At 42.9% G+C, this 72,089-nt stretch overlaps 2 protein-coding genes across 2 annotated transcripts; one reads left to right on the top strand and one right to left on the bottom strand.

The window, feature by feature from the left end:
• The first annotated feature begins 25,900 nt into the window (after positions 1–25,900).
• Positions 25,901–43,959, top strand: LG02H1orf232 (linkage group 02 C1orf232 homolog). The gene is made up of 4 exons (XM_073618012.1): positions 25,901–25,978; positions 27,455–27,535; positions 37,463–37,569; positions 43,345–43,959. The coding sequence occupies exons 1-4, from the start codon at positions 25,901–25,903 to the stop codon at positions 43,571–43,573; spliced, it is 495 nt and encodes a 164-aa protein (XP_073474113.1). The 3' UTR covers positions 43,574–43,959.
• A 4,244-nt stretch (positions 43,960–48,203) lies between these two features.
• FAM110D (family with sequence similarity 110 member D) lies at positions 48,204–53,593 on the bottom strand. The gene is made up of 2 exons (XM_073616129.1): positions 53,366–53,593; positions 48,204–49,573 (listed from the first exon to the last, which is right to left on the bottom strand). The coding sequence occupies exon 2, from the start codon at positions 49,483–49,485 to the stop codon at positions 48,349–48,351; it is 1,137 nt and encodes a 378-aa protein (XP_073472230.1). The 5' UTR covers positions 49,486–49,573; positions 53,366–53,593; the 3' UTR covers positions 48,204–48,348.
• Positions 53,594–72,089: the final 18,496 nt, after the last annotated feature.

Genomic DNA, 72,089 nt, shown 5'->3' with positions numbered 1-72,089 from the left:
CAGGTCCTGCAGGCATTACCTCGCAATCATATTTTTATCCAACTTTGTCGTTGTTGAACTATGGAATTTTATTATGGTCTTATTTATACATTGTTGCCATTAATTTGTTTATTATTATCGTGTATAACCTTTTGCTATTGACATCAGTGGTTACATTTTGAGACAATTGTGTTATCATTATGGTTACTGTTGTTATTGTGTTTACCATTTACCCTGATATAAACATTGTATGTACAGTGGGGACGGAAAGTATTCAGACCCCCTTAAATTTTTCACTCTTTGTTATATTACAGCCATTTGCTAAAATCATTTAAATTCATTTTTTTCCTCATTAATGTACACACAGCACCCCACATTGACAGAAAAACACAGAATTGTTGACATTTTTGCAGATTTATTAAAAAAGAAAAACTGAAATATCACATGGTCCTAAGTATTCAGACCCTTTGCTCAGTATCTAGTAGAAGCACCCTTTTGATCTAATACAGCCATGAGTCTTTTTGGGAGAGATGCAACAAGTTTTTCACACTTGGATTTGGGGATCCTCTGCTATTCCTCCTTGCAGATCCTCTCCAGTTCTGTCAGGTTGGATGGTAAACGTTGGTGGACAGCCATTTTTAGGTCTCTCCAGAGATGCTCAATTGGGTTTAGGTCAGGGCGCTGGCTGGGCCATTCAAGAACAGTCACGGAGTTGTTGTGAAGCCACTCCTTCGTTATTTTAGCTGTGTGCTTAGGGTCAGTCTTGTTGGAAGGTAAACCTTCGGCCCAGGTCTGAGGTCCTGAGTACTCTGGAGAAGGTTTTCGTCCAGGATATCCCTGTACTTGGCCACATTCATCTTTCCCTCAATTGCAACCAGTCGTCCTGTCCCTGCAGCTGAAAAACACCCCCACAGCATGCTGCTGCCACCACCATGCTTTACTGTTGGGACTGTATTGGACAGGTGATGAGCAGTGCCTGGTTTTCTCTACACATACCGCTTAGAATTAAGGCCAAAAAGTTCTATCTTGGTCTCATCAGACCAAAAGAATCTTATTTCCCACCATCTTGGAGTCCTTCAGGTGTTTTTTTAGCAAACTCCATGCGGGCTTTCATGTGTCTTGCACTGAGGAGAGGCTTCTGTCGGGCCGCTCTGCCATAAAGCCCCGACTCGTGGAGGGCTGCAGTGATGGTTGACTTTCTACAACTTTCTCCCATCTCCTGACTGCATCTCTGGAGCTCAGCCACAGTGATCTTTGGGTTCTTCTTTACCTCCCTCACCAAGGCTCTTCTCCCCCGATAGCTCAGTTTGGCCGGACAGCCAGCTCTAGGAAGGGTTCTGGTTGTCCCAAACGTCCTCCATTTAAGGATTATGGAGGCCACTGTGCTCTTAGAAACCTTAAGTGCAGCAAAATTTTTTTGTAACCTTGGCCAGATCTGAGCCTTGCCACAATTCTGTCTCTGAGCTCTTCAGGCAGTTCCTTTGACCTCATGATTCTCATTTGCTCTGACATGCACTGTGAGCTGTAAGGTCTTATATAGACAGGTGTGTGGCTTTCCTAATCAAGTCCTATCAGTATAATTAAACACAGCTGGACTCAAAAGAAGGTGTAGAACCATCTCAAGGATGATCAGAAGAAATGGACAGCACTTGAGTTAAATATATGAGTGTCACAGCAAAGGGTCTGAATACTTAGGACCATGTGATATTTCAGTTTTTCTTTTTTAATAAATCTGCAAAAATGTCAACAATTCTGTGTTTTTCTGTCAATATGGGGTGCTGTGTGTAAATTAACGAGGAAAAAAAATTAACTTGATTTTAGCAAATGGCTGCAATATAACAAAGAGTGAAAAATTTAAGGGGGTCTGAATACTTTCCGTCCCCACTGTATATTTACAAATATTTTACATAAATAAAATTCCCTTTGTTCAGCTAAACTACCTTCTCGCTACCATGTGCTTCATATAAAGTCCCACTTTCCTTGCTCTCCTCTTCTTGATATAATGAGGATGGAAATACATGACCTTACCGGGTCATGATTTCATTTAAAGTCCCATAGGGATGGAAATACGTGACCTTACCAGGTCTTGGCTTCCTAAACTCCTCCTCTCTTTTTTTTCTTCTACCACTAGGTGGCCGGGTGCTTGGTGGTACTAGATATGAGAAGGGCAACCCAAGGTCAAGTTATGGGTATACAGGTTATCTCAGCCAATGGGCAGGGGTTTTCTTGAATCCCTTGGCCTGCTGGGAGAACCTATACATTCGGGTGAGGTCAAGTGATCTATGTTCTGTGCCACCCGGACTGCTGTCTGGGTGGACGTGTGTTGTATTGCCCGAGCTGCTAGGCCAGAGATTGGGCCTATCCCAAGCACATCTGGCTGCTAGGCTGTCTAAGGGCCTACCCAGAAGCAAGAGAGCAGCACAGGGTTGGGATTGCGGCTCGCAGTCCAACCAAAAGTGACGGTTCTGCCAGCCGGAGAACCTGTCAGTGGTCGGAGGTAGAAGGGAAGCTGTCGCCACAAAGGGGCCAACCACCTTTACCAGGGACCACAGTGAGTCACTGAAGCAAGTACCGGAACCACATTCTCACGAAAGGGCATGGTGGAGAATCGGGAAACTTCAGGCGGTGATCAAGTCAGGGACCCAACCCGTGGCGGAGATGCTTGCAGAGCAGCCTTGTGAGTCAAGTCAGGGATCCTGCTGGTTAGCAGGGGTGAAGCTTGAGAAGTATCTGGAGTGCCAAGCTAGGGACCCAGCAGGAAAGCGTGGGTGACGCTTGAGGGGATACTACCGCAAACCTTGGAGAAGTTCAAGGGATTCAGAGTTAGTGAATCAGCGGGTCTAGTGAGAGACCGGGAGCTCAGTGTTGAAGAACTACAAGAGGCAGTTGTAGTGAAGCTAAAAGGACTGTTACATTTGAGCTAGGAACTGTTAAAGACTGTTACCATAGGGGACAACATTCCTGCAAGTGCAGATGTGGCTTCTTGCTGCGGCCTTTCCCTGCACGGCTGTTCTCTTATTGAAGTCTCGGAGTCTGCCAACTGAATTTGCAACTACCTGAGGGTGTCCTGGCCCTAACCCTCTTTCCCCCAAAAATACAAAAAGGACTGTTAGGAGAAATAAAACCTCTTTTACATTCAAGAAGTGTCTGGCGCCCAATCACTTTGTCCATCTTGCACCCACCATACCTCACAACCCACCACTTACAGAAGGATGTCAGCTATCTTTGGCTTGGAAGGTTCTCATTGGACTGGACAGGGCAGGACACCTTGCTACATTTGGCGCCCAACGTGGGGCTAAGGCATTGTCCTTTCAGCAGTTGCCCATAGCAACTGGCTTCAGCTCCATCAGGATTTCGTCTGACTCTGTGGGAAGGTGGCAAGTAACATTTACCCTTCTTATAGACTGTGTTGTCGTGTGCACTATCAATGTGGGAAGAACCGACAAGATTCATCAGCCTGGTCTTTTGACACTTCCGCTAGCGCTGTGAGGGTTACTACAGACTCCAAAATGGACTCCATTACAGTTTTGGCACTCCGCAGCAAGAAGGAGGCGGTCACCACAGTTCCCAAAGAACTTTTGTACTAATCCATTGGCAGGGGGAGGAGCCCCTGCTCTGCAGAGGAGGATAAGGATTTGCTGCCACGTGTGTCTGATTGTGGGTTAGTAAAGAAGATGGGGCAGTTCTGGAGCACAATGGCGGATTGGACGATGTATCTTTCTGGTGTTGATCTTGACTGGAGTCAGTCGAAGGGTGTTGTGACTGACACCGGAGTGCGTTATACCAGAAGGTCAACTTGCCGTGTACACGGCCGGAGGCTACGAGGAGTTGGGACTGATCTGTGAAAGGTGTTCTGGTTCGACTCCGCAGCTGAGGCCTTGGATCAAATGAGGATGCTGTGGAAAGCACCTGTTGGAGGTTGTCTCTATGACCAAGCCTCCAAGGATTTTGCAAGTAGACCAAGACCGGGGGGGTTGCTGTCCCGGCTGGGAGTGATGTCCAGAGCTCATCAGTCATCACATCGCGTCGAGCAAGAAGCTGCCGACATTGCATTAATGACCACCCCAGGACCTGGTGCATTGGTCGTCCCTAGAGGCCGAGGTCGGGCCCCATCACTTGCTTTGATGTCTGAGCTACAGATTCAGGTTGTCACTTGCTGTGTCACTTGCCACGTCGCCTTGCCACCAGATGCAGATTGTCACCTGCTGTGTCCCAGCTTGAAGGCAGGCAGCAGAGAGATCTCTCTGCTGCCCGCGGCTGCACAGTGAGGGCAGGAGAGCAGTGATGCAGGGTGGGCAGTGAGAGATGATGTCATCTCTCTGCTCCCCCGCCCGCCCGATCACCTGCCAACTGGCCTGTTCAGCCGCTCACGCCAGCCTGCTAACTGATCTGCCGGCTCTCCCGCCAGCCCACTAACTGATCTGCCAGCTCACCCGCAGGCCCAGCTAACTGATCCACCCGCCTGCCTGTCACTAATTTCTCCGGGGGGGCAATTGCCCCATTGCCCCCCCCGCCCCTGGATCCACCTGCCAGCCACCCGCTCTCTTACCCGCCCGCTCACTGACCGAGCCACCCGCTCTCAGCCGCATTCTCGGAGGGGGCAATTGCCCTGTCTGGCGCTCTCTCCATTCCTCCTTCTCCGCATGCGCCTCCATAGCAAGCCGTTTTTTATGGGGGCACAGGTGTGGACACACTCCTGGGCTGTATAGGTCAATAGACACACACACGGCTTGGATCCCCCCCCCCCCACTCCCTCTTTACAGGATTTGATGGATAGCAGCAGGAGCCAATGGCTCCCACTGCTCTCAGCAAAGCCTGTGAGAGCGGGGAGAGAGGAGAGGAGACCTGCAGCCGGGCACAGCGCTGGATCAATAGAGGACTTAGGTATAAGTTAGGGGAGGGGGAGACAGGTAGGTAAAAGAAAAACCTTTAGAATTTAGAACCACTTTAGGATAGTAAAATAACCTTGTTATCTCCATTGTGTAGACATCCAAAAGCCCTGAGACTGATGCTGGGTGTTGCCATTTTGAATGTGATGTCAACAGACTCATAGCTGTTACTAAAGTGAAAATATTCCCCCTCACTCTTTCCCTTGCTGCTACATAAAGGTTATGAAGGGGGTGGAGGGGCTGGACCAGACCAGACAGTAATTAGTCAGTCCCAGAAAAAGGAAGGGCTAATACCAGAAAGGAGGAATAAGGCTTAGCTAGGGAATTGACTCAGTGGAGTGTCAATTCCCAGAAAGTACAGAGGCACATAACAATTCAATAATAAAGAAAAAAAACATTTATGGAATAAAAAAATGTTGCAAGTGTAGCAATAACTCACAGTGGAGTTGCTGATTTAAAGCGGGCTGTTTCAGTCACCTTTTTACCTGTAATTTCACCAATACCAGATTTAGAGTCCACATTGAACTTATCTAACAATGTAGGCACCAGTCACTTTAGTACTTTTCCAATGCTTTAATGGGAGATAACTGGAAGAAGTAGCAGGAAAGAGGTAGAAGAAGAGTTGCAGGGAAGTTCAAATACCTTTTCTTGGTGTAGCACTAAGGAATTGAAATCTCAGGGATGAATGTATCTTCGGTTCAGGATTAAATCTTTGCCCGCCTGGATAGGTCTCTCTCACTAACCTAGCAGTCGGTGCGCAGCACGAACAAAAAGTCTCTGCCACAGACTTGAGTAGAACAAAACTGTACGATCCTGTATGATCAGGATGTAGTAGCTTTCAGTGAACAGCAAACACAGTACTAGAACCTTTAAGCCGACCCAACAGTACTATGTGGTAGGTTAACTTAAGATGCGTCCTCCAATTGAGTCACCGGGCCCCTCTCTAGACCAGCGCTCCGCATGATCCTTCCATGACGGGTCCTCCCCTGGATTATTCTCAATTGTCCAGCTTCTTCCCGCAGGACAGACAGCACAGCACCATCTCCGCAGCAGTTGTAGTAGGCCCCAGACAGACTTCTGGGCCCACCCACACGCTGCAGCATCGCAGTCCTCCGGGCCGGAGGACCACGAGGTAGGACTCCTAGCACATACCTGTTGGCCAGGAGCGCCAGCAGGTAGAACGAAAGACCCAGAAATATGTCCCTTAAATACCCCCTCCCAGAATGCACCGCAGGGGACAACCACTGCCGAGTTACTTCTGAGAAAGAAGAGCACTCAATACACCTCAGTCTGTTGCTTTCCAGCTCCGGTCTGTAGTGACACTGACATCTACAGATGAGGGAGTGGAACTGCACGCAACACAACCAAGGTTGGAACAGAAGCTAATTTAGCCATAGATTAAATCTGAACTATGTACAGAACAGATGACCCACTAAATTTACATATAAGCGGTAGATTGAAAAATCTACCAGCGCTACACAAGTAAGAATTTACAATACTTCACATTTGTGCGCTATTACCTGCAATTTTAGGGTTGCTAATAGGGTCTCTTTAAAACACAGGAGAAGCAAATTGTTGCACATATGAGCTTAAGACAATTTTGGGAATATTTAGCCTTCATCAAGTTCACCAACATCAGTGTGCTGCTGCTCCCCAATTGTCCAATCAGCAGGGTGCATCTAGGGAGGTGACACCACTGTATTCTTACCTCTAGTCCTAGTGGCTGTGCTTTCTAGAAAAGGCGTAAGAATCAAAAATGTATATGTACAGAATTACAAATTTGTTAGCAGATAAGATAGAAAACATATGTGTGCTTACACTTGGTATTTAGCTGTTTGCCTGTTGTTCAGCTTTAAGGGCTCATTTACACCTGTGTTTGTTTCTGAAGAGCAATCCATGGTGGATCATCTTTCAGAGTATGGAGCAGGTGCATCAGACAGTCTGTGAAGAGGTGATATTGCCACCTCCTGAATGCTTGTTTTTTTTTGACAGCTGAACCGGGTTTTTTGAAAGGGAATACTATGCAGCAACCACAAACCTTAATGTTCACTTCACCATTCCATAAGAAAATTGTGAAAAGACCACACAGCAATTCTTCAGAGAGGACAAATCGGTGGAAAAAACTATTAATCATTTATTAATTATCCATAAAGAAAAAATGCAAAAGATATTTTAGCAAAAACTGAATAGAAAAATATATACACATTGATGTACTCCTATCCCCAACACATATTAAAAAGACCTAGTGTCTAAATAGGACATCGGTGGCCACCCTTCACTCAGTAACACCATACATAACCCTCTCATCCACACATACACCTATAGACCAGAATCGATCAACAGATCGGTTGGAATTTGCAGACAAATATGTCCATAAGTGCTGGAAAATGATGGTTATTATCTCTAAGCTCTCTTCCTTAGTGTTATATAGCTATTCAAAGTTGTCCCTCCTCGGAACATGAAAAATTGTTATAACAAGCTGGAAGGTGCTGGTGCTGCATCAAGGTTCCTCGGTATACCCGATATAGTTACTTATGTTGCAAAGAAACTTTCTCATTTCAACAACTGCACATTTATAATTAGAGATCACTGGCTTAACAGTACTAAATGTTACATAGACACTTGACTTGTATTGTATATGTTAATTCCTGATAACAATGATTAGGAGATAATACAGCTCACCACATCTTCAGGTACGAAGTTACCCGCAGCGTCCGGCGTCTAGACGAGATTTCAGTGATCTGTTACCGTCACAGCCGCTGCATGAAGATACAGGAGGAGAGTGTCAGAGCAGTCTCCTCTGTTAGTTTGTAGATGCAAAGGTCTATGTCAGGGAGTAACAGGGGGGTAAATCATCCCGTTGTATAAGAAGTCATTCCCGGAATGTAGTGTCACCGATAGTAGTTGTGTCAATAGCCGGTCTCTGATGCTGGTTGTCGGTCCGAGGAAGATTAGAGGGGGGGGAACAGCCGAGTAGGTAGGTGGCAATCTCGATGTCCTCATCACGGATACCATGTTATAGTCATGCTTACATGTTTCGCCTTATCCAAAGCTTCTTCAGAGCATGCGCACTGGTGTATCCTCCTTGTTAAAATCTTTCATTCATCAAGCATTGATCAATTTCATGTGGAAGCCACTCAGTTGCGCTATGATTCAATCACAGTATCCTTCAACACCCGTGCACTGACAGACTCACATTCAGGGGTGATCAGAGTTTACCCATACATATTATAAACCAATCATACATGCTAATCTATAGAATTCACTCAGAGTCTTTCATAGCAGGACAGTAAAGTTACTGTAATGGGTTTTTATACAGGAGAAAGTTAAAGGGCTCGATTCTTCTGAAATATATTGCGGATGGATCACTTTGTTCTATAGAAAGTTGGTCCATCGCAATTAAGTGGAACAGTGTAGAATTTTGAAAGGCGGGTTCGGGAGCAGCTCTATTTTATAGGCTATTAGATTGATATATATGTAGAGTCCCTCCATCGCTGTAATGTAATAGGGTGTTTCTGTTCTCTTATGTTTTATATTATCCAGTTAAGCTCCATTATGATTAGAGCCTACACTGCTGTATATCTAGGGAGCCGATTCCCATCGTTCCAAACCAGAAGGTATAACCTCCCATATATATCAAAAACCACCTAGAGCCTCGCATCCACTCCCACAGTAAGATTTTTCCCATTTATCGGGAGGTATATGAACCTGGGGGGGGGGTTCACTTCACCATTCACTTGAATGTCCGCTGAACATGACAAGGGGTATCATTTCTTCTGTGCTGTGAAGCAAAGCATCAACCCTATCTGGCTGCCTTTGCAGCTTAAGGACGGGTGGGGAGCCAAAATCGTGGTTCAGCCATCTATTTTTATATCCCCCCCCCACTGCAAGTGCTAACTAAGCCTAATGCCGCGTACACACGATTGGAATTTCCGACGGGAAATGTTCAATGTGAGCTTGTTGTCGGAAAGTCCGACCATGTGTATGCTCCATCGAACATTTGCTGTCGGAATTTCCGCACACAAATGTCTCAGAGCAGGTTCTCAAATTTTACGCCAACAAAACTTGTCGGAATTTCCGATCGTGTGTACACAAGTCCGTCGCACAACAGTTCACGCATGCTCGGAATCAAGCAGAAGGAGCCGCACTGGCTATTGAACTTCCTTTTTACAGTCCCGTCGTATGTGTTGTACGTCACTGCGTTCTTGACGTTTGGAATTTCCGACAACATTTGTGTGACCGTGTGTATGCAAGACAAGTTTGAGCCAACATCCTTCGGAAAAAATCCACGGTTTTGTTGTTGGAAAATCCGATCGCGTGTACGGGGCATAACAGCGTGTAAGCGTTCTGACTCTTTCCTTTATATCACTGCATATCGCCTCTTCTCAGACTTTTTTTGAGCCTAAAAATGCAGAAAACATAAAACAATTATTAATTGTTATTTTACTAATGTATATGGTGCTAACACATTTTCCACTGCAGTTTAGAGGGTGTATTAAACTATTCCCATTAGTCTTAGCCCAAAGGGAGCTTACAGTCTAATGATCCTGACAGTCATATTTATGCACACACACTCTGGGCCCAGTATGGGTAAACGCTGGTTAACTTACCAGGATGCTTTTGGTCTAAGGCTGCTTTCACACTGAAAGCGCTCGTTTTAGCGGCGCTTCAGCACTGCTGAAGCACTTTTAAGCCGATAGCGTGGCAATTTTTAACCAAAAAAGGCTAAAAAGTCCAGTTTTGCGGCGATTCCAAAGTGTTTTTATGGCGCTTTTAAAGCGCTGCCCATTCATTTCAATGGGCAGGGCATTTTGGGAGCGCTAAATACAGCATTCCCAACCCACCCCAAAGATGCTGGTTGCAGGACCTTTTTGGAACATCAATCAAGCGCACCGCCCCATTGTGAAAAGACACACTGGTATGAATGGGAGGTGGTTTTCAGGCACTTAACAGAGGCCATTTCAAGTGCTAAAGTGCCTGACAACCACCCCAGTGTGAAGCTGGTCTTAAGGAGTAACTCAGAAAACACAGAAAAACTCCATGCATATAAACTCCAAGCAGATAGTGATATTTGTGGGAGCATAACCCACATTTTTAAAGTGGTAGATTGGTCAAAACCTAAGTTTAAACCTGCCCCCCCCCCCCCCTATTCTAAGCCATATACCAACTATCCTGTAAAGGAAAGATGCTTATACTTACCTCATCTAAGGGCTCTCTGGTCCAATCATATCATCTCCCCACAGCCGACTTAAGGGGAGAAGAGAGAGCTGCAACAACGGCTGCAGAGCCTGGGCAATGACATCATCCACATCATCATCTATCATCATCATCATCATCTATGGGGCATCTCATGTCGGCTGTCCCTCCTGTACACTAAAGCCAGCACTGTAAGCCAATGACATGACTGGACCGGAGTGCCCTTAGATTAGGTAAGTATACACATCTTACCTTTACAGGGTCATTACCATAGAGCTTGAAATGGGGATGGGAGCAGGTTTAAGCTTAGCTAGGTTTTGACTGGACTTCTACTTTAAAGTATAGCTAAAGGTAAAACTTTTTTTAAGTTTTGGATAGAGTAGAGCGGGATTAGAACCCCTGTCAGATTTTTTGTTGCTGTCTGTGCCCCCATTAGGGAGATTCAGGCACTGTTTGTCCTGTTTATCATTATTATTGAAAGTGAAAGTAAAAGAAAATCCCAAGTTTTGGGTTGTCCCCAAAAAAAGCAATAGAGGGTAAATCTTCCAATAGGGGCACTAGTTCTGGTAAGCTGGGGGTCCCCAAGGAATTCAATTAATTTGCAGGGATTTCCTCTCACTTCCTGTTTGGCTATGGGACATGAAGTGAAGGAAAATCTCCGCAATGGGGCACAGATGGCAGAAAAAAAATCTGACAGGGGTTATAACCCTCCCTGGCTATATCCAAAATGAATAAAATAAGTTTTGCCTAAAGTTCTATTTTTAGTTGAAAGAATGCTATCCTGTAACCATTTCTATGTTTTCTACAGCTGTCATTGAAACTAATAATCAATTATATGCTGGTCAGACCAAACCCCCATTTTACCCAAAGCAATATGCTGTTTGTATCACAACATATACTGTATACTTAGGTTAATGTCTCAAATAATAACATGAACACTAGGTAGGGTTCTTTTGAAACTAGCAACAGAATAAGTAATATACATCTCCATGGAGACACCCAACTAAGCTCAAAGCTCTCATTGCAGTCACTGTAAGGCGATCGGCCTTTCTTTTTTTTTACAAGTGGCTTATGAAAAAATCATTCTTCAAACAATACTGAAAGCCATAACAGTTCTGTGGGGTGTTTTACATTACTGTTTTCAAGGAAGTAGCCAAGGTGCAGAGCATATTCTTTCCTTGTAATGTAAAAATAGTGTAAGTTTTACGAGCCATATTGACTTAAAAAGGTTGTATTTGATATTCTGTAAAATTAACGTCTGTTTGATATACACCAACATCAAATGTATAATTGCAGTAAACATATAATAAAGAAATTTGCCTCTAAAAATCGCAGTACATGCATTTTTTGTGGCTCTGTAGCTTAGACAATGTTTTACAGGCACAATTATTGCCTAAAAAAAGTATAATTTTAAGCTACAGAAGCATAATAATCTGCCTTATATCATGTACATATTTGTGTCACGGTTTATATTTTATAAAACTTTAAAATATAATTCTCTTTTTTACCTTTATCAATTCATTCAACCTCTCAGAACTTTACGATATATGCAACTTTCTGACTAATATGCAGTAATTTGTTTTTTTTTTAAATCAATCAGCAGTTACATAATTGTATTAGTCCAGCCAGGGAACTCCCCTCACCCCCTAAAAAACAAAAACAAAAATGCCCTCCACCACCTCTAGCTAATCGCCCAAGTAATTAAAAAAAAAAATAATTAACTTAGAGGCCCAAATTCATACCCAAATCAACATGATGCACCAGATCCTGAGTCTTTTCTCAATCGAACTGCAGTGTGATGGTCCTTTTGGTCACTATTTGGTGATGTAGACACCTCCTATTGGGTCCATTGGCAGGGTTCTCGCAAGGGCTTAAAGGCTTTAGCAATGGCATGATGACATCACAGTAAAGGGTGGAAGAAGGTCATGGGACCAGGGATTCAGGTAAGTCAAAAAGGGCTTAGGAAGAGACATTTTTAAAACAGAAATTTGAAATAGTAAGGGATGGGTTGGAAGTATGGAGTTTCAATTCTGCCTGTAGATGGGCTTTAAATAGATGAAAAAAAAACAAAAAACAAAAAAAAAATATATATATTACATGATTAGCAAAATGGATATTCCAAGCCATGAAAGCAATATAATATAGAGTATAGTATGTATTTATTTGCCATGTTATAAATATTATAAAATAATACATTCACTTCTGTACTCCATGACAGCACACTTGGATGGAGATAAAAGGACAGAAAGAGAAGAGGTACAATTGTAACTCCTCTACACATTTCTTGCTAACAATCTTTTTTCACCTTTTAATAAGGACAGGTGCAAAAGGTGTCCACATATGGAATATAGGATTACATCTTCCTGGAAATTTTGCCGCACTAGCTTTACTCTTCCCCCTTGCCTTATCTGGGTGTCTCCAGATATGTTGGTAATCTGTAGGTTTAGGCTGTGTTGGGAGGCCAGGGTGCTGAAACCAAAGCCAAAGCTGCACCTCTAGCTCCCTTGATAAATCTCACAGATTAGAGCTCTTGGTGTAAATTTCAGGCATCCCAGTAATAGAAGTTTGATACTGATAAGCTAATTTCTGAAGCCTGAGTTACACTTTAAATTCAAAGGCGAGGTCCTCCCATAAATTGTATATTAATATAGATTGGACAATGACTGATTAAATCACCCATTAGTTTTTCAAATTTCTTGGAGAGTCTATTAGCAAGACTGCAAGACTGCTGCACTGCCTTGCTCTGCTGACCTGCCAAGACCTGCCAAGACTATTACAATAAAAATCTAATTAACAGCACTGGATTCTAATTTATATCACAAAAATAGAGAATGTAGCAGGAGCAGTAAGGGTTGGTACACCATTTCATGCTTCAAAATTCATACATTCTTACATGAATTTCCAATGTGTTTTCAAGGGCATATGATGATTTCTTTTTCAGCACAATATGTATACATACAGTATGTCTTGGATGAGTTTTCCAAGGGGGAGATTTGTACCGTACCTTAAAGCCCATCTCCAGGCACATTTGTTCTCCTCTCCATCCCTTCTACCTGCCCCCCTCCCATCCATTCACAGTGTGTTAAAGGAGAAGTAGTGCCAAAGCTCCTTTGGTCCTACTTCTCCTACTGATGACAGGAGTGCTTTTTGACCTGTTTTTGGCCGACAGCGGGCTAAAGCCTGCTTTTGGCTGACATCACTGAGCCAGTCCAGGCTCTGGAGAGATCCCAACTATAAAGTTGTGTTATGTGAATGGTCATAAATTAACTTCACATAATCTGGACAGAGGATCGGGGATGATTGTATAGATATGTGTGCTGCTTGGGAGATACTGTGAATCGGCTGTGATTGGGCTGCATACTCCCCCCTCCTCACACACACTCGCTTGCTGTCTCTTCTGATTCTCCTTATCTTAACCCTTCAATGCAATAGATGCAAAAGAAATCCTCCTGAAACTTTCCACCCTAGGAAACTTTCCTTAGAAAAATAAAAACTCAGCTCACCTCCTCCCTGCATGTAGTGTGAGCAGCAGCCAGCCCGACAGTAACTACAGTGAGCTCCACCTCCCGGTTCTCTCAGAACATGGCACTAGTGATTGGAGAAGGGGGGTTCTGGAGGGGGGGAGACAGAAAGGAGCTTCCGATTCCCAACACACACATCAGCACAGTGTGTGTATTTATTGAGAAGCAATGACACTGCTGCTGTGACTATCTCCACAGTGGCAAGTATGCTAATGAAGCTCCCCCTGCCCGAATGGTTTGTCCTGGTTTCAGGCAGTCTGAAAACCGGGCAGATGATTCAGAACCCAGACTGTCCGGGTGAATCCCGTACAGGTGACAACCCTGAGTGGAGCCAGAAACTTGTGGATATAGCCTGCCGCTCATTTTGGAAACATGTTGTCAATTCAGCCTAATATTATTCATCCATAACTGATATGTCGTTTTAGCTGGATTTAGCCTTTAACATTTTGACTATAAAGAGTGTATTTGAAGGAGCATAATTTTATTTTTGACCAGTTATTCTGTATTTATGTGTTGTGATAGATGGGAGTATATATATAGGGAGAATAGGGTGCATATGAATTAAAAGAGCTTTTAGCTGTTATAGTTATCTATTTGCTGTGCCACCGTGAAATGTTTTCAGCTTGCAGGGAGACATAAGGAATTATTTATCTACTGGTTCTATTTCGGCACTTAGTGTGAGCTCCTGTTCACATGTATCAGTTACACATGAAACCAGAACTCAGACAAGTGACAGGGAGCGGGTGTTCCATGCACAGATACTACAGCGATAATCAGAAAAAACACAGTCCAATTAAAAGCACGGGGAGTTCACTGCAGATGTGTCAAAAAGCAAGTTTGAAGTTCTTTACCTTACTAATCATTACCAGAATATAGAAAATATAAATTAAATATGTGGATTTACTTTTGGCTTCTATAGTTCTGTAAAAAAAATACCATAATTGTGTACATTATTGTATGACCACTACTGGGCACTTTTATCTCCTTCCTGCCCAGGCCATTTTCAGCTTTCAGCGCTGCCACATTTTGAATGATAATTGTGCGGTCATGCAACACCGTACCCAAATTACATTTTTATCATTTTTTTCACACAAAAAGAGCTTTCTTTTGGTGGTATTTAATCATCACTGGGTTTTTTTATTTTTTGCTAAACAAACCAATAAAGACCAAAACGTTTAAAAAAAAACAAAACTATTTTTCTTAGATTCCTTTATCAAATTTTGCAAATAAGTAATTTTTCTTCTTCTTTACTGATGCACTGATGAGGCTGCACTGATGGTCACTGATTGGCACTGTTGGGGCTAAACTGATAATCAGTTCCCTGATTATCTGTGTAAATGTCCACTGTCAACACTTGCTCGTTACTGGCTCTCCTCTCCTCATGCTGTGACAGCGTGTGAGGAAATGAATGCCGATAACCGGCAGGTTTGTTTACACATGATCAGCTGTGATTGGACACAGCTGATCACATGGTAAAGGGCCGCTGTGATTGGCCCTTTAACGCGATCTGTGATCAGCTGTGTCCAAAGGATACAGCAATCCCAGAGTGCGCAGTTTGCTACAATGTAAATTAGGGAATGTACAGCTTGTATAACAGTGTCATTTTGCTGTCCCCTCAAAATAACTCAGCACACAGCCATTAATGTTCAAACTGCTGGCAATAAAAGTGAGTTCACCCCTCAGTGAAAATGTCCAAATTGGGCCCAAAGTGTCAATATTTTGTGTGGCCACGATTACTTTCCAACACTGCCTTAACCCTCTTGGGCATGGAGTTCACCAGAGCTTCACAGGTTGCCACTCGAGTCCTCGTCCTCCCCACGTCCCGCTCAGATATAGGCTCCCGCGCCCGGCTTGCCTTGCTATATATCGGCACTGAGCACTGGCAGTATGGGCACGTACTTGGCCGGGGGGGGGGGGGGGAGCAACCGCTGCCCCCATAAAACGGACCATGGTTGACTTAGTGTCACTGGCCTCTGGCCAATGGCCATACCTGGTGCACTGCACATAACTTAACTGGTGGAGACGGAGGCAGAGCCTAATGCTCCGCCTACCCACCTCCGTGCGGCATCATTGCATGCTCTCCAGCTCGGGACGGGTCTCTGTAACCAGAGGAGGAACGAGAGAGGAGGACAGCGGCGGCGGAAACCCTCAGGTACAAATTTATGACAGCGAGTGAATGTATATATACTAAAGCTGCATGGGTATACAAGTTTCATATAATATAGATGGTTTGAAACAGCGAGCCAGGAGTTAGGACCAATTTAAAAACTTGTATACCCAGGCAGCTCTAGTAACGCAGCCACTGTGCCCATCAAACGCAGCCACTGTGCCCATCAATTGCCGCCACTGTGCCATCAAACACAGCCACTGTGCCATCAAACGCAGCCACTGTGCCATCAATTGCTGCCACTATGCCATCAATTGCCACCACTGTACCATCAAATGCAGCCACTGTGTCCATCAAACGCAGCCAATCTGCCCATCAAACGCAGACAATCTGCCCATCAAACGCAGCCACCGTGCCCATCAAACGCAGCCACCGTGCCCATCAAACACAGTCACTGTGCCCATCAAATGCAGCCACTGTGCCCATCAAATGCCACCACTGTACCATCAAACGCAGCCACTGTGCCCATCAAACACAGCCACTGTGCCATCAAGCACAGCCACTGTACCATCAAATGCAGCCATTGTGCCCATCAATTGCCACCACTGTACCAAACGCAGCCACTGTGCCTATCAATTGAAATAGGAAGGGGTGTGGTTTACAGATGACAGGGCCTGTCTTAAATAGGAAGGGGTGTGGCCTTGACAGGAAGGGTGGGTCGTATTTAAATTAGGGGGCGCATGAGTTTAGTCTGGCCTAGGGCAGCACAAAACCTAAATACACCACTGATGAGACCAGAGGACATGGTTCCAGTAATCCATGTCCTTAGTCTACTTTCCTTCAGTAAACTGTATGCGGGCTTTCTTGTGCATCATCTTTAGAAGAGGCTTCCTTCTGGGATGACAGCCATGCAGACCAATTTGATGCAGTGTGCGGCGTATGGTCTGAGCACTGACATTCTGACTCCTCACCTCTTCAAACTCTGCGGAAATGCTGGCAGCACTCATACGTCTATTTCCCAAAGACAACCTCTGGATATTACGCTGAGCACGTGCATTCAACTTCTTTGGTCGACCATGGTGAGGCCTGTTCTGAGTGGAACCTGTCCTGTTAAACCGCTGTATGGTCTTGGCCACCGTGCTGCAGCTCAGTTTCAGGGTCTTGGCAATCTTTTTATAGCCTAGGCCATATTTATGTAGAGCAACAATTCTTTTTTTCAGATCCTCAAAGAGTTCTTTTGCCATGAGGTGCCATGTTGAACTTCCAGTGACCAGTATGAGAGCGTGAGAGTGATAACACCAAATTTAACACACCTGCTCCCCATTCACACCTGAGACTTTGTAACACTACCGAGTCACATGACACCAGGGAGGGAAAATGGCTAATTGGGCCCAATTTGGACATTTTCACTTAGGGGTGTACTCAATTTTGTTGCCAGTGGTTTAAACATTATTGGCTGTGTGTTGAGTTATTTTGAAGGGGCAGCAAATTTACACTGTTATACAAGCTGTACACTCACTACTTTACATTGTAGCAAAGTGTCATTTCTTCAGTGCTGTAACATGAAAATATAGAATAAAATATTTACAAAAATGTGAGGGGTGTACTCACTTTTCTGAGATACTGTAAATGATATACTTTAAAGATTTTCCACTTGGAAACTGCCATATAAAGATGAAAGGCCATTTTGAAAGGCAATTTACTTGATTGCGGGCCTCCATTAAGAAGGGATATTTTGCTGGGGAAGTTTTGTTGTTTGCAGCCCTCCACACCTAAGGCTGCTTTCACACTAAAGAGTTTTTCAAGCGCGTTAAAAAAACATCTGTAAAGCTCATGAAAAATGCTTCCTTTTAAAAACTGTGAATGTGTTCCCATTGCGGTGGTGTGCTTCCATTGAGGTGTAAAAAATACTGCTTGCTGCATTTTTGGAGCATGTTTGGGGAGTTTAAAAAAACAAACAAAAATGCTCCTTCCCATTGAATTGAATGGGAACCGCATCAAAAATGAATAAAAATGCTTCAAAAACACCTCATAAACGCCCTCGCTAAGCGTTTTTGGTGCAGTTTTTGAGTCACATGTCCTTTAAAAGCCGCACCACAAATGCTGCAAAAGCGCAGCAAAAATGCTCCATTAACGCATAGGCCAGTGGCAGAATTATAGGGGTCTCTGAGATCGCCATGGCGACCGGGCCCCTTGCTGCAGGGGGCCCTTGGGGGCCCCCCGTACTCTTCGATAGGAGGAGCAGCAGGGGTGGCTGAGATGAGCTCCCCGATCGTCAGGCAAACTGTAATCGGCGGCACTGTGCAGGGAGCTTGTCACATTAACCTAAAGTGAAAGCACAGTGCTGTGCTCTTTGTCTCCCCCTACCGTGCAGTACCCGGCAGGAAGAGCTAAGGTAAAGGTCTGCCATTTTTATAAGACTATCTATCTACTGTATGTGTGTTTATATGTGTGTGCATGTGTGTGTGTGTGTGTGTGTGTGTGCATGTATGTATTTGTATGTATGCATGTGTGTGTGCATGTATGTATTTGTGTGTGCATATGTATGTATGTGTGTGCGCGCATGTATATATGCATGTATGTGTATGTGCATATGTTTATCAGTGGTGGTGCGTCCATAAGGGCGCACGGGCACTGCACCCTCTCTCCAGCCACCCCTCTATGACCAATGGATAGATTCATGCATAGCATGAATCTATCCATGGCCACCGCTGCTACCCCCATATTTAGATGTCTGGCCATTTTTAGGGCGCCGGGCACCTGAATTACAGCGATGGGGTGTTTTTGAAGCACCTGATTAGATCCATAGGCTCTAATAGGCTTCAAAATAGGTGAACTGCGAGTGCCATGCTTGAAAGTGGTATTAAAGTGGTTGTAAACCCATTAAAAAAAAACAAACAAAAAACCTGCAAGACAAAGGCATAAAGCCTTATTATAGGCTTACCTGTAGTGAAAAGTGGTTGTAAAGAGTTTAAAATCACTTTAAAGCGGATGTAAACCCTCACATATACCCAATGAAGTGAACAGCCTCAGATGATATACAGGGATGAAACACATCTCCCCTACATAAGTTTTACATCTATATCCGCTGTCTTCAGCTTTATATATTCTTTAGAAAGTGCCAGGACCATTTTAAGGCAGGGTAAAAGGGACAGTTGCCCTGGGCCCCATTATTGTTGTGGGGCCCAAAGCAGATGCCTCATACTTCCCAACTATCCCAGTTTAAATTCCCTTATCCCTTGAAGTTTTAGTCCCGTGCTGTGTCCCGATATCTCAGCGTAAAGTTCTGTTGCTGCTGCCCAGCTCTGCCCTATTGCCATGTAGATGACTCACCTGCAAACCCTATGTTTTCATGTAAATAACCTGCATTGATGTGTAAATATACATATGAATGCTACCTCTATTTACATATCACTGCTGCAGTCCACGACTATTTCCAGCATTAATATGTAAATAGTCGTGGACCGCGGCAGTGATATGTAAATAGAGGTGGCATTCATATGTATATCATGTCCCCCTGAGGTCATATCTACCATCACTTTTGCTGAATGCTGCCCACTGGGGAGGTAAAGGGTCATGCTTGAGAGTCTTGCTTACAACTGTGGTCATTAAATCTAACATCAGCCTGTTCTGCAAAGGTAAGCAAATTGGAGGTGGAACCCTTCTTCAAAATAACATGATGCCACAGCATCCTGAATTTTGGTGCATGTGAATACACACATCTCAGCCGATGCATGAGGGTGCCATTAACAATTAATGGCACTGCTGTGTATCTGCTAAAGGGCAGCATGTTTCTGTGGTGTCAGGAAAGCGATGTTTCATGTATTTCCAACACACAAATGTGAACGCAGGCTAAATATCTCAGTTGCATTGGTGGTCAGTGTAAATCTTCTCATTACATTGGGGGTTGGTATACAATCCTTTCACTCACACTAGTGGCCAGTGTGAAGGTCCCCCTTACATTGGTGGTCAGTGTAAATCCCCATTTCATTAGTGGCCAGTGTAGAAACTCCTCTTTATATTGGTAATCGTTAAAAAAATCCAAACTTTCATCTGTGGTCAGTTTCAAATCCTCCCTTACATTGGTGTCCATGTAGAAGTCTCCTTTAAATTGGTGCTGAGTGTAAATCCCCCCTTACATTGGTGGCCAGTGTAGAAATCTCCCTTTATTGGCGGTTGATGTAAAATCTCCCATTATTTTGGTTGTCAGTGTAAATTCTTTATAACATTGGTGATCAGTGTACATTTCCCTTTACATTGTTGGTAAGTGCAGAATTGCCTTTACATTGGTGGTCAGTGTAAATCCATGAAAGACAAAAACAGAACGTTCCATAGCTCAACTCACCAACCAGTCTGTCAACCAACCAAATTAACCTGTCCAACAGTCTGCGTTAAAAATAGGGGGTTAGCACACATTTGCAAACGCATGTGTAAGTTGCAAGGCCTATTCACGGCACCCTGTGTATGCTTTCAGTCCTAAACGCTACTGAATTTATGAGCGTATCCACAATGGGAGCACATGCATTAAATTGATAAATGAGGAGCAGGTGTGCCTGGAGGCAGCCCAATCCCCCTTAAAGGAACAGGAGCACACTAGACACCCAGTAAGTAACACAGTGGCAGCAAAGGTGCCCAATGTGTCCCCGGACCATATTTACACCAGTAACAAACAAATGACCCCTGCCCCCACAGCAAGGAGCACATGAAAGGGCATATGCATGAAAGACAAAAAAAGAACATTTCATAGCTCAACTCACCAACCAGTCTGCCAACCAACCAAATTAACCTGTCCAACAGTCTGCGTTAAAAACAGGGGTTTAGTTAGCACGCATTTGCAAACGCATGTGTAAGCTGCAAGACCTCTTCACTGCACCCTGTGTATGCTTGCAGTCCTAAATGCTACTGAATTTACAAGCGTCTCCACAATGGGAGCACATGCATTAAATGGACAGATGAGGGGCAGGTGGACCTGGAGGCAGCCCAATCCCCCTTATAGGAACAGGAGCACCCTGGACACCCAGCACATAGCACAGTGGCAGCAAAGGTGCCCAGTGTGTCCCAGGACCATATTTACACCAGTAACAAACAAATGGCCCCTACCCCCACCTATAACTGGCCTTCACAGCAAGGAGCACATGGAAGGGCAAATGCATGAAAGACAAAAACAGAACATCCCATAGCTCAACTCACCAACCAGTCTGCCAACCAACCAAATTAACCTGTCCAACAATCTGCGTTAAAAACAGGGTTTTAGTTAGCACGCATTTGCAAACGCATGCGTAAGCTCCAAGACCTCTTCACTGCACCCTGTGTTTGCTTGCAGTCCTAAATGCTACTGAATTTACGAGCGTCTCCACAATGGGAGTACATGCATTAAATGGATAGATGAGGGGCAGGTGGGCCTGGAGGCAGCCCAATCCACCCTAAAAAAAGAGGAGCACTCTGGACACCCAGCACGTAGCACAGTGGTATCAAAGGTGCTTGGTGTGTCCCCGGACCATATTTACACTAGTAACAAACAAATTGCCCCTGCCCCCACCTATAACTGGTCTTCACAGCAAGGAGCACTTGGAAGGGCAAACACATAAGGAGAAAGAGGCCTTGCAGCTTATTCGTGCATTTGCAAACTGTTTGCTGTGTATAACTGTTTATAAAGTATTAGCTGAAGTCTGGCTTCTATTTGCTAGTGTATTTAAATCTGATAGTACACCCCCCCCAGACTGACAATGCTACTGTTCAAAGGTGCCTCTGTTGCTTCCTCATCCAGAGTCGGGACACTCTAATACAAGAGGTGAGTTTTGGGCCAGATCACCAGGTGAAAACAGAGGGGAAAAAAACTCAAAAAAGAAAACCGATTTACAGATTTGCACTTTGAATGGGTTTACAGATGTGTAAATTCTGCACTTTGAATGGGTGTAGGGGAAAGGCAGCTGTAGATAAACAGGTACAACGTATGTAGGAGGATTTGTTTCATCTTTGTGTATCACCTGAGGCCAGTCACTTCACTGGGTATATGTAAGGGTTTACAACCACTTTAATTTAAAAAAAGAAGTGTCAGACAAGATTGGAGGTAGTGGACCCTACGGCTGACTGCTGGGGATGGAGCTCCAGGTGATTCAGGAGAGCGGGTATTCTGGAGCACCAATACTGATCACACTGGGAGCTAGAGCATGAGATTTCCCAGGGCGTGGAATCTAAGAGCCAGCGGGTATTCACCAGAGGCCCCTAGTGGTGGGGATGAATTTAGCTGCAGTCTGGCTCCAGGTCTCAACCCCCAGGGCCTCCCAGCTCACAGTAGAGTACAGGAAGGTAGAGAAGACGCAGCAGACTGCGACAACAAAGGATAGTCAGGAGATAGCCAAAGGTCGGGGCAACAAGCAGGTAATGATAGTCAAGGAACACGCCAAGGTCGGGATATGAAGCAGACAAGGACAGTCAAGAACAAGTCAAGATCGGTAACTAGAATCAGACGTAGAACACACAGCAAGGAGCACACGGAAGCCAAAGACACAAAATTGATCAATGGGGCTGGCTTGCAGTGCACAGGTTAATATAATATTCCCTGTTAGGGCCTGGGGTGGAGCCATGCTTTAAGGAGAGATTACTGAAGCAGCCATGTGAAGGGCGGCTGGTCTCCCAAGCTGAACACATGGAGAAGTAAGCTGACAGACAAACATTACTATGGATCCATGAGCTACAGTATCTCACAAAAGTGAGTACACCACTCACCTTTTTGTAAATATTTTATTCTATCTTTTCATGTGACAACACTGAAAAAAATGACACTTTGCTACAATGTAAAGTAGCGAGTGTGATGCTTGTATAACAGTGTAAATTTGCTGTCCCCTCAAAATAACACCCAGGCATGTCTAAACCGCTGGCAACAAAAGTGAGTACACCACTAAGTGAAAATGTTCAAATTGGGCCCAATTAGCCATCCCCCTAACCCCCCCCCCCCCTTGTTTTAAGTGTTACAAGGTCTCAGGTGTGAATGGGGAGCAGGTGTGTTAAATTTGGTGTTATCGATCTCAGTTTCTCTCATACTGGTCACTGGAAGTTCAACATTGCACCTCATGGCAAAGAACTCTCTGAGGATCTGAAAAAAAGAATTGTTGCTCTACATGAAGATGACCTAGGCTATAAGAAGATTGCCAAGACCCTGAAACTGAGCTGCAGCACGGTGGCCAAGACCATACAGAGGTTTAACAGGACAGGTTCCACTCAGAACAGGCCTCACGATGGTCCACCAAAGAAATTGAGTGCACATGCTCAGCATCTTATCCAGAGGTTGTCTTTGGGAAATAGACATAGGAGTGCTGCCAGCATTGCTGCAGAGGTTGAAGGGGTGGGGGGTCAGACTATCAGTGCTCAGACCATACACTGCACACTGCATCAAATTGGTCTGCATGGCTGTCGTCCCAGAAGGAAGCCTCTTCTAAAGCTGATGCACAAGAATGACCGCAAACAGTTTGCTGAGGACAAACAGACTAAGGACATGGATTACTGGAACCATGTCCTGTGGTCTGATGAGACCAAGATAAACTTATTTGATTCAGACGGTGTCAAGCTTGTGTCGTGGCAACCAGGTGAGGAGTACAAAGACAAGTGTGTCTTGCCTACAGTCAAGCATGGTGGTGGGAGTGTCATGGTCTGGGGCTGTATGAGTGCTGCCGGCACATGGGAGCTACAGTTCATTGAGGGAACCATGAATGCCAACATGTACTGTGACATACTGAAGCAGAGCATGATCCCCTCCCTTCAGAGATTGGACTGCAGTGCAGTATTCCAACATGATAACGACCCCAAACACACCTCCAATACGACCACTGCCTTGCTAAAGAATCTGAGGGTAAAGGTGATGGACTGGCCAAGCATGTCTCCAGACCTAAATCCTATTGAGCATCTGTGGGGCATCCTCAAATAGATTGGTGGAGGAGCGCAAGGTCTCTAACATCTACCAGCTCCGTGATGTCGTCATGGAGGAGTGGAAGAGGACTCCAGTGGCAACCTGCGAAGCTCTGGTAAACTCCATGCCCAAAAGGGTTAAGGCAGTACTGGAAAATAATGCCACACAAAATATTGACACTGGGCCCAATTTGGACATTTTCACTTAGGGGTGTACTCACTTTTGTTGCCAGCGGTTTAGACATTAATGGCTGTTTGTTGAGTTATTTAATTTACACTGTTATACAAGCTGTACACTCATTACTTTACATTGTAGCAAAGTGTCATTTCTTCAGTGTTGTCACATGAAAAGATAGAATAAAATATTTACAAAAATGTGAGGGGTGTACTCACTTTTGTGAGATACTGTATATATATATATATATATATATATATATATATATATATATAAATAAAGGGGATTTAAGTGGCTTTGAACGTGACATGGTTGTTGGTGCCAGATGGGCTGAATGAATGAATGATTTGTAAAGTGCTGCAAATGCGAACTGAATTGCCTGGTCTGAGTATTTCAAAAACTGCTGATCTACTGGGATTTTCATGCACAACCATCTCTAGGGTTTACAGAGAATGGTCCAAAAAAGAGAAAATATCCAGTTAGAGACAGTTGTGTGGACAAAAATGCCCTGTTGATGTCAGAGGTCAGTAGAATTGTTTGAGATGATAGAAAGGCCACAGTAACTTGAATAACCACTCGTTACAACGAGGTATGCAGAATACCATCTCTGAACACATCGAACCTTGAAGCAGTTGGGCTACAGCAGCAGAAGACCACACCGGGTGCCACTCCTGTCAGCTAAGAACAGGAAACTGGGGCTACAATTCGCACACGCTCACCAAAATTGGACAATAGAAGATTGGAAATACGTTGCCTTGTCTGACGAACCTCCTGCCTTGTATTAACGGTTCAGGCTGGTGGTGGTGTAATGGTGTGGGGGATATTTTCTTGGCACACTTTGGGCTCCTTAGTACCAATTGAGCATCATTTACACGCCATGGCCTACCTGAGTATTGCTGCTGACCATGTCCATCCCTTTATGACTACAGTGTACCCATTTTCTGATGGCTTCTTCCAGCAGGATAATACACCATGTCACAAAGCTCAAATTATCTCACCACTGGTTTCTTGAACATGACAATGAGGTCACTGTACTCCAATGGCCTCCACAGTCACCAGATCTCAATTTATTAGATCACCTTTGGGATGTGCTGAAACGGGAAATTCGCATCATGGGTGTGCAGCCGACAAATCTGCAGCAACTGCATGCTGCTATCATGTCACTATGGATCAAAATCTGAAGAATGTTTCCAACATCTTGTTAAATCTATGCCAGGAAGAATTAAGGCAGTTCTGAAGGCAAGGGGGGGGGGGGGGGGGGGGCAACCCGGTACTAGCAAGGTGTACCTAATAAAGTGGCTGGTGAGTGTATATTATGAAATCCCTTTAAATTAAATTAGGCTACTATCAGAGCATCTCAAAAATCTTTACATACGTTTACATTTGTTTGTTAACACCGTTAGCAGAAGTTATCCATTGAAAACAGGCTGTATCATACAAGGGGATGTTGTGCCCTTTAACACAGAACTATTATAAATGACATGTTGATGACAAATGTAGACCCGGGCAATGCCAAGTAACAGGTGTTTGCTGGTGTTAAATAGGGACTCACTGATGACAAACATAAAACAGATACATGGATAAGTCAATGAGATGTAAAAAGGCCGTAGCAGGTACAAACTGTTGTCAGATAAATAACATTCACACTCACTGGCAATGCAGGGGACCTGCTAACATACACAAAGCATTTGTCTGCAATTCTCTTCCTAGTCATACATGAGTTTAGTCCCTAGCCTTTTACATGTTGCCCTATCAAATTTCCCCTGTATGAAGATCTTCCTGCAACTTTAATGAGGTCACAAGACCCATGTGTCTCAGAGCCAATTAGGCCAAAGAGCCGTGTACCTGAGATGGTCTGCATATTGTGAGATGCTATGCACACACAAATTATTGCAGCACAGCGTTAGACACTTGTCTAATGTTGAAAAAGGATTACACATTAGGAGACAAGGTGCATATTTCAAGACGGCGGCTTTAATCTAAGTAACCCAGACTGGGTACCTTTTTGCATTTTACCCCGGCTGTGCTACAGAAAGAAAGTTCTGCAGTTTATGTAGCTTTGCAACGCTGAACCCCCACATAGGTGGACCAAACATTCTCTTCTCCGTCAGTTGCTGTTTCAAGCATCATGAGTCTCTGGAAGACATATAAAGCAAAAGTTTTACAAACATTCGGTACAGAAGAAGATGGAGAAACACTTGAAGAGGTAAGAACAGTAACTTAGGCCAAGCATCTTGAAGTAGATACAGGAAGAATTAGGGAACAAATATGTCTTAGTCATTAATTTGCTTGATTTTTTATTTATTTAAAGCATTTAAAGAACAATACTCTGCAATAAATCGTAACAATATTCAGTCAAAGCAATAAAAACTGATTTGGTTTGCTTGTTAGTCTTTGTCTAGTTATTTTAATACTATTGTATTAGTTGCCCTTTACTGATAAAAATTGAAAAAAAAAAGAAAATTCTGATTAGTTTTGTACTACAGAGTATGCTGGTAACTAAATTATATGGTGTAGTTTGTGAGCACTAGTAAATAAAGCTGGCCATACATTATACAATTTTCTTGTTCAATTTCCTTTAGATTTAACCTTTAACTATGTAGTACAAGGGCCTGTCTGATTGCAGGTTGAACGTGTTTAGGTTTGACCTCATATTATATGGTTTTGTTTAATCTAAGGGAAAATTGTACAAGAAAATTGTATAATGTATGGCCAGCCTTAGTCTTGGCTGTTATATATTTTTTAAAGTGGCAAAGAATAAACTGCAAAGTGTATTAAACCATAGCAATACTCATAATACATTTATTTGGAAATTGTAATCCGGTTGCTATGACTTGTTACATAGGATGATAGTAGCATTAGCTCTAATTGAACAATTCAATTGAAGAAGGATTCAAATAAAGTATTTGGGACTTTGTCCTGATTTGGTGGCTTTCAATGTTTTTTTTTGCTGGATTAACCCAATATTGGAATATTCTATAAAATTCTTAAATTTTCATGTAGATTTGTTTTTAATGCATTTTCCAATTCAATAAAAATTATGTGTATTGTTTGAACTGCATGGACTTGTGTTGTTTTCAAACAAATTATGTAACTATGAAATAATCTAATGATAAAAATATGGGACCAAGACCTCTAATTGTTTTTTCAAACTCAGCTCCAAGAAAAGATGTAGCCGGCAACTCCAGAATCCCATGAAAATCTTTATTTGCTACATAAAGGTCAAGATTAAAAACAGTTGATGCGTTTCGGCATACAGCCTTGTTTATAGCATATTCACAAAATGAATGACAGAACATTTACACTACATAACTCATACGAGGAAGAGCAGTGTCAATAAAAGAATTATTCAATTAAAATAAATTAAACTGTTCTTCCAGTGGGAATGGGAAAGCCTTTTCTGACTGGGAGATAATATCTGCTGTGAAGTTGGTAGAGTAAAGAGGCTGAAGATGCAGTGGTTCAACGATTGGCCATATTGAGAGCCTTTTAGATGTCCCATTGTGTACCCTGAGTATTAGTGTGTACTCCTAAGAAACACTAGTGTTAAATGTTCTTATCCTCTCTTTAATATTAGATGGATGCTTAATAGTTTTTACTTAATCACTCAAATTAGAGAAAAATCTGGTACCTGGGAGCTTATGAATATAAAACAGGGTTGTAATTGTATTGTTTATTACAGAGAAACACTTCAGAGGTAACTGAAAATGAAAACCAGGAAGATGGAGACGAAGGGCTAAATATGTCACAGCTCGCAAGAAAGGTACAAATTTAAGTACAGACTCATAAAGAAAAACATTCTGTATCAGTTCATGTGTGCAGGTGTAAGGGTCAGTTCACACTTGTCCGACATGCTCTCCGACTTTGAGAGCACAAATCGTATGACATGTCAAAATGAATAGTTTCCTATGATAGCAGTTTTAACTAGTCTGACTTGTGTCGGTCTGACTTTGAAAATGCTTCCTGCACTACTTTGGTCCAACTTTGGCACAATTTCAGCCCATTGATTTGAATGTAAGTCGGGATCATCATCTTAACTGATCCGACTTGTGGCATGCGACTTGGGAACCCCATGCCAAAATAAAAAAAACTGCGTGGGGTCCCCCAGATCAATACCAGGCCCTTTAAGTCTTGAGGGGGAACCCCACAGCAAAATAAAAAGCTGGTGTGGGGTCCCCCCCAGGAGAAACCCCCACGCCAACATTTTTTTAAAATGGCGTGGGGTCCCACCAAAATCCATACTAGACCCTTATCACACATCAGCATGCAGCCCAGCAGATCAGGAAAGGGGGGGTGAGCGACATGCCCCCAACATGGGGGTTGGAGCTTTGGGGAGGGGGGCTCTGTGCTCCCCACCCCAAAGCATCTTGTCTCCATGTTGATGGGCACAAGTGCCTTTTACTGAAAACCTTGGGCGGTGGTTGTGGGGGTCTGCAGGCAGGGGGCTTATCAGAATCTGTAAGCCCCCTTTAATAAGGGGACCCCCAGATCCAACCCCTCCCTATGTGAATGAGTATGGGGTACATTGTACCCCTACCCATTCACCAAAAAAAAAAAAATAGAAGTGTAGTGTTACAAAAAACAAGAGATGGTTTTCAAAAAGTCCTTTATTAAAAATGAAGAATGTCCCCGATCGTAGCACCACGTCTCCTTCCTCCGGTCTTCTTCCTATACTTCTTCTCATGGGATTTCTCCGTCCCCTTCTTCTTCCGGTTCTTCTACCTCTGGTGACCTGGTCCTCCTATGACACTGGCTCCCATTGTTGTGTCAGATCTGGTGTCTGCCAGTTCTTATATAGCCCTCCTGACAGGCTCTCTGGGTGATGTCCCCAGATGGCCACGCCCCATGGCTATATAAGAACTGGCAGACACCAGACCTGACCCAACAGCGGCAGCCAGCGTTGGAGGAGGACCGGGTCAGTAGAGGAAGACATCATCAGCAGGAGGGAGAAGAACCAAGATAAGAAGCGGAGGGAGAAGAACTGGAGGGAGAAAACCGAAGGAAGAAAACACTGACCTACGACGGGGGACTTTCTTCATTTTTAACAAAGGACTTTTCGAAAACTGTCTCTTGTTTTTTGTAACACTACACTTCTTTTTTTTGGTGAATGGGTAGGGGTAGTGTACCCTATACTCATTTACACAGGGGGGGGGCGTGATCTAGGGGCCCCCTTGTTAATTCCGATTCCGATGAGCTCCCTGCCCGCAGACCCCCACAACCACCGCCCAGGTTCATTGGGAAGAGGCCATAATCCCCATCAACATAGGAACAAAGTGCAGAGCCCCCCCTGCCCCAAAGCACCCACCCCCCCATGTTGAGGGCATGTGGCCTGGTTTGGTCCAGGAGGGGGGTGCTCGCTCATCCGCCCCCCCTTTCCATACCCGACCCTTATCTGAGCATGCAGCCTGGCAGGTCAGGAAAAGGGGGAGCGAGTGAGCACCACTCCTTTCCTGACCTGCCAGGCTGCATTCTCGGATAAGGGTCTGGTATGGATTTTGGGGGGACCCCAAGGCGTTTTTTTTGGCGGGGGTTTGCCCTCAAAATCCATACCTTCAGTCTGGTATGGTCTTGCGGGGGGATCACATGCCGTTTTTTTTTTTTTTTTTTGGCGTTGGGTTCCCCCTCAAGATTCATACCAAACTCAAAGGGCCTGGTATGGTCAGATTAAAGTTGGGTCCCGTTCATTGAAGTTGCATGGAAGTCGGACATGAAGTTGCAGGGCAAAGTCGGATCAGAAGTCGTACGACTTTCCTGTCAGATCAGTGTAAACATAGCCTAAGACAAAGGGCTGCTCCAGCTAATTTTGCAGTCAAGTGTATGTAGTTTTACCCATATAGACCAGATGACTTTCAGACACTTACTTCTACCTCACTTCTGAAGTGAGGTAGAAGTAAGAGAAATCTGAATTTTAGGTGCCTAATCACTCATACAACACTTTCCTCTGTTGCAATAGTTGCCCCTTTTTATGACAGTTTCCAGGTTCATGTCAGAAAAAATAGTAGTGGATTATTCCTGAAGAAAAAGAAAAATTAACTAAAAGACTATTGGCAAGACTGGAAATGCTCATTGTCTTTCCCTACTGTTCCACATTGTGAGTTTTGTCCTGTTAAAGTAAAAACAGTGGAACCTTGGATTACGAGCATAATCCGTTCCAGGAGAATGCTTGTAATCCAAAGCACTCGCATATCAAAGCGAGTTTCCCCATAGAAGTCAAAGGAAACGAAGATAATTTGCTTCGCATTGACTTCTGTTACATGCAACACCGCACATGGCCAGGGGTGGGGAGGCGCTGGAGAGCCTCGGAAATACTCGGGGACAGCTCAGCTGAACTCGGAAAGGCTCGGAACCACTCGGGAACTGAGTATTTCTTAGTCATTTTGAGTATTTCCAAACAGTTTTGAACGGCTCCGAACCATTCCGAGTGTCCCCGGTGCCCCCGCACCTCTGGTCAAATGCAGTACTGCACCGCCCATTAGCTTGAATTCTGCTTGTTTTGCGAGACAACACTCGCAAACCGAGTCAGAATTAAAAAAAAAAGGTGCTCGTCTTTTAGAAAGCTTGTTAACCGTGTTACTCGTAAACCAAGGATCCACTGTAATGCGAAAATTACATGATGACATGTCTTTGGAGATAGTCTTATGGGGAATTTTGTGTCCAGGGATCTTCCAGACCAGCCCATGAAAGTGAGAGTGCCCCAGAAATGTTTTTTTTTCCAAAGAAACATTGAAAACCAGTAGAAAAATTCCACTGAGAAGAGAACTTTAAGAAAAGAGGCATAGATGGAAAAAAAAAAAACTAAACAAACCGAAAAACCTAGGGGTGACCAAGCAGACTAGTATTCATCGATAATACTGGACTGAACTATTGGTTCAAGGCAGTGGTTCTGTTAATCCTTTGTGCCAAATACTGATGGAATATATGGACTATACCTATTTTTTTCTCACATGTGAGATGAAAAAATGTACCATAAATGGCTCAGCCACTAGAAAGCAGGTTATTAATTGTGCTGGAAAGACTTTTAACCCACCATAATTGCCTCCCAGTAAGCTAAGATTAGTTCTTAAACTAAAAGATTTGTATGTAAATCAACTGCTATGAGTGGGAAGTACACAATGAATTTGACTACTGTTATGTGCCCTAGAGATGAAAGCCATTGGAACACCAGTGTGGATCTTACTAAAATCATGGAATCGATACAAACTACTTGAGGCAGATCAACTGGTTGAGAGTTTTAATACCCAAGACATTCTCCCACAGGAGAGATACTGCCTTGGAGCCATCTTAAGAGTCCTAGGAATGTTAAAAAAAATGGCCTGTCCTCCTAACCTTTGCCTTTTGAGTATCATACTGCAAGGCCAATATGATGAAAACTCAAAACTTTTCCTACATTTTGATTTCCCGAAATGTATATTTTTGGAATCACCTTCTGTTAGATGTGCTGCTAACAAAATGTAACACTTTACCAAATATATATTATTTAAAGGCTGTAGATGTAAAGTACTGCATTTACCGTTTTTTCATCTTTTTTTGCATCTCAGTGCTACCAATCTCTTCCAGTCACTTTTGGTATTCATGTGCTTACTCCAGCATTGACTGCACATCAATGCTTTGGGCTGACTTCCTAACAGTGACAAAGGTGAACCACATCCACACAATGTTTGTTGACATGGCCTCCAGTAGTTTCTTTGAGGAATACATATAACAGGGTGACAACATAGGAGTACAATTAAAGAAGTACAGCCAAAGCTCGTTTGGCTGTACTTCTCGTATGGATCACAAGAGTGCAGTTCGTTCTGCACTCCTGTGACCCCTTTTTCAGCAGACAGTGGGCTGAAGCCCGCTGTCAGGTGACGTCACAGAGCCGGTCTAGGCTCGGGCAAGATTGCGACATTGGAGTCAGGATTCTCCCACATGCATGGACCGGCACCCAGCTCATCCTCTAAGCAAGCGGCTGAGAGCTTTAGCCGGCCGTTCCCGCCCCCTCCACAGCCCAGCGCTCCAGTGAGAGCAGGGGGGTCAGAGCAAAGCGCTGCTGACTGACAGTCAGTAGCTCTCTGCTCACAGAGCTGTGAGAACCGAGCAATTGGCCATGTTAGATCGCTCGGTTCTCAGTGTTAGAGGCGCCGGGGGACAGATGCAACATCAGACTGATGCTGCATCCACCTAGGTAAGTATGATTCCTAAAAAACAAACAAAAACATACATCTCATTTAAGAGAAAGGTACTTAACAATGACACTCTGTAGCAGCAAATGCATAGACTAGTACCTTCATGTTCATGACAGGCTCATTAGGTATTATTTCTGTGAAAGCTGAAGATTTGAAAAATGTAAAACATCTTTTGAAATTACATTAACATGTTAAAGCTTATGAGATTTTAGTGCTGCAATTTAGATCTACTTTAATGTATTTAATTTTATTTATTATCACAATCGCCTACTGTTCTTTTTGTTTTTGTTTTTCCTTTGCCTTTAATCATGTATTAACCACTTCACGCAAATCGCCGTACCCGTACGTCGATACTTTGACACTAAAAACCGGGGTTATGGCAGCACCTAGCTGCCATAACCCTGGTACTTTCGGGAATGGCGTGCATTTCTCTTTAGGATAAAAGTGGTCTCCGCTGTGGATTCGCTGCGAGATCCCTTTTATCAGCAGCGGGAGTGGTGCCCACCCCCCTCCCACTACGCTCCGGTTATTTCCGCCGCTTACCGGACCCGTCGTAGCGGCAGAGACGATCGCGTCCTCTCCCGTGGATGCCTGGCTGCCAACTGAGGGGAAGATGGCCCCTGCTCGGCTCCATGGCATGGAACGGCAGAAGCGACGTCAAACATCACTTCTGCACATAGCCTTTAAAAGAGACATTTCTTTTTTTTTCAATTATTTATTTATTTTTTTTTGCATTTTAGTGCAAATATGAGATCTGAGGTCTTTTTGACACCAGGTCTCATATTTAAGAGGTCCTGTCATGCTTTTTTCTATTACAAGAGATGTTTACATTCCTTGTAATAGGAATAAAAGCAACCCAAAAACAGTTTTTAAAAAAAACTGTGTCAAAATAAAAAATTAAAAGTAAAATGAATAAGAAAAAAAAAATTTTTTTTAAAGCACCCCGTCATAACGAGCTCACGTGCAGAAGCAAACGCATACGCAAGTAGCGCCTGCATATGAAAACGGTGTTCAAACCAAACATGTGAGGTATTGCTGCGATCGGTAGAGCGAGAGCCATAATTCTAGCCCTAGACCTCCTCTGTAACCGAAAACTGGTAACCTATAGAAATTTTTAAACATCGCCTATGGAGATTTTGAAGGGTAAAAGTTTATCGCCATTCCACAAACAGGCGCAATCTTGAAGCGTGACATGTTGGGTATCAATTTACTTGGCGTAACATTATCTTTCACACTATAAAAAAATTGGGCTAACTTTACTGTTGTCTTATTTTTTAATTAAAAAAAGTGTATTTTTTCCAAAAAAAGTGCGCTTGTAAGACCTCTGCGCAAATACTGTGTGACAAAGTATTGCAACGACCACCATTTTATTCTCTAGGGTGTTAGAAAAAAATATATATATAATGTTTGGGGGTTCTAAGTAAATTTTTAAGCAAAAAAAAATTATTTTCACTTGTAAACAAGTGTAAAAAAGAGGCTCAGTCCTTAAGTGGTTGATCAGCCAAACGATACTAGCATCAAGCCATTTTATATATTTTCATCTTCCTCTAACATGCAATAACTTTTATTTAATAAAAAGATTTTAAATTCGAAAACTGAAGAACACACTTTAAATAATTATACTTTGAATAAATACCACTACCATGGGTTTATAAAATCTATGATTTCCTGGGTATTGCAAACTTATAAACCGATACTGAAAGTTTTGGTTCTAAAATAGTTTACTGTAGTGTGTACGTTTAAAGTAATTTTAAAGTGAACCTAAAGTCTTCAGGTTTACTTGTCCAGGATGATACCTAAAAAAACTCATCAAAGGAGTGATATACTTACCTGTAATATGGAAAAGGCTGCCACCAGCGTCCACATCCCTGCTAATTCTGGCTTTCAGTTGTAGTGGGTTGTATCAATTGGCTGGTTTGGCAAAGCAGACAGTCTGTGCTTCTGCTAAACGTAAAACACACCCTCAGCAAGAGTGAAGTAGAAGAGGCAATTGCATCAGTCAAGCGCACCAGGCAGAATCTATTGTAGACAGACCATTTTTTTTACGTCAAATTTAAATAGGGACTTAACATAAATATTAAAAACTTCACACAGACAGCCCTTTATTGCAGGTATTCCATTGTCTCTTCTCCCCCTACAACGCCATTACCTAACTGGAGTTTGCATGCTCTCCCTTTGCCTGCATGGGTTTCCTGCGGGGGCTCTGGTTTGCTCCCACACTCCAGACATGCTGGTAGGCTAATTGTCTCCTGTCTAAAATGACCATAGTATGTGTATGTATGAATGTGAGTTAGGGACCTTAGTTTGCAAGCTCCCTGAGGGCAGGGACTGATGTAAATATGTGTAAAGCGCTATGTAAATTGATGGCGTTATATAAGTACCTGTAATAATAATAATAATTTTCTGCAATAACAAATACTTAGGTACAGGCTTACAGTCTTTTGTTAAATGCACACTGAGCCGAGCATGCGCAACTAAGCTTGCATTCTTGGCCCACTCTGGGTGTGCCAGAATGACAGACTCCCATGCACGGGATGGTGTCCTTATGCCACCTGACAATTAAGAAGCCAAAACTCCGGCACACAGAAGTAGCCAGGGTGAAAATGATTTAACTGCCACATCGCTGGAATGGGTAAGTGAGTATATCTGTGAGTTAGGTTCCACTTAAATAAAAACACTATATTGTATATAAAAATATTTAAAGGTAGGTTTATACAGACCTGTAATACCTAAGACCCAAACAGAGGATGAATCCTTCTGGAGAGATAGTCCATGCAGTTATTAGGAGTTGACATCGACTTGACGACACCAATTAATAATAATTGAATATAGATGACTGGGTTCATGAAAAAAATCTAAATGTTATTTTCAGCTTATTATAATTTGGCAGGGTAACACAGGAAGGTTTTATAACTATGCTTTTGTTTATCTTTACCTACTCTAAAGTCTTACACGTTAGCTTGCAATTCAGGGGTCAGAAGTCACATGAGTTGCTGTCTGTCAATTGCCTGACCCTACACACTGTTTTTCCAGCTTTTGAAAATACAGCATGTGAGTTCAAACAGTTGTCAACGTGGAAAATTTAGACGTTACAGGACCTCTGACCCCCTTGGGTGCCCTGCTCAAAATGAATAAAGCTAAATAAGAAAACAGATATAAATATTTCATAGGCACGTATGCACAACTGCAACAGGCATATGATGTATAGGAAAATTGTAGCTATAAATGGGTACCTCTAAGCATAAGATACAGTTTGTTGCATGGGTTGACCTGTACAGGACTGGTGTAGTTTACATCACTGGCTGATTCCTAAAGAATCATCAGGTATGAATGGAATAACTCAGTGGAACATGTGGACTGGACTCTATGTCAAACTGGTCCATAGTGGACAATACCCAACTTTATAAGAAGACTGCCACCTGTCTCTCCATGTTGGGTATTCTTGGTATGGTCCTTACAGGAATAAATATTGTAATCATTCTGAATCCAGAATGTGTGCACTTATTCAGTTCATCATGTCAGTGAAAACATTACCTCTATAATAATTCTAGCATCTTTACATCCACGTTCTATTTTTGAGTAGTATATTTACCAAAAAGCTATTGACATTAATGTGGAACTTTAGTCAGAAAATTAAGTCTTGCTAGAGCACTTCAGGCTGGCCTCTTTTGCAGGTATAGCTATGTAAAACTGAAGAAGTACAGCACTGCCAAATTTGTAAAGGCCAATTTGCTGACAGTCTAGAGATTAAAGTGGAACGAAACCCATCAATTTAACAGTTTTCAAAAAAGCGTTACATTCCCAGCATGCCAGGAATGCAAAATATCACATTTGCTTTTGTTTTCAACCACACTGTCAAATCATCAAATGGTTGGTGTCATAGCTGATCACATATGCAACACCATGGCAGTTGCAGATCAAACAGATGGCAGCTTCCTTGGCTGAAAAGGATAAGAGGGTTTAGTTCTGCTTTAACTGTGGCTCAGGGTTCTGAACTCCAGCAAAAAGAAACAGGAGCAATGCTGGAGATAATTTATAGCACACACGAATGTGGGTAGCTTAATTATTAATATGGAATGTATGTTCCTTTCTAAAGAACATTATTTTTTATCAATTGTTATGAGTAAAGTTCCGTTTGGCTACTTCACTCTAAGCCACATGTGTCAAACACAAGGCCGTGGGCCAAATCCGGCTCTCCAGGCCATTTCTTGTGGCCCTCACAACCAGGGATTTTTTTCAGCTGGAGTCCTCCACTCTCTGCTCACCACTGTCACTTGTAAAGAAATAAGCCTTCTGTTACGTGGTAAGCTGCACTATGATCTCCTTCAGTGCTCAGGTGCACAAATTTTGACCAATGATCTCACTACAGAGGAGAGATAGAGAGTTGAAGCTGCCTACACTGCCGGGAGGTACTAGAGCCGGGCCGGGTAGATGAGATGAGTAAAAGATTTTGGGGAGGGGTAGAGATGAGTCCTGTGGAAGAAGATGCGTGCAGAGGTGGAGGGTGGGGGAGAGTGGCACAGACATCAGGGCCTGAGGAGAGGTGGAGGTGAGATGTGGACAGTCTGTGAAAGAGAGTTGAATCATGCATACTGTGCACAGCACACCTCCAAACCATGCACTCTGTATGTAGCGCACTCCTCAACTCTGCACTCTGTACGTAGCGCACCAATGAACTCTGCACTTAGTGCAACCCTGAACTCTGCACATAGCATCCCTGACAGCCACACATAATGTACTCCTGGAATTTATTGCCCTTTTAAGATTCTGCCACTGTGCAATCTGGCAACACCCACCATTCAAAGCGTTGGGGGGGGGGGGGGGTTGAGTTTCTGAGGAAAAAAGCCCTAGATAAATTAATCTAGTCTTATAGATCCAAACGGCCCCTTGAGGACAACCACAATGCTGATGCGGCCCGTGATGAAATTGAGTTTGACACCCCTGCTCTGAGCCATTTAAAGCAATATTAATGCAGTATTAACCTTGAAAACTGCTTGTCTTTGGGTGGCTCTATTTTGGATGGAGGAGCAACAGGGACACCTTTGGATAGCAGCATTGCCAGTATGGGCAAGGGTAGTGTTGGCTGCACTAGCAGATTTAGATACACTAACAAATTTAAGTTAAACTAACAATTTATAATCAGTTACAACAGTTTTGTTCCTTTTGGCATAAATATTTTACATAAATGAATAAAAGCTGATTATATTGTAAATACCTCTGTCCATGTTAAATGGCTTGTCTAAATCTTCTGATTGCTACATCTGCAGTACAGCTTGTTCTTTCGAAAAACAACAGTTATTGGCCAGATCACCGGGTGAAAATAAAATAAATAAATCCTAAAAAAAAAGGAAAACAAATGCAGCCAAAACATCTAAGATTTTGCAAGCTGCAATATACGATTTTTTTGTTTTGATTTTAACACTGCTTTAAAAGTCTTAAAAAGCTAGTAGTGTTTTTCCATAGAAGCATGCTTCCTTTCCATTTTAACTATGCCCAAGTGTTCATATGCTACCTATTCACAGGTCCAAGGAGCTTTTGGTTGGAGCAGTGTTACTTCATTGTTCTCTAAAGATGATGACCACAGAACAGATCAGAATGTTGACCAAATGGCAGAGCAAGCACCAGAACAGTAAGTATGAATTCACACAAGGGTACATTCATACATATGTGCATTACTTGTGATTTTGCCTGAACTTATATGCGTTAATGCAAGGTTTCTACCCATACATTACACAGAATAGGGGAGGAAAACGGAAAAGCAAAGATCAAAATATAGCTACATGGGCTAACTGCAAAGTGTATAAACCTAACAGTTAACTAATGATTCTACAGAAAAGGGGAAAAATTATCTTTCTGATACAAATATGCATTTAGTTCTGATTGGCCTATTTCTGGGACCCTTTAGGCCAGTAGGAATTTTTCATTATTTTTTATCCAATCCTGCCTTATCCTCTTTAACTAGATCCCCCCTCACTTTAATGCACAGACCCAAGTTTGGACCATAGACATTACTATAAGGCCTACTGGTCCTCTTGTTCACTTATTGTTGAATCTTCCTCAACTAAAAATTACACACAAAGCTTGATATACTGCCTGAGTGTAACCATCACTTAGTATCATAGCATGTACAAGGAAAGCTTATCCTTGTCTTTTTGTTGATTGTATATTTTCTTCCTTTACTTAAATCAATATTGGAAAAGGTACTATAGGAAATAAAAACCCTCCAACCGAATCAGCATAGTAGAGCTACTGAAGGTATTCCCATATCTCATTTCATCACATATCCCAAAAATAGGACTATGTCTCAGTTTAGGATAGAGCCCCAAGCCATGCAGATCATTCCTTTATGCTGCAATGGCCAAATGTGCATTCAGAACCACCGGTATATAGTGCGAATATAGCCTCATAATTAGGGATGAGCCGAACACCCCCCTGTTCGGTTCGCACCAGAACATGCGAACAGGAAAAAAATTCGTTCGAACACGCGAACGCCGTTAAAGTCTATGGGACACGAACATGAATAATCAAAAGTGCTAATTTTAAAGGCTAATATGCAAGTTATTGTCATAAAAAGTGTTTGGGGACCCGGGTCCTCCCCCAGGGGACATGAATCAATGCAAAAAAAAGTTTTAAAAACGGCCGTTTTTTCAGGAGCAGTGATTTTAATAATGCTTAAAGTCAAACAATAAAAGTGTAATATCCCTTTAAATTTCATACCTGGGGGGTGTCTATAGTATGCCTGTAAAGGGGCGCATGTTTCCTGTGTTTAGAACAGTCTGACAGCAAAATGACATTTTGAAGGAAAAAACACATTTAAAACTACCGCGGCTATTGCATTGCCGACAATACACATAGAAGTTCATTGATAAAAACGGCATGGGAATTCCCCACAGGGCAACCCCGAACCAAAATTAAAAAAAAAAATGATGTGGGAGTCCCCCTAAATTCCATACAAGGCCCTTCAGGTCTGGTATGGATATTAAGGGGAACCCCAGCCAAAATTTAAAAAAAAAATTGACGTGGGGTTCCCCCTAAATTCCATACCAGACCCTTCAGGTCTGGTATGGATTTGAAGGGGAACCCCGCGCCAAAAAAAAAAAAAAAAAACCGGCATGGGGTCCCCCTAAAAATCCATACCAGACCCTTATCCGAGCACGCAACCTGGCAGGCCGCAGGAAAAGAGGGGGGGACGAGAGTGCGGCCCCCCCCCCTCCTGAACCGTACCAGGCCACATGCCCTCAACATTGGGAGGGTGCTTTGGGGTAGCCCCCCAAAACACCTTGTCCCCATGTTGATGAAGACAAGGGCCTCATCCCCACAACCCTGGCCGGTGGTTGTGGGGGTCTGCGGGCGGGGGGCTTATCGGAATCTGGAAGCCCCATTTAACAAGGGGACCCCCAGATCCCGGCCCCCCCCCTGTGTGAAATGGTAAGGGGGTACTTACCCCTACCATTTCACTAAAAAACTGTCAAAAATGTTAAAAATGACAAGAGACAGTTTTTGACAATTCCTTTATTTAAATGCTTCTTCTTTCTTTTTTCTTCCTTCATCTTCTTCTTCTTCTGGTTCTTCTGGCTCTTCTGGTTCTTCCTCCGGCGTTCTCGTCCAGCATCTTCTCCGCGGCGTCTTCTATCTTCTTCTCCTCGGGCCGCTCCGCACCCATGGCATGAGGGGGGAGGCTCCCGCTCTTCTCTTCATCTTCTTCTCTTCTTCATCTTCTTCTTCATCTTCTTCTTCCTTCTTCTCTTCTTCCTGTCTTCTCCGGGCCGCTCCGCAGCCATGCTGTGGCATGGAGGGAGGCTCCCGCTGTGTGACGGCGTCTCTTCGTCTGACGGTTCTTAAATAACGGGGGGCGGGGCCACCCGGTGACCCCGCCCCCCTCTGACGCACGGTGACATGACGGGACTTCCCTGTGGCATTCCCCGTGACGTCACAGGGAAGTCCCTCAAGTCACCGTGCGTCAGAGGGGGGCGGGGTCACCGGATGGCCCCTCCCCCCGTTATTTAAGAACCGTCAGACGAAGAGACGCCGTCACACAGCGGGAGCCTCCCTCCATGCCACAGCATGGCTGCGGAGCGGCCCGGAGAAGACAGGAAGAAGAGAAGAAGGAAGAAGAAGAAGAAGAAGATGAAGAAGAAGATGAAGAAGAAGATGAAGAAGAGAAGAAGATGAAGAGAAGAGCGGGAGCCTCCCCCCTCATGCCATGGGTGCGGAGCGGCCCGAGGAGAAGAAGATAGAAGACGCCGCGGAGAAGATGCTGGACGAGAACGCCGGAGGAAGAACCAGAAGAGCCAGAAGAACCAGAAGAAGAAGAAGATGAAGGAAGAAAGAAGAAGCATTTAAATAAAGGAATTGTCAAAAACTGTCTCTTGTCATTTTTAACATTTTTGACAGTTTTTTAGTGAAATGGTAGGGGTAAGTACCCCCTTACCATTTCACACAGGGGGGGGGCCGGGATCTGGGGGTCCCCTTGTTAAAGGGGGCTTCCAGATTCCGATAAGCCCCCCGCCCGCAGACCCCCACAACCACCGGCCACGGTTGTGAGGATGAGGCCCTTGTCCTCATCAACATGGGGACAAGGTGTTTTGGGGGGCTACCCCAAAGCACCCTCCCAATGTTGAGGGCATGTGGCCTGGTACGGTTCAGGAGGGGGGGGGGCCGCACTCTCGTCCCCCCCTCTTTTCCTGCGGCCTGCCAGGTTGCGTGCTCGGATAAGGGTCTGGTATGGATTTTTAGGGGGACCCCATGCCGTTTTTTTTTTTTTTTTTTTTGGCGCGGGGTTCCCCTTCAAATCCATACCAGACCTGAAGGGTCTGGTATGGAATTTAGGGGGAACCCCACGTCAATTTTTTTTTAAAATTTTGGCTGGGGTTCCCCTTAATATCCATACCAGACCTGAAGGGCCTTGTATGGAATTTAGGGGGACCCCCACATCATTTTTTTTTTTTTATTTTGGTTCGGGGTTGCCCTGTGGGGAATTCCCATGCCGTTTTTATCAATGAACTTCTATGTGTATTGTCGGCAATGCAATAGCCGCGGTAGTTTTAAATGAGTTTTTTCTTTCCAAATGTCATTTTGCTGTCAGACTGTTCTAAACACAGGAAACATGCGCCCCTTTACAGGCATACTATAGACACCCCCCAGGTACGAAATTTAAAGGGATATTACACTTTTATTGTTTGACTTTAAGCATTAATAAAATCACTGCTCCTGAAAAAACGTCCGTTTTTAAAACTTTTTTTTGCATTGATCCATGTCCCCTGGGGCAGGACCCGGGTCCCCAAACACTTTTTATGACAATAACTTGCATATAAGCCTTTAAAATTAGCACTTTTGATTTCCCCCATAGACTTTTAAAGGGTGTTCCGCGGCATTCGAATTTGCCGCGAACACCCCAAATTGTTCGCTGTTCGGCGAACTTGCGAACAGCCAATGTTCGAGTAGAACATGAGTTCGACTCGAACTCGAAGCTCATCCCTACTCATAATACAGAGCCATTCATTTTTATAGAATGTAGAAGGTTTTTATCATTTTCTCTGCTGCTGGGGAGATTCAACTTTTTATTGGTCCTGGTGACCATTGTAACTGTGACAGAAAAAGAGAAATCCAATATTTTACAGTTGTCATTTGAACAGTGGGGACACCCGTTAAAGTGACAGCTATCTAAAAGAAGAGATGTTTTATCTAATTTCCAGTTTTGTCTTCGAAACCAAAAATGAAGGGCAACAAAATCCTCAACAAAATGGGGGCAGCATAAAAAGGGGGTATTGATCCTTCCTTAAGCTAGGTACACACGGGCCGAAAAACGTCCAGTGTATAGCAGATATACTATGTAAACTAGAACTAGAACTTTTGAGGCTAGACATACAAGGGAGCAGTGATTGCTGTCTTGGCTGCATAGAACCAGTCTGCAGGACAGGAGTTAAGAATTCAGAGACTGAAAGCTTGTTCATGGTAAGTGACTCACTAGATAATGAATGAGGAGCAGGGTGGTACCTCAAGGTCTGGATCTTTAAAACAATATGTCACCGGTGTCTGCTACCATATTTTTATTCCCCACAGTTTTACTTCAGTGTAAAATAACGCACAAAGTTTTGGGGAAATGCTGCAATACAGTGCAATGATGCAAACAGGCTCCATGGCAGTAAAGTTGTTTGTGACACAAAATGCATTTTGCTACAGAAAAGCACATAGTCCTAATGTGAACTGCGTAAATAGAACTTATAAATAAGTATAAGACGTGTATAAGAGCAAAGTGCTAGACCCATATCAATTGTTGGACAGTGTCTGGCAACCACACAGTGGCGACTAATTATACATGTGGGGAAATTAAGGAATTTGTATCATTTTTTTTTTTAAATCTCTGTTTTTATCCTAATTGAAGTAGTTTACCCCCACTTTCCATTCCTCTGAAGCTGATCATACACGGTTTAATTTTTTTTGGTTCAGCCATTCTGACAATGGGACTTCCCCGCTGTCAGAATATTTAGATCAACACTGCACTACTACACTGTCAATTGGCTGCATGTGCTGTTCGAGCGAAAATTTACAGACAAACCGGTTCATGGGAAGTTGATCGATGGATTGACTTCTCATGAATGGGAACAGCCATACATGGATCTAAATTTGTCTGGGTTCTGCTGAACCAGCCAAATTTTAATTTATGTATGGCCAGCTTTACAGCAGAACAGGAAGTTTATGAATCAGTTGGCACTAGGAAAGGAAGACCTACACAGCAATAAATACCTGGCAGATTCTATCCCTTTCCCGCTCTACTAAAATAAATGTTGTCATTGCTGTGGCCCTGTCCATTACTTCCTGTCCCTTTACAATTCTGTTTTTACCCTTCCATACCCAGTTGGAAAAAAAAGGAGAAACAGTAGCATACACATATTTAAAAGAACACTGCACTTCCCTAAAACAAATATATAACATATCATTACTATACAAGCCACTCAACTGTGACTCTTCTTTTAATATAGCAATTGGGAGGTGTACTGTAAGCCATTGCTGTAAAAAATCAAATTTCTGGCATCTCCTGCAATAGAAGTTTTATTTTTACTGAGATACTCTCAAGACTCAGTCGCTCCTAAAAGGATGCCGACCCTAAACCTTTTCTCTTTACAACACTGGGATTGCAACAGCTGAAGGCTGAACCTCCCAGTCAGTCAAACAGAAAGGTATCAATCTACAAAAGGGTTTACTAAAATCCTAGCAAAGTATATACTGTAGGTAACCCAAAGGGAACTGTTCTAGTCTAAGTAAATCTGAAGTTATATTTTAAACAGCATTCTCTCTTTGCTCTTTACAAGTGAAACACTGCTTTGTACAGACATCACCTTCAAACACCACTCTTTTAATGAGAAAATTCAAAACTTACAGTCATATTTTATTTTTTCTGTAGAGCTCCTCCATCACGCTCTCTAGATCACCCTTCGGAAAAGCGATCATCAGCTCTTTGGAATGTCTTCACTAACCGGTGGCAGCAGAAAACTGCTGAGCACTCTGAGGCAAAAGGGGTGCTGGCAGATCCACCAGCAGAGCAAAATGAAGCCCATCATGTAGAGGAAACACCCTTCAAATGGAATTTTCTCACCACTAAATTAGCAGAGCTGAGAAGCAAGAGTGATTAAAGACTACATCTTAGTGAGAAAATGACTGAAGGCAGTTCCCCCAAGGAACTGTGTGAATAAGCAACCTTGTGCTCTAGTGAAAATGTTGGACACAAGCACAAGCACAACTGGAAACTACCAATAGTCCATAAATATGTGACATAAATATCAAGCGGGTAAAGAATCTGTTAAAACTCTAGTTTTCATATCCTGGAGGTTTCATTGTTGTTTCTCCTAGGCTTCTGCTGTAATTTTACTGGTGTATAGTTCATGCCATGAATATATGTACTGCTGTATACGTATTAGGCCTGTACCTTTTTAAATGAAATGTGATACCAAAATGAAAAGAAATACAATGTTAGACTTGGATTTAAAAGTAAAAATAATAGGAAGAGATGCAAATGACAGTCCCCCAATGACCTCAGACAGTTCTATCAAAAAGTCACACAGCTGTGGTGTAATTGAAACTGGTTTCAGTTCTCTTGGCAATTTGAAATGGACAGGAATACAGAAATATTACAAGTCCTTACCAAGCCTTAAATGGCATATAATTAACCTGAGCATTTGGTTCTCATTCCTAACATATTCACACACCTTAGGTAGTAGATAAATGTTTTATTAGGAATAGTGAAAGTTTTTGTTGACTTGACTGGACTAACATGATCCTGTCCTAATCTACATTTGTTGAATGTACTTTGACAAGTATGGCTTAAAGTGGTTGTAAACCTTAGACATGAAATGTGAAAGGGCGGGGGGGGGGGGGGGGGAGATTGAGAACTCTAATGTGAAAGGTTTGGGGAACTGGAGACTCTGCATATCCTTCTATAGTGTGTACTTGTCTCATTTAAGAGCACTAAGTGTCATTTCTGTCTGCTGCTTTGTTCCTCTCCTATCAGCATGAATCACTGCTGACAAGTTTTCCTGACACCAAGAGAAAAATGGTGACGGGGGAGAAATCCCCAGCAGATTCACAGCCTCAGCTCTGTTCCTGTGTGCTGTGTGAAGGGGGGGGGGGTATGTCTCTTCCCTCCAATCAGTTTTTAGAGCTTTCCTTTACTGAGCTGTGCAGAGTGTAACTTTAGCTCTACACCCCCATTTTTCTGAACTTTCAGACAAGCTTATAAATTCTGGACTTTGAATGGATGCAAAGAAGAGAAGACTGCAGATAGACAGATATAACTTATGTAGAAGGATAGTGCCTTCACTTGGTATATGGAAGGGTTTACAACCACTCTAAAGCTGGTGATTTAAAAAACAAAAAAATCAGCACCAGCAACTATGCTTACAAAAATTGAAAAGTGTCTTGTGTGTTGTGTCTGTTGTGTTCGCTTGAAATTCGAAGACCTCTGCCCCAGATACCCTCCAATCTTTTTCTTCTGCAGGGTTAATATGAGTGGCTGCACCTGTGACAGGCACTCGTCAAGTGCCGCCTCTGGACACCCCTTCCACCCATTCATAGGAGCTGTACTATTGGTTACCTCATTGAAAAGTGCTCTATGAATGGAGGACAGGCAGATGAATGAAAGAACTGCCTCCTTCTATCACAGAAGACTTTTCATTGTGGGAACTGATAGTACGGCTTCAATGATTAGAACACAGGAGCAGCAAGGGCATGCATAGTTGGCACTTGAGAGGTGTCTGTCACAGATGCAGACATTCATATTAACCCCCACAGCACTGGAAGATCACCACTTTCTGGGGTCAGAGGACCTAGGATTTTTCAATTGAGCACAGCAGCCATCAGCACATGGGGCACTCTTCATTCACGGTAAGTATTGTCCCTGGTGCTGCTTCTGGGTCCATGCACACTGGCTTCAAAAAACACTGCTCCTAGAGGATTTTAGCATTTTGTCTGTAGAAGCAACTAATGTTATCCTATGTGTTCATGCAAACTAGGTCATTTAGAAGCATATTTTAAGCTCAGTGTTTAGAGGCAGAAAAACAAACCTTCTGTTTTGAGTTTTTTAAAGGTGCTTTTCTGGCCAAAAAAAAACACTAAACGCTGGTACAAAAAAACGCTCAAAATTAGCACTTTTTTCTGCCAAGAGCACTGATGTTTTTTTAAACCAGTGTACATGGACCCTTTAAAAAATATATATTTTCAGTAGACTTCAGCCTTAAAGTGGCTGTAAACCCTTTTTGTTGATTTTTATCCATAGGTAAGCCTAGAATCAGGCTTACCTATAGGTAGTGGAAATATCTCCTAAACGTGCGCTGTTTAGGAGATATTTCACTTCTAGTGCGCCAATGTCGTCATCGGCGCACGCGCTGTGAAGAAACGGACCACCATGCCGTTTCTTCCCCCAGCGCGTGCCGTGACTGACAGCTCCCGCGTGCATATGCGGGAGTGACGTCACGCGACTCCGGCCAGTCAAAGAGCCGGAGTCTGTGGCCCTGGAAGGAAGAGGGGCAAAGATGGACACGGCCTGCTCAGGGGACAGCACGGGCTTTGTTTGCAGGTAAGTGTCATATAATGGGCTAGTATGCGATGCATACTAGGCCATTAGGCTTTTCATTTGCAGGCTTTGCGGGGATCAAAAGAGGAAGTAAAACCCATCTGGGTTTACTTCCTCTTTAAATGAGGATAAGAATAATGGTTTATTAGCTGACAAATTCCAGCCAGGTTGATTAAACAATTGATCTACAAAGATGCTTATTCACCTTCCCAACAATCTTCCTGGCTATTATTTAAACCTGACAAAATAGCAGCTATTAGATGATGGGCATTACATTTCTCTCTAACTATGTATCAAATTCCTATTAGTAAAATTATTCTGGGTTGTGTGTTTGTATGTTATAAATGTATAATTCTCAATAGTCGCCAGTATCTGATAACAAAAATCTCATAGTTCATGTGAAATGGATATAAACACACAGTTTTGTTGACTGAGGTTGTTGATGTTGATTCAATTTTTAATTACATGGAATGTACATGTTTGCATTGTCGTTAAATAAATTCATGTGTACATGAAACCATTATGAGACACATTAGGTTGCTGCTGTAAATTGGGTTGTGTATGAAGCACTGATGTCTTTAAAAGGCTAGAAGATAAACTCTCATATATACTTAATAAATAGGCTGGAAGATACGGTTTACCTCTGCATATATGCAGTCATTTTTTGCAATATGATCCAGAATCCAGAAGCTTGGTTGGAGCATTGAATGCAATCACTGGATTTAAAATCTGTTCTAGATGGGGCAACTTGCATTCAAGCCAAAATTGGTTTACATACCTCAGTGTATAACTTAAAGTGTTTGTAAAGGTTCGTTTTTTTTCCGTTAAAAATAACAAACATGTTGTACTTACCTCCTCTGTGCAGTTGGTTTTGCACAGAGCAGCCTGGATCCTCCTTTTCTCGGGCCTCTCTTTGCTGCTTCTGGCCCCTCCTTCCTTTGAGTGCCCCTCAGCCAGCAGCTTGCTACAGGGGACACCCGAGCCGAGTCATAGCTCTGTGTATCCATTCAGACACAGAGCCCTGACCTGGCCCCGCCCCCTCTCTCCCCTGATTGGCTGACTGATTTTGATTGACAGCCACGGGAGCCAATGGCACCGCTGCTGTGTCTCAGCCAATCAGGAGTCGTCTTTGGGATAGCTAAGACACTCGTCGACATCGCTGGAAAGAGAAGGGGCTCAGGTAAGCAATTAGGGGGATGCTGGGGACACTGCTACACACAGAAGGTTTTTTTATCTTAATGCATAGAATGCATTAAGATAAAAAAACCTTCTGCTTTTATAACTCCTTTAAGCTGGGTACATACGGTCTGAATATTGGCTGGTTCAGCAGGATTCAGTCAACATTTGGACCATGTGTACAGCTGCAATTTCAACAGAAACCGGTCTAGGGACCAGCTTTTGTCAAAGAGACATGCTGGAAAACCAGCCAATGGGAGTCCCCCTGTCAGAACACAAATACACAGTGGTGGAGATTGCTGCACTATGTTAGTACAGCGCATTCAGCACACTGGATTGAACAAAAAGAAAAAAACTGAATGCGTGTACCAGGCATTACATACAGCACAAGTTCTTTATCTTTTTTCTGTTTGTGGAGTTCATTCAAAGTACCATTCAAAAACATTTGTGAACAATACCAAACAATAATTTGAATCACATAAATTAAGTTACCTTTCGTTTCTTAGGCTGGTCATAGACAGTTTGGATCTCTGCTGATTTAGCAGGAACCAGCTGAGATTTGAACCATGTACGGGCAGGCTGAATGTACCCAAGTTGATCGATGAGCTTGGGTACAACCAGCCTGCTGAATTTTACATGCGATTATTACCAGAGTCTATTATAGCTGGTAGCAATAATCACTGTGTTCTCCCAGCAGGGATGGCTTCTCCCGCCCCCTCACCAGGAGAACACAATGGCTCAGCGGGAGGGATTCCCCTGTCAACACTGTCTGTGTTGATGGAGGAATCAAATGGTTGTAGGAAAGAAATTCCCTCTATCAATAGCCGGCCTTATTAGATGTATGTAATACAGCAGTTATACAGATATATACTAAAAAGCTGTTATTTCAATCAACACCTGACCTGAACTGCTTAAGTGGTTCCTGAGCAACTACCCAGAGACTAAGCTGCAGACATAACATAACATAATTAAATAAATAGCCGTAAATGGTTAATATTGTCTAAAGTATTCAGAAACCATTTTGGAGAATTAAAAAATAAACTGATTTAATAGTGCTTTCCCAGTATCTGACAAAAAGGTATGCAAAAATAAAAATTGTGTTAGCCATTTTTCACTGTGGCAATGCATATTTTCCCAGTGATTTGTCTTTATAGATTTATGATGTCATACTGTAGATTCCCTTGGTGTTTGTTTATATTCGTGGCTCTCATTGGTCCGCGCTCGCTGACAACTATAGATCCATTTTATAACACGGGCATTCCTCTCAATTACAGATATCGGTGTTCTTTCTTTATCTTCTTCAACAGCAGCAAACCCGCAGCTCACTCTATCCATGGATTCCATGCTGCCAAACGAGGTGTGCTCCTCTCCCTTTTGGTACATATCAAGCAAGTTCAACAAACTGCCCTCAAGCCCACAGCTCTCAAAAAATTTTTGTGCATCACCAAAAGTCAGTTTGTCATTGACTGTAACTTCCTGTACCTCAGAGACCCTGGTGTAGTTGGTCTGGCATACCACAGGTTCCTCTCTACTTCTTTGTAACCTAGGTGAAACTGGCACATTTCCTGTACCTGGTTGAGGTGGATTCTGTGAAAATCTTGTGCTTCTTCTTAATAGAGGTGTTCCTTGAAGAAATCGAATCACAAGGCCAGCTTCCACGTTATCATTTTCCTTGCTGGCTGATGCCCCTTCACGCTTTTGTCTATACATAATGAGAGAATCCGGTCGGTTCAACCTTCTGCCGCTGAATCGCTTCCGACAGAGGGGACTGACTGTTGAGCAGTTAGGGGGAGGCTGTGGGTCATTTCCTTGGTTTGATGTGAGGAAACCGTGGGATATGGCTTGTTTCCTGCTGGGACTAAGTGTGTTATCTTTGTATGCTTCACTGTGATTTTCTTCCTTTCTTAGGCTGGGAGAGAGGTTATTAGACTGGGAGAAGATAGTTGCTGGATGAAATGTATATACTGGTGACTGAGGACCTGATTTTTCAGCTGCATGATGTAGACAGTCATTAAAGTCATTTTTCTGTGATGATAGCCCTTGTTTTGGAGAGCTAAATTGGCTTGTAAAATCATACTCCGTTGTTGAGCTTGATTCAGTTGGTGAACTAGCACTGTAAAGTGATGGGCTTGGTTTCCTTGCTAAAACAGGACTTAAGAGGGTACCAATGGCTGGGTTTTGCCTGCGATGTATCACCTGCGGAGATTTCACATACTTGGCCTTATCTGCCTCCAGTCGATCAGATGCAGTCACCCTAGGTCTGCTCATAAGAGGAGATAAAGGATGATTGATAGGCGTCATTGTGACAATAAGCTTCTCAGTGAATGCCAAAGGTTCATGTCCTATTTATAAGATGCCCTTCACTGGTTAAAAATAGGAAACATGGTAGCTGCAAAACAGAAGGAGGATATATTAGAAAATTAGATTAATTAGTAAAATAGGATCCTGAACAAAACTTTGTTTTTTCTTCGTTTTTTGGAGCGGGGAAAAGTTAGAACCACAGTTAGATTTTTTTTTTTTTTTTTGCCGTTTCCCCAATGGGAATCTATACCCTATACTCTATACTCTATACTTCCTGTCCTGTGAAACCTAGCAAAGTAATAAAATCTATTCAGTGGAGACACAGACATCAATGAAAACCTTACAAAAGTTTTATGTCTTTTCCACTCTATGAATATAGACTTTTATTGCAGTTTCAGTCCTCAGTGGTGGGATTATTTTCACTTCCTGTGCTGCTGATGAAACAAGGAAGGGAAAATCTCCCCAAAGGAGGCACAGAAATCATTAAAAATGCTACATGCTTCTACTTACTATAAAAAAATGTAAAATGAGTTAAATTGCTTTAAATTAATAACATATTAATTTCACAAAAACTTTTAATTGTTACAATGTCCATAAAATGTAATCTATTTTAAAGAAATGGAAATGGGAATAGGGAGAGGGTAAAAATAATAGCTAAAAATGTGTGTTTGGACAAAATAAAAAAATATGTCTCTGCATTACACGCACATTTCCCTATATGTTTTCTATAAAAATCCAGAAATCCAGTGAGCTCTTATTTTTCTGCTTTGTGCTGTCAATGCTGCCTTAGAGGCACTGTAATCCCAAGGAGTGTTATGAGCCCTTCTTGGAGTTCTGCTCTGTTGGATTACAAAACATCATCTCTGTATGTTACAGACACTGTGGAAGGTGTTCTGTATTTCAGCAGCAGAGAACTCGGGCTAGGCTGACAACAGTGGTAAGAATATCAGTGCAGCAGAAACAGTGTTGTCAGCCCACCACAGGAAGTTAGACACTCACTGGATATCTGGCATATCAACTGGTAATTTTATGTGCTTGCAGTGTTTTAAAGGAGACAAAACATTGGGGAAATATGTATGTATTACAGAAATGTACTGATTTTTTTTTTTTTTTTAACTAGACGTACACTTTAAAACAGTTCTTTAATCTGAAAAAAATTTTAAAAGGTCAACAGCTACAAATACTGTAGCTGCTGACTTCTAAAAAAGGACACTTCCCTGTCCAGCACAGTCCTCATCTGGGCCAGCTCTTCACTGGTCTTCGGGTCCTTGTCGCTGGCATATTTAGTATGGGAAGCCAGCTGTGACTATTTGCTGCTTCACAGCCGGCTTCTCACTGAGCAGGCGCGAGCCGCACTGCGCTGTGTGAACGGTCCTCAGCCTGCTGGGACCGGTGATATCTCTCAGAAGGCTGCAGGCAGGAAGGGGGGTGCTGAACTTCTAGTGGAAGCCTGGGTGATCTGACTGGAAGTGTAAGTGGGTGCTTACCAAGACTACAGTGCCTTTTAAAAGTATTCACCCCCCTTGGATTTTTACCTATTTTGTTACATTACAGCAATGTTTTTTTAATCTGAATTATATGTGATGGATCAGAACACAATAGTCTAAGTTGGTGAAGTAAAATTAGAAAAATATACACATAAAACAATTTTTTAGAAATAAAAAACTGATAATTGGCATGTGCGTATGTATTCACCCCCTTTGTTGTGAAGCCCATAAAAAGCTCTGGTGCAACCAATTACCTTCAGAAGTCACATAATTAGTGAAATGATGTCCACCTGTGTGCAATCTAAGTGTCACATGATCTGTCATTACATATACACACCTTTATGAAAGGCCCCAGAGGCTGCAACACCTATGCAAGAGGCACCACTAACCAAACACTGCCTTGAAGACCAAGGAACTCCCTAAACAAGTAAGGGATAGTGTACAAAGTACAAGTCAGGGTCAGGTTATAAACAAAAATCCAAATCTATGATGATCCCTAGGAGCACCGTCAAATCTATCATAACCAAATGGAAAGAACATGGCACAACAGCAAACCTGCCAAGAGACGGCCGCACACCAAAACTCACGGGCCAGGCAAGGAGGGCATTAATCAGAGAGGTAGCACAGAGACCTAAATTAACCCTGGAGGAGCTGCAGAGTTCCACAGCAGAGACTGAAGTATCTGTACATAGGACGACAATAAGCCATACGCACCATAGAGTTGGGCTTTAATCGCAGAGTGGCCAGAAGAAAGCCATTACTTTCAGCAAAAAACAAAATGGCACGTTTTGAGTTTGCGAAAATTCATGTGGGAGACTCCCAAAATATATGAAGGAAGGTACTCTGGTCTGATGAAGCTAAAATTGAACGTTCTGGCCATTAAAGAAAACGCTATGTCTGGCGCAAACCCAACACATCACATCACCCAAAGAACACCACCCCCACAGAAAACATGGCGGTGGCAGCATCATGCTGTGGGGATGTTTTTCAGCAGTCGGGACTTGGAAACTGGTCAGAGTTGAGGGAAAGATGGTTGATGCTAAATACAGGGATATCCTTGAGCAAAACCTGTACCAATCTGTGTGTGATTTGAGGCTAAGACGGAGGTTCACCTTCCAGCAGGACAATGACCCCAAACACACTGCTAAAGCAACACTTGAGTGGTTTAAAGGGAAACGTACAAATGTGTGGGAATGGCTTAGTCAAAGCCCAGACCTCAATCCAACAGAAAATCTGTGGTCAGACTTAAAAATTGCTGTTAATAAGAGCAAACCATCCAACTTGAAGGAGCTGGAGCAGTTTTGCAAGGAGGAATGGGCAAAAATCCCAGTGGTAAGATGTGGCAAGCTCATAGAGACTTATCCAAAGCGACTTGGAGCTGTGATAGCCGCAAAAGGTGACTCTACAAAGTATTGACATTAGGGGGGGGTGAAAAATGCACATTGACTTTTTCTGTTATTTTGTCCTATTTGATGTTTGCTTCACAATAAAAAAAAAATTTAAAAAAAACATCTTCAAAGTTGTGGGCATGTTCTGTAAATTAAATTATGCAAATCCTCAAACAATACATGTTAATTCCAGGTTGTGAGGCAACAAAACATGAAAAATGCCAAGGGGGGGGGGTGAATACTTTTGCAAGGCACTTTAGGTACCCACTCCCCCACCCCAAATTAAAAAAAAAAATTCAAACGAAGAAGGGGTAGGGGTGGGGGGCTAAAGCAGAACGTCCTCTTTATTTATAATAGACTATTGTCATATCAAGTAGCCAGAAGTATTGAAACTACATAGAAGGGAAATAAAGAATAGAAATCAATACATGCAGATGCAAAGGTCTGTAGTTTATATTGTAATCCAAATTTTCAGGATGTTTTAGCTGGAAATACACATACATACTGTCTGCATCCTTTTCTAACCAACAACCCAATAGTCTAAAAATACAGACATCTGAGACCAGCCTGAAATAGTCTCAGTCTGCATAGAAGGTAGTAACTTAGTTCAGAAAAAAAAAATAAGCCAAACCAAAACCAGCTAATTATAAGTGAGGATCTAAGATTAGAGAGAAAGAAAAAAAAAAAAAAAAAAGATTGCTGCTTAAGTTTGGAGACGGCAGAAACAACCGTATACATACAAAAAAAAATTAAAAAAAAAAACAGGACTTAAATCTGGTAAGCATAAAAAAATCATAATATATTCATTGCAAGTGACAGAACGCACATAAGTAAGGGTAAATATAGAGGAAAATGGTTCAACCCCTTCATTCTATAGTATACAATAGATAGATAGATATATCATTATATATATATATATATATATATATATATATATATATATACACATACACACACACACACACAGTATACACATAAAGTATATATATACTGTATATAACTTACCTGAATCAGTTGCTGTAGTGTGCGTCTCAACATCAACGAACCAGATTGTGCAACATGTGGAGAAGTATGGATCAGTGTAAGTATGTGATAACAGTGAGCAAAGGTGCGAGATGGAAGGATACGCTCCTTGCTAGCGAGGGTGTAGAAGATAGCCGTATGTACAGTATGAGTGCGTGAGATGGTGCAATAAGTAAGGAACTGTGTCACAGTGCAGTGTAAAGTGTGAGTGTGTGCGCTTGACAAACAAGGAAATCTCCACCCTTTCCAGACAGTCTCCCTTCTCATTATCCATTTGCTGACTGTTCTGTACATTAACTCCTCATTTTCCATCCATGTGTGCTCCACTCTTCTGCAATTAACTTGTCAGCTGTTATCCTTGCCTTTTTACTCTCACCTGTTTTAACAATAATCTAACTAGAACAGTGTTAACGCCTAACTTAAAGTATAACCAAAGGTATTTTTTTTTAAAGTTTTGGATAGAGTGGAAAGGGATTAGAATACAATGTCAAGTTTTTATTGCTGTCTGTGTCCCAGTTCAGGAGATTAACTCTATTTGTCCTATGAGCGAGAGTGAAGGAAAATCCCAAATTATAAATTGTCACCAGAACAGCAATTTACCGGGTCAATTTTTCAATTTGATGGAAATTACTTAAAACCCCCAAACAAAATATTTATTTATATTTATTTACTTATATTATACAATATATATTTTCTGAAAGCAGAGGCTCTTTAGAATAAAATGATGGTGGTTGCATTTTTTTCACATTACAAAATACTTGCACAACTGTTTCGCAGATGCATACATGCCTTAGGGCTCTTTCACACGGGGCGGATCAGTGATGATCCGCCCCGTGAACACCCGCTTGCTCAGCGGGGATCGCTCCGCCGATCCCCGCTGAGCAGGAAAATGACAGGTCCGTCGCTGCACAGTGTGCAGCGACGGACCTGTCAGAGCGCCGCTCTCCCCTATGGGGGATCGGATGATGACGGACCGATCCGATCTGAAAAGCGATGGAAAGGTAGGGTTTTCCTCTGTTACACTTTTTGGATCGGAGCGGGTCGGATGTCAGCGGACATGTCACCGCTGACATCCGACGCCCCATAGGGATACATGTATGTCCGTTTTTCATCCGAAAACGGAAGGATGAAAAACGGACATACGGATCCCCCGTGTGAAAGAGCCCTTAAGCCCAATACACGCGATCAGCAAATCAAATGAAAAATACCGCTTTCGAATCGATCGTACGATAATCTGATCTTAGTACACAGCTTCCGAGAGCCGACCAAAACAGTTCGTATGAAATTATCTGAAGGGACAAACACGAAAATTTTTCTCATACGATACCAGATCGTACTTTTTTTATCGTACTTTTTGTCTAATCAGTACAGTTTTTATCTGAAAATACAAATAAAGTGCAACACAATATAACACTTCTGAATTTTTATTCTGTCTTACGAGAATTTTTTGATATTTGGTAACCTTGTCACATGGAGACTACTATGCAAAAAACAAACAAACTGATAATCGTTTGTTCTAATAATCCCATTGTGTGTACCAGGCTTTAATCTCATCTATACATCTACTATTTGTTGCAAGTGTATTGTTTCTACACTGAAATTATCCTTGTGGTTAAATGTAGATATAGTCCTGACATTGTATGAATTGGAAATAAAATTTGAGTTTGGAACAAATGCTAGCTAAATTGTGTCTCCCAGATATTTTGAGGATGGTAGGAGGATGAGGAAGTCAAGACATTAAATATCATTGTTGTGGGTGATATAACAGTTATTGCCGTACCAGATGATTCATGATATCCCAACTGCAGATAGCAGATGGCAAAGTCTGTTCAGGGTAGGGCAAACAGATGAATAAACATATAAAGAGTCAGTCAAACCTGGGTGTTGCTCTTGCTGAGTGTAGGTTTCCAGGGAAAGATTGCTAAATTGGTTTCCTTCAAAACTTTTTTTTCTTACATAGTAAGTAGTTCTTTTAAAGTTGCTTGTAACTGAAGTGTTGTTTTGTATGACTCTTATTTATATGTGGCTCATGTACTGGAAATCTTTATTCATGGAGTTTGATATTGATCTGATAGTCATATAGTGGTACAATGAGTTAAAGCCATTTATGCATATCTTCTCAAAGAGTAAAGTATTGTAAAACATTTAACAGGCTGCTAATGCTGTGCAGTTATAAAGTGTAATGGTTGCCAACCTTTTGGACCTCACAATTTTGAATCCCGCAGACCACTAGCATTAACCACTTCCGGACCGCTGCATGCCGATATGCGTCCTTACTTTGACGGGGGATATCGTTGTTATGGCAGCAGCTAGCTGCCATAACTCTGGTATCCTCTTGTTCGGCCAGCGGTCCGGATTCTAAAAAGAGTAGTCTCTGCGGCAGATTCGCCGCTGGATCACTTTTATTTACCACGCTCTGGTGCCCTCTGCCGCTTACCGGATCCGTCGGCAGCGCCAGAGGTGATCGGATCTTCACCCTGGCTGGGCATGGAGATCAGTGAGGGGAAGATGGCCCCCATCCGACTCCATAACAATGCAGGGCGGAAGCAACGTCAAAACATCACTTCCACCCACAGCTCTTAAAGGGCCATTTTTTAAATTATTATTTTAAATGACAATTTTTTTTTTTTTAATTGCATTTAAAGGGGTTGTAAAGGTAAAAATTTTTTCACCTTAATGCATTCTATGCATTAAGGTGAAAAAACTTTTGACAGTACCGCCGCCCCAGCCCCCCCCCGTTTTACTTACCTGACGCCTCGAATCTTCGCTCCTCGTCCTCGTCAGCTTCATTGCAGCTCAGCCTGGTCGCTGATTGGCTGCAGTGGATGGATTGAAAGCAGCGCAGCCATTGGCTCGCGCTGCTGTCAATCACATCCGATGACGCGGCGCGCCGGGGGGCGGGGCCGAGTGATACAGCGAGCGGCTATAGCCGCCGGCTGTATCACGGGAGCGCGCCCGCAAGCACTCACCACCGTGCGAGGGAGCTCGCATTAAGGTGGTAAATGCTTGCGGGGAGGAGCTGAAACAGCCGCCGAGGGACCCCAGAAGATCAGGTTCGGGGCCACTCTGTGCAGAACGAGCTGCACAGTGAAGGTAAGTATAACATGTTTGTTATTTTAAAAAAAAAAAAAAAACATCTTTACAACCCCTTTAAGTGTAAATATGAGATCTGAGGTCTTTTTGACCCCAGATCTCATATTTGAGAGGTCCTGTCATGCTTTTTTTCTATTACAAGGGATGTTTACATTCCTTGTAATAGGAATAAAAGTGACAATTTTTTTAAAAAAAACAGTGTAAAAATAAAAAATAAAAGGTAAAATAAATAATGAAAAAAAAAAGTTTTAAACGCGCCCCAACCCGCTGAGCTCGCGTGCAGAAGCGAACACATACGTGAGTAGCGCCTGCATACGAAAACGGTGTTCAAACCACACATGTGAGGTATCGCCACAATCGGTAGAGCAAGAGCAAAAATTCTAGCCCTAGACCTCCTCTTTAACTTAAAACAAGTAACCTGTAGAATTTTTTAAATGTCGCCTATGGAGATTTTTAAGGGTAAAAGTTTGTCGCCATTCCACAAGCGGGTGCAATTTTGAAGCGTGACATGTTGGTTATCAATTTACTCGATATAACATTATCTTTCACAATATAAAAAAAAAAAAAATTGGTTAACTTTACTGTTGTCTTATTTTTTAATTCAAAAAAGTGTATTTTTTCCAAAAAAAATTGCGCTTGTAAGACTGCTGCGCAAATACAGTGTGACAGAAAGTATTGCAACGACCGCCATTTTATTCCCTAGGGTGTTAGAAAAAAATGAATAATGTTTGGGGGTTCTAAGTAATTTTCTAGCAAAAAAAAAAACCTGTCTTTAACTTGTAAACAACACATCTCAAAAAGACGCTTGGTCCTTAAGTGGTTAATTTTACATGCCTTATACATGGCTGGAAATACAGAGGAGGCATCGGGTAGCAATGCACAGTACTGTCAGTGCACATTGAGAACAACACTGAAAACAACATTGGGTGGTATACATCCACCACAATGTTGATTTGCACCAGAACCCCTGAGGACCACCAAAATCTTCTCATGGACCATCAGTGGTGCACAGACCACTGGTATAGTGAGATTAGTATATATATATATATATATATATATATATATATATATATATATATATAATATATATACACACACTAATGTGCAAACCACAATAAACCAATAAACTAGGTAAAATAATATGTAGCAGCCAGCATGCAAATGTGTCCCCACATAAAAATTTAAATGTATAAAATAGAAAAATGCAGCGCAACCTGCAATGTGCTGATTTATGCTGCATGCATACAGCAAAAAACTTTCTTTATCAAAAAAGGTGCAAATCAACGCAGTGAATCAAAAATGCTGTGAATAACTCATAAAAATAGTGAACATATACAGTTGTGATCATAAGTTTACATACCCTGGAAGAATTTATGATTTCTTGGCCATTTTCCAGAGAATATGAATGACAACACAAAAACATTTCTTTCACTCATGGTTAGTGTTTGGCTGAAGCCATTTATTATTAATCAACTATGTTTACTCTTTTTAAATCATAATGGCAACAGAAACTACCCAAATGACCTTGATCAAAAGTATACATACCCTGGTGATTTTGGCCTGATAACATGCACACAAGTTAACACAAAATGCCAGTTCACACAGGGGCAACCCGACTTACAGTGCAACTTTGCAAGGAGATTTGGAAATGACTTACAACACGACTTCAAGTCGCCTACAGGACAGAGATTGGCTCTGTCCTGTGGGCAATCAGAGCTAATCAGCTCTTGTGACATAATTGTTGTTCCTGTTCTCATCCTGGGTAAATTCATTTCTTTTTCCTGTAAAGTCGCTTCGCTATAGATGAGGAACCCAACTTGGAGACGACTTCCATTGAAATCTATGGGTACAAGTCGCCTTGAAGTAGTACAGGAATCTTTTCTGAAGTCGGAGTGACTTCAGTAGTGTACTAGATGGCTCTCATTAACTATAATGGAATTTCTTATGTCCAGCGACTTGGGGCGACTTGAGGTCTGACAAGTCGGATCCCAAGTTGCTGTAGTGTGACCTGGCACAAAGGGGTTTGAATGGCTATTAAAGGTAACCATCCTCGCCTGTGATCTGTTTGCTTGTAATTAATGTGTGTGTGTGTGTGTGTGTGTGTGTGTGTGTGTATGTATAAAAGGTCAATGCGTTTCTGGACTCCTGACAGACCCTTGCATCTTTCATCCAGTGCTGCACTGACATTTCTGGATTCTGAGTCATGGAGAAAGCAGAAGAATTGTCAAAGGATCTGCAGGAAAAGGTAGCTGAACTGTATAAAACAGAAAATGGATACAAAAAGATATCCAAGAAATTGAGAATGCCAATCAGCAGTGTTCAAATTCTAATTAAGAAGTGGAAAACGAGGGGTTCTGTTGAAACCAAAACACGGTCAGGTAGACCAACTAAACTTTCAGCCACCACTGCCAGGAAAATTGTTTGAGATGCAAAGAAAAACCCACAAATAACTTCAGGTTAAATACCAGAATCTCTGAAAACATGTGGTGTGGCTGTTTCAAGATGCACAATAAGGAGGCACTTGAAGAAAGATGGGCTTCATGGTTGAGTCGTCAGAAAAAAGCCATTACTATGCAAATGCCACAAAATATCCCGCTTACGATATGCCAAACAGCACAGAGACAAGCCTCAAACCTTCTGGCACAAAGTAATTTGGAGTGATGAGACCAAAAATTGCGCTTTTTGGCCACAACCATAAACACTACATTTGGAGAGGAGTCAACGAGGCCTATGATGAAAGGTACGGAGGTGGATCGCTGATGTTTTGGGGATGTGTAAGCTACAAATGCACAGAAAATTTGGTCAAAATTGTTGGCAAGATGAATGCAGTATGTTATCAAAAAATACTGGAGGAACATTTGCATTCATCAGCCAGGAAGCTGCACAAGGAACGTACTTGGACATTTCAACATAACAATGATACAAAACACAAAGCCAAGTCGACCTGTCATTGGCTACAGCAGAATAAAGTTAAGGTTCTGGAGTGGCCATCTCAGTCTCCTAACCTCAATATCATTGAGCCACTTTGGGGAGATCTCAAACGTGCAGTTCATGCAAGACAGCCCAAGAATTTAAAGAAACTGGAGGCTTTTTGCCAAGAGCAATGAGCAGCTTTACCATCTGAGAAGATAAAGAGCCTCATCCACAAAAGATTTCAAGCTGTCATTGATGTTAAAGGGGGTAATACACGGTATTAAGAACTGGGGTATGTAAACTTTTGATCATGGTAATTTGGGTAGTTTCTGTTGCCATTATGATTTAAAAAGAGTTGATTGATAATAAATGGCTTCAGCCAAACACTAACCATGAGTGAAAGAAAAGTATTTGTGTTATCATTCATATTCTCTGAAAAATGGCCAAGAAATCATAAATTCTGCCAGGGTATGTAAACTTATGAGCACATACCCTGGCATGTATAAAAAAAAAAAAAAAATCATAGTGCCAGCCCTGCATGCGCCTGCTGAAGTTAGCAGATAATAATTATGTAGTGTATATAAAGAAACATTTGTGGACAGAATCTAGAGACAGAGTATTGCATTCACATCCCTGTGAAGTAGTAAAAAGAAATTTAAAGAGCGCAGATGAAAACCTGTCCCTTAATGACAATTGGGACTTTTAACCACTTGCCGACCGCCTAGCGCAGATATACTGCAGCAGAATGGCACGGGCAGGCAAAATCACGTACCTGGTGCCCAAGGCGGTCGGCTTCGTTGGGGGAGCGATCCAGGCTGAGGGGGAGACCACTAATTCGTGGCCACCCCCTCGCGATCGCTCCCAACGAATGAGAATCTTCCTCTGCTGCTGTATAGTAAACAGCAGCAGAGGAAGTGAGGAGAGAAGACATCTGAGTAAGTGCGCCAACACAACACACACAGTAAAACACACCAGGCACACATTTCACCCCCCATCACCCCCTAATCAACCCCCCCCCCCCCCCGTCACAGTGACACCAAGCAGTTTTTTTTTTCTGATTACTGCATTGGTGTCAGTTTGTGACAGTTAGAAGTGGTAGGACAGTTAGTGTTAGCCCCCTTTAGGTCTAGGGTACCCCCCTAACAAAGTTTTAACCCCGTGATCACCCCCCGTCGCCAGTGTCACTAAGCGATCGTTTTTCTGATCGCTGTATTAGTGTCACTGGTGACGCTAGTTAGAGAGGTAAATATATAGGTTCGCCGTCAGCTTTTTATAGCGTCAGGGACCCCCATATACTACCTAATAAAGGTTTTAACCCCTTGATTGCCCCCTAGTTAACCCTTTCACCAGTGATCACCGTATAACTGTTACGGGTGACGCTGGTTAGTTAGTTTATTTTCTATAGTGTCAGGGCACCGCCGTTTATTACCTAATAAAGGTTTAGCCCCCTAAATGCCCGACGGTGATATAACTTAGGTTTTAGGGTCAGATAGGGTCTGCATCGCCCCAGGCAGCGTCAGGTTAGCGCCAGTACTGCTAACACCCACGCACGCAGCATACACCTCCCTTAGTGGTATAGTATCTGAACGGATCAATATCTGATTCGATCAGATCTATACTAGCGTCCCCAGCAGTTTAGGGTTCCTAAAAACGCAGTGTTAGCGGGATCAGCCCAGATACCTGCTAGCACCTGTGTTTTGCCCCTCCGCCTGGCCCAGCCCACCCAAGTGCAGTATCGATCGATCAGTGTCACTTACAAAACACTAAACACATAACTGCAGCGTTTGCAAAGTCAGGCCTGATCCCTGCGATCGCTAACAGTTTTTTTGGTAGCGTTTTGGTGAACTGGCAAGCACCAGCTCCAGGCAGCGTCAGGTTAGTGTCAGTAGCGCTAACACCCACGCACGCACCCTACACCTCCCTTAGTGGTATAGTATCTGAACGGATCAATATCTGATCCGATCAGATCTATACTAGCGTCCCCTGCAGTTTAGGGTTCCCAAAAATGCAGTGTTAGCAGGATCAGCCCAGATACCTGCTAGAACCTGCGTTTTGCCCCTCAGCCCGGCCCAGCCCACCCAAGTGCAGTATCGATCGATCACTGTCACTTACAAAACACTAAACACATAACTGCAGCGTTCGCAGAGTCAGGCCTGAGCCCTGCAATCGCTAACAGTTTTTGTTGGTAGCGTTTTGGTGAACTGGCAAGCACCAGCGGCCTAGTACACCCCGGTCATAGTCAAACCAGCACTGCAGTAACACTTTGTGACGTGGCGAGTCCCATAAGTGCAGTTCAAGCTGGTGAGGTGGCAAGCACAAGTAGTGTCCCGCTGTCACCAAGAAGACAAACACAGGCCTGTCGTGCCCATAATGCCCTTCCTGCTGCATTCGCCAATCCTAATTGGGAACCCACCACTTCTGCAGCACCCATACTTCCCCCATTCACATCCCCAACCAAATGCAGTCGGCTGCATGATAGGCATTTTCTTTATGTCCTCCTGAGCACCCCTACCCAACGAAACCCCCCCCCCCCCCCAAAAAAGATTTCATGTCTGTAGCAAGCGCGGATATAGGCGTGACACCCGCTATTATTGTCCCTCCTGTCCTGACAATCCTGGTCTTTGCATTGGTGAATGTTTTGAACGCTACTGTGACGAAAATATAAGCGTAGGATAGTTTTGCCTTAACTAGATGTGGTGTGATCTGTAGATGTAGTTTAATTCTGGGTTATTAGAAATATAGTATTCTATGTCAGTCATGCACATATGTTCTTTCATTAGCATTTGAAAAGTACAGAGATAGTTTTTTCTAGGATCTAAGTGACACCTAGATGCCAATAAAAGCTCCCATTAGAGTAAACATAGATTGCCACCTTCCTGAGGCTCAAAGGAATCTGCTAGTCATCTTGGCTACACAGATCTGCAGGGGGCATTCACAAGGCTCCGGACAGTCTGTAAGCTTTGATTAATATCGAGAGATCTAAGGAACCATTTTTATCTCTCATAAAAGCTAAAATATTAACGGCAGAGAGATGAAAATAATTCCTTTTGATCGTACACGTGATGGGTTACGTGTACATGTAACTCTGTATGTTTAGCAGAGGTGGAATCCTAAAGAACCACACAAAACCGTTATATGGCGCCTGATTGCGGCAGGCAGGCAGTGATTGGTACTGTTGCGATCGGCATGATGCGCTGGTATCGGAAATCCTATCCATGACCCAGCAATCAGCGCCGTTCTGGGCCAATGTGACTCTGGTCATTTCAGAACACAAAACATTTGTGGGCTGAGACAGGAACACCCCCCCAGGGTTGATTGGCCAAGGGCTAAAGTCCAGCCCGCATCCATATTTCAATAAATTGGGTAGCCTGAGATATGGACATTGTTCTTCCACGAAGCCAGTTCGAAACTGGGGAGTTCCCACATGTTCCAGTATGCTTCTACTAACGGATACATTTTCTTGGTAAAGTTTATTTCTGTTTTTATCCCTTTTTATTTTCATAGCAAATTGCCAATTCGTGTGTCTTTCTGCATTTTTTGTATCTTTTTTAGTAACTCCTTTTTCTTTGTATATCTTATATGCACTGCCCACTTTCGGGATATTAAATGATAAAATTAATAAGTGACTTCTGTGTACTAAGCTAGGACTCATATCTCTGGAGAGGTTGTTGTATTTTAGTGCCTAAGTACTCGGTTTAAGTTACGTACCAATCGGTATGCAATTGCACTGTGTGTTGGCAGATTGCATGCAGATTGTAAGCTAACAGATCTTCCAGGTGGAGATCTGTGTGTGTGGTGGCTCAGCAGACCAGTCTGCGGACAAACTGTTGGGTGGTGGCAGGCTATCGTTTATTGTGTGTCTGGTGTGTGGGTGTGGGGACAGTGGGGAGAGTGATTAACACCGGGGTTCAAGCTTGCAGGATAGCTGGAGGAACCCTAGAAGTGTATAGTAATTGCTAGACTGTTCCCCAACCCTTAGAGTGCACCAGATTGTATGTAAGATTCGTATCTGCCTGTGTGTGGTCAGCTAGCTGGATTGGAGTGGAGTCTCCCTCTAGTGGTGGCCAAAGGTTGTGCAGGCGGTGAAAGTACCGCAGCCAGTCTTACATGCGCAGTATAAGTTACCCCTTATTCCCTTAGTTCCTCATATACCCCAGTCACGGAACGCACGTCGCGGTTGGTTAGTAGCCGTTGGGGTGTGAATCCGTGACAGCTACCATACACTAGTTGAGTATTAGCGTAGGGTACAGCATTGCACAGACTAGGCACACTTTCACAGGGTCTCCCAAGATGCCATCGCATTTTGAGAGACCCGAACCTGGAACCGGTTACAGTTATAAAAGTTACAGTTGCAAAAAAAAGTATAAAAAAAAAAAAAAACCACAAAAAAATATATAAAATAAAAAAAACAAAAATAGTTGTTGTTTTATTGTTCTCTCTCTCTCTATTGTTCTGCTCTTTTTTTACTGTATTCTATTCTGCAATGTTTTATTGTTATTTTTTATCATGTTTGCTTTTCAGGTATGCAATTTTTTATACTTTACTGTTTACTGTGTTTTATTGTTAACCATTTTTTTGTTTTCAGGTACGCCATTCAGCTGCAGCGCGGATTTATTTATCTTGACAGCAACAGTGTTTGCTCCCACGATATATAAAGCCGTGACTCCAGCGGAGGTGATAATATGCCGAAGCATGGGGCAGGGGCGGAGGAGCGATTTGCTCCTAACTTTTGGGGCGGATGCCCCCATGCTTCGGCATATATAAATGGTGCATGTATGCCCATCATTAGAAGTGGGTGGATGAAGGGAGGTATTCTAATGGTGGGCATACCAACCAATCAATCTCTTTTTTTCATGCAGCCTATAAAAAAAAAAAAAAAAGATTACAATATATGCCCAACAAGGACCAGCAATGTACTGGTATGTTGCTGGACTTTGAGTGGTTATACCAGATTGATGCCTGCAGGTTTAGGTATCATCTTGGTATCATTCTAGCCAGCGGTCGGCTTTCATGTAAAAGCAATCCTAGTGGCTAATTAGCCTCTAGACTGCTTTTACAAGCAGTGGGAGGGAATGTCCCCCCTCCCACCGTCTTCCATGTTTTTCTCTGGCTCTCCTGTCCCAACAGGGAACCTGAGAATGCAGCCGGTGATTCAGCCAGCTGACCATAGAGCTGATCAGAGACCAGAATGGCTCCAATCATCTCTATGGTCTAAGAAACCGGAAGCTACGAGCATTTTCATGACTTAGATTTCGCCGGATGTAAACAGCGCCATTGGGAAATTGGGAAAGCATTTTACCACACTGATCTTGTGGTCAGATGCTTTGAGGGCAGAGGAGAGATCTAGGGTCTAATAGACCCCATTTTCTTCAAAAAGAGTACCTGTCACTACCTATTGCTACCATAGGGGATATTTACATTCCCTGACATAACAATAAAAATGATTAAAAAAAAAAAAAAAATGAAAGGAACAGTTTAAAAATAAGATAAAAAAGCAAAAAAAAAAAAATAAAGAAAAAAAAAAAAAGCACCCCTGTCCCCCCCTGCTGTCGCGCAAAGGCATACGCAAGCGTTGGTCTGGCGTCAAATGTAAACAGCAATTGCACCATGCATGTGAGGTGTCACCGCGAAGGCCAGATCGAGGGCAGTAATTTTAGCAGTACACCTCCTCTGTAAATCTAAAGTGGTATCCTGTAAAGGCTTTTAAAAATGTATGTAGTTTGTCGCAACTGCATGTTTGTGCGCAATTTTAAAGTATGTCATGTTTGGTATCCATGTACTCGGCCTAAGATCATCTTTTTTATTTCATCAAACATTTGGGCAATGTAGTGTGTTTTAGTGCATTAAAATTAAAAAAGTGTGTTTTTTCCCCAAAAAATGCGTTTGAAAAAATCGCTGCGCAAATACTGTGTGAAAAAAAAATGAAACACCCACCATTTTAATCTGTAGGGCCTTTGCTTTAAAAAAATATATAATGTTTGGGGGTTCAAAGTAATTTTCTTGCAAAAAAAAATTATTTTTTCATGTAAACAAATAGTGTCAGAAAGGGCTTTGTCTTTAAGTGGTTAGAAGAGTGGGTGATGTGTGACATAAGCTTCTAAATGTTGTGCATAAAATGCCAGGACAGTTCAAAACCCCCCAAATGACCCCATTTTGGAAAGTAGACACCCCAAGCTATTTGCTGAGAGGCATGTCGAGTCCATGGACTATTTTATATTGTGACACAAATTGCGGGAAAAAGACAAATTTTTTTCTTTTTTTTGCACAAAGTTGTCACTAAATGATGTATTGCTCAAACATGCCATAAGAATATGTGAAATTACACCCCAAAATACATTCTGTTGCTTCTCCTGAGTACGGGGATACCACATGTCAGCACGTTGTTCTGTTGAGGACGGGAGTGTGTCCGGAGGCCGGCCGGCTTGGTTTTATCTTTCCTTCAGCTTTTAATCTCCATATCTATGTAAGTGTTACTCTTTTCAAAATAAATTTATATTATGCAGTATTACACTATTGGCTCTTTCATTATATATGCACCGCTGAGTTCGGGTTGAGTGGTCGAGACGTATTTACACCGTTCTTGTCTGGAGTCCGGCTTGTACCAGAATATATCTGCCCTCTTTGTTTGCATGTCTGGTAAGGGGACATTCCCTAAGGTTCGTTAATATCAGTGTTTGCCCACTTGGTGTTTGGTTCCTGGCTTTATTGAATCTGTGCACAAAGGTCTGTCATCTGGTAAGCAGTTTGCACTATTAGTTTTCAGCACTTGGTGGGATTTTCCTTCACATACCTTTGGGGTGATTGATATACGCTGACTGTCCATTTATATCTGGTAAGCAGATTTTGGGTATCATTGTAGCTTTCACCTATTCACCTTCAGTTTGCATGATTGCATGATACTCACTATATTGCCCTGGCTATTGGCACAGGATTTTATATGATCACTTATGATTTAATGTTAGTTGAGTGTCACATATTTTTTGGTTTGGAGTGTTTTTTATGTCAACAGTATTACGCTATATTTTTGTCATATATTTTCGGATCATAATTTGTGGATCCACGGGACGAGGGCGCTCATCCTGCTCCATCTGGACTGTTCGTCTCAAGGCCCAGGCTGGGTTTAAGCCACTCGCCCCTTTTTTGGCTTACTTCTGGTAAGCACAATACTTATTGGTGTGTTCCGGAAATTGTGTCTTTCATCACTGTTCTTCTTTGGATGAAGTTATACTTACCTTCTTTCTTTTTGGATCACAATTGGGACTATTTATTTATGTATGGGACTTCATAGTTGGATCACTGTTCACATCACTTTATAGCGCAGTTTTTTGCTTTTTTGAATTATACAAGTAAAAAACAATGTTAGTCATAAAACAGATGACCAAAATCGATACTCATGATGAGAAGATTGAACAGATGCTTGGGTGTACAGAGCAGCCGTCGCGTTTCACTGTTAGAATTACTGAGTCTTCAGGGCTCTTTCCCATGCGTCTGTATAGTCCAAGTTACAAAAACATTTGACTTTAGTATCAACAAAAAAAGTATTATACAAACAATATGACACTATATATAACGCTCACCCAAATAATCTGACATTGATCATGTCACAGCAGCGAGGACAGCGAACAGCATTCCACGACAAAAAGGCGATGTCAGAATCGCCTAGATGGTCTTGTGGATGTTGAACCATGTGTGCGGGTAAGAAAGATCTAAAATGTAGTAACACATATGTAGTAAAGTGCACTAGCATCCCAGATTAAAGCGTGTATACCTAAGTGCGGTTATATATATAATATGTTATTTAGGCATCCTATAAAAGGGGTTTATACAATGATAGGCTTCACATATTATTATTATTATTCAGGATTTATATAGCGCCAACAGTTTACGCAGCGCTTTACAATATAAAAGGGAGACAATACAGTTATGATACAATATAATACAATACAATAGGATTAAGAGGGCCCTGCTCAGAAGAGCTTACAATCTAATAGGGTGGGGCAGGTGGTACAAAAGGTTGTAACTGTGGGGAATGAGCTGGTGGAAGTGGTAGATTAGTTGGAGACGTGATAGGCTTTCCTGAAGAGATGAGTTTTCAGGGATTGCCTGAAGGTAGCAAGAGTAGGGGATAGCCGGATAGATGGAGGTAGCGAGTTCCAGAGGATGGGAGAGGCTCTGGAGAAATCCTGGAGACGAGCATGGGAGGAGGAGATGAGAGAGCTTGAAAGCAGGAGGTCTTGAGAAGAGCGAGACAAGATTAGTGATGTAGCTTGGGGCAGAGTTGTGAATGGCTTTGTATGTTGTGTGAATGGCTTTGTATGTTGTGGTTAGAATTTTGAATTTAATTCGCTGGGTGATTGGGAGCCAATGTAGGGATTGAAGTAGAGGGTTGGCAGACACTGAGCGGTTGGTAAGGTGGATAAGTCTGGCAGCAGCATTCATGATAGACTGAAGGGGGGATAGCCTATGGAGCAGTAGGCCAATGAGAAGGGAGTTGCAATAGTCAAGGCGAGAGATAACAAGGGAGTGAATGAGGAGCTTGGTGGTTTCATTTGTTAAAAAAGGGCGAATTTTAGAGATGTTACGGAGGTGAATTCTACAAACTTTTGACAACGATTGGATTTGAGGCTGAAATGACAAGTCAGAGTCTAGGATTACACCTAGTACCCTGGCGTGAGGGGAGGGACTGATGGTTGCATTGTTGATTTTGATGGAAAAGTCATGGAGGGGGGCACGGGCGGGGGGGAATATTAATAGCTCAGTTTTAGAGAGATTTAGTTCAAGGAAGTGGTGCGACATCCATGCTGATATGTCAGTTAGTAAGTTAGTAATGCGAGAGGAGACTGAAGGAGTGAGGTGAGGAGTAGACAGATAGATTTGGGTGTCATCAGCGTATAAGTGGTATTGGAAGCCGTGGGCAGTTATTAAGTGACCAAGGGAGGAGGTGTAGATAGAGAAGAGAAGGGGTCCAAGGACCGAGCCTTGGGGGACCCCCACAGAAAGGGGCAATGGAGAGGAGGAGACAGAGTTGTAGGTGACACTGAAGGAACGCTGTGATAAATAGCCAGAGAACCAGGATAGAGCAGAATCTCGGAGGCCACGAGAATGTAGTTTATTGAGAAGGAGCGGGTGGTCAACAGTATCAAAGGCCGCAGAGAGGTCAAGTAGTAGGAGTATGGAGTACTGGCTGTTGGTTTTAGCAGTTAGTAAATCGTTAGTGAGTTTTAGTAAGGTAGTTTCCGTGGAGTGCTGCGAGCGAAAGCCAGACTGTAAGGGGTCAAGAAGGTTATTTTCATTGAGATAGGAGCTAAGACGGTTGTAGACTAAGCGTTCTAGAAGTTTAGAGGTGAATGGGAGTAATGAGATGGGTCTTAAGTTGTTCAGGTCGGTAGGGTCCAGTGAGGGCTTTTTAAGAATGGGAGTGATCTGCGCATGTTTTAGAGGGGAGGGGAAAATGCCACTAGAAAGGGAGAGATTGAAGATGTGGGTGAGGGAGCATAGGATAGAAGAAGAGGGTGACCGTAGTAGTTGTGAGGGAACAGGATCCAAGGGACAATTGGTTAGGTGGGCATCCGAGAAAATTTTTGTAACCTCTTCCGTAGTAGCCAATTCAAAAGAGGAGTGTGTTGAATGTGCTGCTGGGCAAGGTATGATGGGTGGGGAAGATGTACGCACAGTGGAGATGTCCTCACGAATTGCATCGATCTTGTCTTTGAAGTGATTGGCAATCTCTTGGGCAGTGAGTGAGTTAGTGGGTAGAGGGGGTGGTGGACGAAGCAGAGAGTTAAAGGTTGAGAAGAGCCGACAGGGACTGGATGACAAGGAATTAATAAGAGAGACAAAGTAGGCTTGTTTGGCAGCATGGAGGCATGAATTGTATTTTAGAAGGGCAGATTTATATAGGGTGAAGTCTTGCAGGCATTTGGTTTTACGCCACAGTCGTTCAAGAGCACGGCAATGTCTCTTGAGATTTCTAGTGTTGTCAGTTTGCCAGGGTTGTAACGGTCGGGGCCTAATTCTGCGTGTGGTTAGAGGAGCAAGTGCATCTAGTGATGATGAGAGTGAACTGTTGTAGACAGAAGTGGACAGGTCAGGACAGGACAGGGGAGAGATTATGTCATATAGGTGGTCAGTAGCAGAATAGAGAAGAGAAGGGCGAAGGTTTCTACAAGTAATTGTTTGCTGCTTGGAGGGATGGGTGGTTGGAGGCAAGGATACAGCGAAAGTAATGAGGTTGTGATCAGATAGAGGAAAGGGGGTGTTGGTGAGGTTGCCAGGGTTGCAGAGATGGGAGAATACAAGGTCAAGGGTATTACCATTGGAGTGAGTGGAAGTATGTGTCCATTGGGTTAGGTCAAAAGATGAGGTTAAGTTGAGAAGTTTAGCTGTAGTTGGGCTGTTAACATTGACAGGAATGTTAAAGTCACCAAGAATAATGGTGGGTATTTCAGAGGAGAGAAAGTAGGGTAGCCAGGCAGCAAAGTCATCAATAAAGCGCGATACCGGTCCTGGAGGCCTATAAATTGCTGCAATCCTCAGAGAAATGGGAGAAAACAGAGGAATACAGTGCATCTCGAAAGAAGAGAGGGATAGAGAGGGAGGGACAGGAAGGACTTGGAAGGTGCTTTGTGGGGACCACCATGGGAGAGGGCAGCAGGAGAAGCTGAGTAAAAATTTTGAAGCCAGGTTTCTGTTATGGCGAGTATGTTCAAGCCATGAGAGATGAAGAGGTCATGCACAGATGTTAGCTTGTTACAGATGGAGCGGGCATTCCAAAGGGCACATGAGATTGGTGGGGTGCTTTGAGGAAGCAGGGGGATAGAAATTAAACTGAGTGGATTGCGGTGGTTGCCAGAGGGGGAGGGGTATTGGATATGTGGCTTGCATTTGGAAAATGGCGGACCAGGATTAGGAGAAATGTCACCTGAGACTAGGAGAAGGAGGAGGGTGAGGAAGGCAAGGTGGGAGTGGGATGTGCATGAGCGCACGTGTCTAGTGGCCCTGGTGTTTATGTCAGCATGTGGGTGCAGCAACTGCAGGAGATGATGGGTGCCATAGTAGGGAGAGGGTAGGAGTAAGGGTGATATGTGCATGCTGCAGGGAAGAGAGGAGGGGTAGAGTAAAGATAATTTGAGGATAGAAGACACCAATGTGAGAAGGAAGAGAATAAGGAGCATGTTAGTGGATAGAGAATATATATAAAATAAATTTCAAAGGTGGTTTGCTTGTCGTCTTGCAGAGTGGAGCAGAGTTCCTGTTGTTCATGCAGCTTTAGTTATCCTGCTTTCGTTAAACTGCGTCGGTGAAACTGCGCATCAATCGTGACAGAGCCATGATGTCTGCGCCATGCCCCTGTCTGCGCCACCCCATAAGCTGCCATAAATTTATAGAGAGACTAAGCTGGGATGCATTTCTCAGTTGGTCATTATTGGGTCTGATGTGAGACACCTGAATATGGGGAGGAGATGGCCAGGGCCAGGCCAGCTACAAACACAGGCTAGGGTCGTAAAGCTAATTACCTCTCTTGATCACTCAAGCCACATGGAGTTGAGAATCAATCACCAGTAATATTGCTATTGCAGTGTGTTTGTTATAGAGCTAGCAGTAAATATGGAAGTTTAAAGATATGGCAGCAGGAGACAATTACCAAAAATATAAATATATTTTTAAAGTAACGGCTAGCAACGGGCTCGGGATGAAAGGGGTAAGTATAATAATAGTAAGGGAAGAGACAACTTACTCTTACGGAGTGCTACAACACCTGATGATGATTATATACAGTCAGGTCCATAAATATTGGGACATCGACACAATTCTAATCTTTTTGGCTCTATACACCGCCACAATGGATTTGAAATGAAACAAACAAGATGTGCTTTAACTGCAGACTTTCAGCTTTAATTGGAGGGTATTTACATCCAAATCAGGTGAACGGTGTAGGAATTACAACAGTTTGTGTATGTGCCTCACACTTTTTAAGGGACCAAAAGTAATGGGACAGATTAACAATCATCAAACTTTCACTTTTTAATACTTGGTTGCAAATCCTTTGCAGTCAATTACAGCCTGAAGTCTGGAAGGCATAGACATCACCAGATGCTGGGTTTCATCCCTGGTGATGCTCTGTCAGGCCTCTACTGTAACTGTCTTCAGTTCCTGCTTGTTCTTGGGGCATTTTCCCTTCAGTTTTGTCTTCAGCAAGTGAAATGCATGCTCAATCAGATTCAGGTCAGGTGATTGACTTGGCCATTGCATAACCTTCCACTTCTTTCCCTTAAAAAAACTTTGGTTGCTTTCGCAGTATGCTTCGGGTCATTGTCCATCTGCACTGTGAAGCGCCGTCCAATGAGTTCTGAAGCATTTTGCTGAATATGAGCAGATAATATTGCCCGAAACACTTCAGAATTCATCCTGCTGCTTTTGTCAGCAGTCACATCATCAATAAATACAAGAGAACCAGTTCCATTGGCAGCCATACATGCCTACGCCATGACACTACCACCACCATGCTACACTGATGAGGTGGTATGCTTTGGATCATGAGCAGTTCCTTTTCTTCTCCATACTCTTCTCTTCCCATCACTCTGGTACAAGTTGATCTTGGTCTCATCTGTCCATAGGATGTTGTTCCAGAACTGTGAAGGCTTTTTTAGATGTTGTTTGGCAAACTCTAATCTGGCCTTCCTGTTTTTGAGGCTCACCA

The sequence above is a fragment of the Aquarana catesbeiana genome, linkage group LG02, assembly GCF_042186555.1.
Source record: "Aquarana catesbeiana isolate 2022-GZ linkage group LG02, ASM4218655v1, whole genome shotgun sequence".
NCBI lineage: Eukaryota > Metazoa > Chordata > Amphibia > Anura > Ranidae > Aquarana > Aquarana catesbeiana.
This window is presented reverse-complemented; position numbering and strand designations above follow the sequence as displayed.

Bases quoted from the DNA above. Each gene is read 5' to 3' on its own strand.
- LG02H1orf232 (XM_073618012.1), top strand. From the start codon at position 25,901: ATGAGTCTCTGGAAGACATATAAAGCAAAAGTTTTACAAACATTCGGT. The intron at 27,536-37,462 runs GTACAAATTTAA...ACCTATTCACAG, and splicing joins TGTCACAGCTCGCAAGAAAG to GTCCAAGGAGCTTTTGGTTG. The intron at 37,570-43,344 runs GTAAGTATGAAT...TTTTTTCTGTAG, and splicing joins GCAGAGCAAGCACCAGAACA to AGCTCCTCCATCACGCTCTC.
- FAM110D (XM_073616129.1), bottom strand. From the start codon at position 49,485: ATGACGCCTATCAATCATCCTTTATCTCCTCTTATGAGCAGACCTAGG.